This window comes from Hibiscus syriacus, unplaced genomic scaffold (genome assembly GCF_006381635.1).
Source record: "Hibiscus syriacus cultivar Baekdansim isolate YM2019G1 unplaced genomic scaffold, ASM638163v2 tig00111151_pilon, whole genome shotgun sequence".
Taxonomy (NCBI): domain Eukaryota; kingdom Viridiplantae; phylum Streptophyta; class Magnoliopsida; order Malvales; family Malvaceae; genus Hibiscus; species Hibiscus syriacus.
In genome coordinates this window covers 1,647,079-1,713,556 of record NW_024062999.1, presented here as the reverse complement: position 1 = coordinate 1,713,556, position 66,478 = coordinate 1,647,079, and the positions used below count along the sequence as shown (strand labels likewise).

The following is a 66,478-nucleotide window of genomic DNA, read 5'->3' as shown; positions in this document are numbered from 1 at the left end:
GAATTCGATTCAATGTTCACCATCCTTAAAGTAAAATGAATTCATTTAAATATCATTACAAAAAACTGATGAGAAAGTCCCAAAAAACATGTTCAAACAAGATGTTGCAAATGACAAAAATTTTCATGATGAACAAAATGATTTATGCGCCGTCAGAACGTCCCATTACTCTTCTGATGCAGTGGTGTTTGATTCGATCGGGTACTACACATTGTGCTCTGGTACTCCACTCGAGCTCGTCATCCATTGTTTCACAAATTCCTGAGTCAATGTCCCCTTTTCCACAAGCATATCTATCTCCTTTAACAGTGGCCTGTAATTTCCCGTAGAATGCCCCAATGCCCCCAAGTGAAAATCACAAACACTAACCTGATCATAGCTATGAGCAGAAGGTTCTGGTTGCACTTTCACTGGCCTTGGTGTGAGGTATTGACCTTTAACCAAATGGGGATACAGATATGAGATAGAAGTTTAGAACACTTTCAAAGTATTTTTCGATCTAGGGATTTTCTTCGGACGACTCGAGTACCCTAATGCCCCCTTTCTTTTGCGGTTACGGGAGCTCTGGATGTGACATTCATTCACATCATCACCCTTTTCCTTTTGATCAGTTAGACGTTTGGAGGTGACTTTCAAGTTTCCTTTGCTAATTGCATCTTCAATTGACTCGCCAGCCATCATAAGATCCTTAAAGTCATTCGTCGAATTTACCAGCATTAACTCAAAAAAAGGAACTGTGAGAGAATCATGAAACATACATGATATTTCTTCCTCTAACAAAGGAGGCTGAACTTGTCCTGCCACTTCTCTCCATCTTAGGGCATATTTTTTGAAGCTCTCGGTAACTTTCATCCTTATCTTTTGAAGGTGATGACGTTTTGGGGCTAAGCCTTTAGCATATTGATATTGCCCCAGAAAAGCATCAGCTAAGTTGATCCATGTCTTGATTTGATCTTTGTTCAAATAATTGTACCATACCACAGCTGGCCCAGCAAGACTATCATGGAAGTAATGAATCAACAGATTATCATCATCTAAGTACCCTTCCATCTTTCTACAAAACATTTTCAGATGAATTAGGGGGCAACTGGTGCCATCATATTTCTCAAAATTAGGCACCCTAAATTCATGTGGGATGACCAAATCAGGGACCAAACTGAGTTCTCTGGCTTCTAACTCCTTGTGAGTGGCATTAACAACTTTTATATTTTTAACGGCTTCATTCAACCACTTGAATTCGTTTTCAAATTGCACATAATTGACGAGGCTCTTCCCTTGGCTTGAGTTAGATGCTCTGGGGCAAACTATCGCTCTTGATGCATTAGCATGATGACATTGATTTCCTTTTTCTTTACTAACAGCTCGTGGTCCCAGCACCTGGATCATTTGATTCGATGCGCCTTGCAGAGAATCCGATACTTGATTCCTTGTACCGTGTTGTAACTCGGCCGACTGCTCTTGCAACTGATCTTGTGATTCCTTATTAGATTGCTCCATTGCTTCCATTTGTTTGTCCATGATGATGAGGAAGTAGTATGAATGAATGATCTTGTTATTACTGTTACATAATCTTCCATGAGCTATTTCCATGTTTTCATAATTAATTCATGTAAAATACTTAAACAAATACATGCAATGCAACATACAAATGCAAAATGCAAATCCAAATGCTAAATGCAAGAACAAAAGGTGTCACTCCAGAGTGACCATCTTTAAAACAACTTTCATTGAACACAAAGGTCCCGGTACATCAAAAAAACTTTACAAATAAGGAATGGCTTTCACTCCTAACTTTTCTATCTCATTCAAAAGCCAAAGTAACTTCCACTCATGCTCGGGGGTTGAGTTGTCAATCTGCTTCAAATCTCTTGCAAAACCAGCTAAATCAACCCATTTGTGAGCCACATTGCTTGCTTGGGTCATAACTTCTTTCATGATTTTGTCTCTTTTCTCTATCTTGAGTGCCAATTCTCGGAGCTGCAGACATTGCTGTTAATTTTTCCTTGTAAGAAAGTCATTTTGGTTATGAAACTCTTTCATAAGATCACTACAGTCACCCACCATCTTCATCAACTTCTTGTTCTTGGCTCTAGTAGCTTCTAGCTCAGCTTCATTCTCCTACTTGTGGCGTTAATATGAAATTTCCATGTTGGCTATGGACCTATTTAACGTTTGAATTTCAACTTGATACCTTCCCAAATCACTGATAGTTGTATTACGCCTCCTTTCTGCAATCTGTAAATCATGAGAAAACTTCTCTGCTCGACATTCGTGCACCTTGCAGTTCTTTCTCCACTGTTCAGCGTCATTATTCAGTTTAGCGACCCCTGTTACCCACTCATCTGGGACATTCCCCATACCAGCAGATTTAAAAGCTTGACCGATCTCTTGAAAAACATCTCGCATGGCTTTCATCTCTTCGTTCAATTTATCATTTTCGCTCCTTAAATGACGAATCTGAGCTTCATATCCTGCCAAACAATCTTTCTCCTTGATGTCCTCACTGATACCCTTACCTTTGGTCACTTTTGGTTCAGACTCAGCAGGATAAGCCGCTACCGAAGTGTGTTGTCCTTTCAACTCAAACTCCATGATCTATAAGAAGTTGGACTCGTCGTTTGAAGGTAGAGAAATTCTCGATAGAATATCCTTGAACTCCAGCATGATAATCAAAACGAACATTGATGTCATACCAACGTGGATATAGAGGCTGCAAAGGTTTCACATAATGTGGGCCCACTTCTCGGGCTTCTAAAAGTACATCATACAACTCCTTATATGATATTGGGATAGAATCAAAATGAGAGCCACCTCTCGAATTGGATTGAACTGGAGCTTCAAGCTTTACTTCCTCTGATGTTGGGAGTAGACTATCACACACCAACGAGTTTTGACTACACAACTTCTTTTCAACCTTCTGAACTTCTACAGTTGCTACTCTTTCTTTGGCGTTTCCACACAGCTTGTTGATACGTACAATGATTGTGCGTGGGTTCTCATACTGGCTAGAATCCGCAAGCTCTAAGGTAGTCTTTTGTATATTTGACACCTCAAGATCGTTCTCATTGAGCTCTCTCTTTTCTTTTGTAGAAGTCCCTCTTCCTTTGGCCAAAGTATCTATTCTATCCATCATCTTCGACATCTGCTCTTTCAATTCTCTTATCTCCTTTTGCCCCTCATCAGCCATGCGATCTTCAGGTGCATATCTTTCCACTATTCTCGAAGCTTTCTTAGGATGCCATTTCTCATCTGTGTTACAGTCTGCTTGATCACGAAACCCCTTGTCCATCATGAAAACCTTCTACTATGCTGACCACTCATAAATCAACACCTTTTGATTATGTCATGATCATGCAATGCAGACAACGCAAAAAGAAGTCAGTACAAACATGGTAACAAAATGACAAAAAAAAACAATAGCAAAATAAATTAATGAGCAAGTACGAAAATAAGAATACAAATGCAGATGCAAATGCACGAGGTGTTAATTCCGAAAGTGATCACTTATAGAACAACCGTTCCCTTAGACAACAAGAATTCAGTAAGTACACCATGTAGTCAAAATACAACTGTGATTCTTCATCTCTTCATTTCCTTAAGTCGTACTCTTCATGTGATCTGGTGTTGCACCCAAAGTTGTAGGAGTATTTCATCTCCTTTGATGACGTCGGATGTCCTTAAATTGAATCATGAAATCTTCTTTCTTTCCTCCAATGTGAAGTAGTCTTCATGTCATTATGAAGGATCTTCTCGTCCTTGGTATGGCCGTCTCTATCCCTCGAGTCAACATATTGGCCTTTGCACCTTTAAAGGAATTCTTCTATCAGTTTCAGATCTCTTCATTAATCGAATTACCTTCTTAATGGATCGTTTGAACATCTCTGAATCTCCCGGTTTTGACTACATGGTGGAGAATTTCTTGCCTCAATATGGTCAGCCTTCTTGTTAGTCAATCACTTGTGAATTAACACCCCTCGATGACATGAGGATGCAAATGCAATAGAATAAAATGGACACATAACAAAAATGGGTTAGTGCACATAAGGTAAACAACAAGATAGTGGATATCGTAAACATCAAATAAAACCTACCCTCACATGCTGGCTACCCAATCATACTTTAGTAGATCCTACCTAACATGATATCTACCCACATGCTTTGTCATTCACAAAAAACCTAACCGCATTGTATTTAATTCACATGCTTTGTGCGAAAATAAAAAACCTAACCACATGATCTCTAGTTCGCATACTTTTTGCAAAAAAAATAAATTTGAGGAAAAGGTTAGAATGAGTTTCCCCTACGACTTTCGAAGAAAAACGGGCAGAGGTTCGGTACAAAACAGGCAGAAATTTGGTATCACTAAAAGGGTCCTCGAATTGTCCTTTGTTGATGCCTCATTGGGCTTGTCAGACCCTCGATCCTCACCCATTATAGGCTTAAAACGGATCAAGTTCAATTCGAGAGGATACATTTCCCTATGTCCATGCGAGGAAACTCAATGTTTCACTCGTAAACATAAGGCATGTACCCCAGAGGTTACTTGCTAAAGCTCATGCGGAGAAAAGTAATTTTTCTCACGTAAGCGTAGCGTTCATCCCTACCTAACGGGACAAAGCACAATAAAAAGGCTCTAAATATCGAAAGGTTATAGCGACAGTAAGGGGAAACCCATAATCCTTTCCCTCGATCCAAGGAAATCAACAAACTAAAGTCAGAAAACTGAAACACGCAAATCACACGTTAGTACAACTATTTATTCGTTAACCAAATAACCAATTAAATGCAAACAAGAAATTTAAAACAAACAAGGGATCAAAAACCAAATTAAAACGAACTTATAAATTTCGTTTGCAAAGACAATTAATTAATCAACTATCGGCCTGACTCTCTAAAAAAAAGTTCCCAGCGGAGTCGCCAAGCTGTCGAAACGATTTCTAACGGGGGGCGAGATTTAGAAAACCGCGTCATTTTTAATTATTCTCTTTTCAATTGAATTTTAATTAAAAACAATGCAAATTTAGAAAACTTTTCGTTTCGAAAATTTGGAAATCCTTTTACGATAAAAACATATGGTTCGAGGAGTCGCCACCAATCTTTGATTAGGGTGTGATTGGGCACCCAAAAAACGTTGTCATTTTAAATGAAAATTAATTTTAATTAAAATGACAAATTTGCGGTCAACATTACCAAAATCCGAGTTCGGGAGTCGGTTACGTGTGGGGAAGGATTAGCACCCCCGCAACGCCCTAAAATCGGTACCTAGTCGATTAATTAATGTCTTTGCAATGAATTTCACAAGTTCGAATTTAATTTGATTTATGATCCCTTTAAACAACAAAAATGAAAATTTGTAACATTGAAAAGCAACAAAATATGTTAATTTAAAAATTATCAAGTTATTAGAAAGATAAAAGATATTCGATTATTTAAAAATATCGAGACCAGATCTTTAGGTGAGTTCTAACGATCTTTTCTCAAATAATTTAAATAGCCGAATATTTCTTTTTCTTTCATTCCCAAATTTTAAAATGATTAATAAATTCTTTTGGTGACACTGTTGGGATACACTTTTAATTTAAAATCGTTAAAACAACCCTCTAGTAAGTTAAGAGAAGTCGTTTCAATAGTTTTAAATTAAAAGATTATTACCCTTAATCCAATTATGTGATTAGGTTAGGTCAAGAAAATGAGGCTAACATGCTTTAAAAATTATCAGATATAATCATCCAATTAGCAAAAAATATATACAAAATATTCTAACAATGCAGCACTTTAATATATAAATTATATACATATTTTATAACTAAAAATTACATACTATGTTCATAATAATATTTAAAGAACAAATATGACTATAACAAATAAAAACACAACAAATTATAAGTTTAAGATAGTAATCATGTTTACTAAAACGAGGACTAAATAATATTAAATAAAACTTTACAAACTAATTACAAATAAACTAAAAACTAAAACACCAATACTATACAAAAATAAACGACGCAGTTAAAATAAAACAAATCACCATCTTGAAGGATTAAAATTATAATAAACATTAAACATACATAGAACCAAAAGAAAATGCAAAGAATGTAAAGGTCGAACGTCTAAACAATAAAAGTTTAATAAGATAACATTTGGGACCAAAATAGGATGCGCATAAACTTAAGAACCATATCAAAACATCACAGAAACTCGAAGCAATGACCAAAATAAAAACTTTTAAAAATACACGTCCAAAGTAAAAACAACGCTAAAATAGCCATAATATGATACTGGACCAAAATGAAACAAACTAAAAGTTATGAGGCGAAATCAAAAGATAATAAAGTTCAGTACAGGGACCAATACAGAACGGATCGAAGTTACAATGGCCTAAACAGCTTTTATACCATTACTCCTAAAACGCACAGTTTCCCCCAGCTGATCGAGATGCTGTCGTTTTGGGGGGTTTCCAACGACGCCGTTTTGGCGTCTTAATATATGTAATATTAGGGTAAAACTTTAAGCCCTAACTCATTTTCTAAACCTAACACTCCCCAGCGCCGTTCTCTCCCTCACTCTCAACTCACCATCTCTCCTTTTATATCCCCCAACCATCAACAACGACGCAAGCAAAATCTAAACTTAAGCTCCTCGAATCCCCCTGTTTTACCTCCTAAAACCCAGAGACCGACTCCGAAACCTACATGCAAGCACTTGGTTGGCCTAAGGACGCGACCCCCGATAGCCCTAGCCTTGACTAACGACTCCAACTCACGGTAATCAAACACTCCTCTTCCTGTTTCCTTAGTTTTTTTTTTAGATTTAAAAAAATGCATGTAAAAAAACCAAAGGAAAAGTTGAGATACCTCAGATTTAAATTGTTTCTATTGCTTTCTCGTTTTTTAATACAATCATCAAATGAGAGTGCTTTTACAAAGGCTATCTTTCCTTGAGGAGTTGAGGGAACCATACAAAATGACCTTCGTCCCCTATTTTGCTTCGGTTCTTCCTTTCTTTGATGGATTTTTGCTCAACTGCCCCCTCTGTTCTTGATTGCTAGCCGAGAAACCCCCCTCCTTCCTCTGTGTTCGTTTCTTTTCTGTTTTTGCTCTCGTTTGGTGTGTTTGCAGGGCACTGGCGCGAGCAGATCACGGGCGGCAGCAATGGGGAGCCGAGCTATTGTCTGGTTGGGCGAGCGTGATTTGGCAGCAGGGTTGTGGCTTCACGTGAGTCTGTAGTTGACTCGGGGTTCACGGGGGCTGTGAGCCCGCGCGCTGGCCTGGGATTCTGGGCGTACTGTAGACCGTTAGATCTCGTCATATCTAATGGTGGAGGCTCGGCTGCGCATGGAAACGAGGGACAAAACCCTAATGGGTCTAGGGCTTCTTCAAACGGGCTGCAACACTGGTCTGCCGAATCCCGGGCTTGTAACTTTAGCTTGGGCCAATTTGGTCTGTCTTGTTTGGGGTTTAACATTGATTCGGGCCTGTAAATAAAAATATTTAGTGCACGTTTTATACATTTAATTGTTTACTTATTTAATTACCTATATGCATATATATATATATATATATACATTCGTAATTACATAATATCCTATAGATATATAACCAATCTTATAATAATATTAATAATAATAAACCCGAAATTAAAAATCGAATAACCCCGGACAAATCGCCCATCTACAAAGTAGATGGGCTAAATTTAAGGGTTTTAAAATTACATACTCCGACATTATAATTAATCCAAAAATTTTCTTAAACTCTTTCTTTATGTTTCATTTCTTGTCCTTAGCAATTCTTTAGCTCTGATCGGTTAGCAGACTTGCTTCTCTCTCTCTCTCTCTCACTCGGCCAACTTTTCTAGAGAGTTGAATTCTTCCATACTTTCTTTTGTTCTTCAAAACCTTGATTCGTTCATATCCATAAAGATCACTAGCCAAAACAAGATCCAAACCCAGTTTTCTATCCTTTGTTTGTAATCCTTTATCTTTTCTCTGAGCTCAAAAGCTTGGGAAAAATCATGGCTAATCTATGGTGGGCGGGGCAAGTAGGGTTACAAGGAATGGAAACATCAGCCGCTTCATCCTCTCCGATGAAGAAACCAGATCTGGGTATATCCATGACCAACAATGGAGAAACAGGCAGCGGTGGAATCGGAGAAGAAGAAGAAGACAAAGATCATAGCGACGAGCCTAGAGAAGGCGCTATCGATGTCTCCAGTTCCACTCGTCGTCCCAGAGGACGACCGGCAGGTTCAAAAAACAAGCCCAAACCACCGATCATCGTCAGCAGGGATAGCCCTAATGCACTAAGGAGTCACGTTATGGAGATAGCTAATGGTTCCGATGTAGCCGAAACCCTAGCTCAGTTCGCTAGGAGGAGACAAAGAGGGGTTTCGGTTCTTAGCGGAAGTGGAACCGTGACCAACGTTACACTTAGGCAACCTTCGGCTCCTGGTGCAGTTATGGCTCTTCATGGTCGGTTCGAGATTCTATCGTTAACCGGTGCCTTTCTACCCGGACCGGCTCCCCCGGGGTCGACGGGATTAACGATATACCTAGCCGGTGGACAAGGGCAGGTTGTTGGTGGTAGTGTAGTAGGGTCATTGATGGCATCAGGGCCTGTTATGGTTATAGCAGCTACTTTCTCCAACGCTACATATGAGAGGTTGCCTTTGGAGGAGGAAGAAGAAGAGGATGTTGGTGGAGCACAAGGTCAGCTCGGTGGCGGCGGATCGACATCGGGGATCAGTAGTGGAAGTGGTGGACATCGACAAGGTGGGATCGGTGGTAGCGGCGACGGATCGGGATTGCGAGGTTATAATAATTTGCTACCGAATTTGGTTCCAAATGGTGGATAGTTGAACCATGAGGCTTATGCTTGGGCACATGGTGCAAGGCCACCGTATCAGTAAACATATAGGAAAACATTGCTTGTAGAGATTTAGACATACTTTCACTTGAATCAATTTGCATAATAAGATCATCATGTTTAGTTTCTTACACTCATTTTTCTCTTTAATCCCATTTCTCAATTTTATAAATCAGGTATTTCATCTATATCAAATTCAACTCAACTAGCTCAACGCTGTTGTTTTTTTCTATATAAAAAGGATTACGAGTTAGAAATAGAGTTGACTTGTTTTACTAGTTTAGCGTGATTATAATAGAGTATCTATTCAAAAAAAATTAACCAATTAACAATGAATACATGCACTTTATGCAGATACAAGTATGCAACCGCTAAAGTCCGAAACTTTTAAGAAGAACACTACACATCCTTCTACCACTAATATCGTTCAATTTAAATCTATTAGATTGTATGAACTAAACGAGTTAAACTTCGATTTCATAATGCTACTTGTTAATGATGCAAGTTTTCTTGTTTCTAACCAACTTTGGGGCTCAAACTAGTTATAATAGTGTTTGAATAATAATAATGATAATAATAAGCACGTATCAAGAAACTGGTCCCTTTAATCTTCTCCTGCTGCAATTTTTCCTTCATTTTCATCACATGCAAAGCTCAACATTAAATGAAATGCTATGGAAAGGGATACTTTCCGTTGGGAAGTGGGAAAGCAATAATGGGTTCATGGCTGCACGCCATGTGCTATGCAAATTCTCAGTTTTCTTTGTGCATCATCCTCGAATTCTGAATTTTTTTAAAATTAAAAATATGAAATATTTAAAAAAAAAAAACTATATAACAAAACTAATCTCCTTGAAAGGTGACCTTAACATGCCTGTCACTCCCTCAGAATCTTCAAAGATTGAGGTTCATGCTTTCTGGCATAGTTCGACGCCATTTTCCTTTTAGAGTGATGATAGGGCGATTGTCAAATATTTTTTTTCTTCTGTTTATATATTTATGGGGATATAGAAGGGGGATAAATGAAGTGCAAGAATCTAGTTTCTTCCCTCGGTCTAAATCCAGAGATTTTAGAATAAGTCTTAGTGATGATATTAGATTTGGAGTCATGATAATTATTCATAGACTGACTGGATAGATAGACTCGACTGATGTCAGTTGTTAAGCAGCTTAGCTCTGAATATCATATAGAATTTGTCAAAGATCATGTTTAAGTGTCGTAGTTTTCCAAGAGATGTAATATTTCAGGGACTATATTAGAATATGTTTTCCTGAAACTTTTAACTACAGATAAATTCTCTGGAAGTCTTGATGTACGGAGATACAAAGTTGGTATAACAAGAACAGTTCTAAATAGTCACTGAAATTGTCACAAAACAGTACAATTTTACTGATTTTCTTCAGCTCAGTGCATGCATATGAATGTGTATCATGGGACATAAAACCAAGTTCAAGAAGAACTTCGATCTCACTTATCGCTTCTTAGATTCCAAATGCATATGTCAGAAGTAATGAACTACTAATGAAGTCCTTAAAAACATTTTCTTTCTACATGAATCCTTTAAGAAAATATGAATGTAAATGATTTCACTATGATGGAACAATGTAAAAAGATGTTGGCATATCATATAGATAGATCTGCAACTAAACTGAAACTAGAATTCGGATTCTTCAACTCGGGTTTCCGAACTAGTCCTCGGGCAACAAGAATCTTCGAAAATCGGGTCTTCGGATTTGTCCACCACCAACAAGAATCTTAAGCTTTGGCTTGATGCAGGAACTTGAAATCAAAGGATTCCAGGGTTTTAGAAAACATCAAGGACCCTCTTCACATGGACTCAAATGATGATGACATTGTTGATGAACACCTTGGTAATTTTACCTAGTTACTTGAACAGCATTCCAATGGCAAAGCAGTGGTAGTGGTGGAGCCCTCCAATGGGTTGCAGCCCCTAGCTTCTTCTTAAAAGTTGAACAACCTAATTAAACTATAATACTGTGAAGAGAGAATCCGAAAAAATCGATATTATGGAAATGTGGACCACACAAATAAAGCCTAACCTGTGTAATTAGAAACGATTAGATTATTCACTGATAATGGAGAATGATGCATCAGCATTTGAAATTTGAGAGCATGTTCACTTTCCAAGTCTGAAATGCTTGATTGTTTTATTTCCTGTGGATACCTGCCGTGGGGTACATGGTGTCCATAGAGAATTAAGTGCCATTTGACCTAACTTTCACAGGGTTGCACCTCCTATCCAGTTTGATAACCTCATATCATTTTGAGTTCATCTCATTGACAGTGTATTATAGTTTCGGAGATGAATTTTATTTTTTATTTTTTATTTTTTTAAATTTTCATCAATTAAGACCTCTTTGTTTACTGAAATCTCCAAAGATCCTACATCCTCAAAGTATAAGGGTATTATGATATTTGAGTCGGCTACAATGCATAAACATGATCCCTAACATACGCACGTGATCTATCGGAGTGAAATTCAATGTTAATTTGACATGTTGATCTATGAGTAACTATAACGACTTTATGTTTGACACCATCAATTCACAATAAATACCTCTCAGAAGAGAAAGGAATCTTGATCTTGGCTCCATAAGGTCCATATATATAGACTCCTACCTTACCCTTATGACCTCTTCTCTTTTCGCAAAAAACACACACACACACACTAATTAACGACCATCTTCTCAGCGACTACAACTCTTTATTCAAATTAAAAAGGGTGAACCTGACAACCCACAAGATAAACTTGTTCCTATCAACCATATGCATTTCCACATGGTCAACTAAAGCAGTATTACGTTAATGCACTCGCTTGTCTGCATTTCCTGATGAATCACTAGCTACAAACCTTCTCATTTCTATGGAAACAGCAACCTTTAGTATCTGCGAATGGCTGCAAGATTCAAAGAAATGATTCAACAGCTCCTCGTGTGAGGAGGCTAAAGATTGTTTGTGGCCCGAAAAAAAAGAACATGGAAGGAAAGAAAGGACCACAGCTACGAGTGTAGTCAGTGGAGTATTTGTATGAATTTAATGATGGGATCAAATCATGTTGGGACGTGTGATGTAGTGGTAGTACTTTCAAATTTATTCCCACAAGATTTTTTCCATATACAGGGATGGACTTAGGGGAGTAGCTAACTTAAAATCTTGCTTCCGTCTTTGCTTATAACCATCAAGTTGTTTTCCATACCCCTACAGCTGATTACTTCAGCAGATTATCAAATAGTTGAGAAATATATATTTAAATTGCAGAACTTCCATATAAATGAATCAAAATCATCATATTGGAGAAGCAATGGAATTAAATCTTACAACCATTTGCACAAATAAAGGACTTTGTCATGGTTGAGGAAGAAGAGGAGGAGCACGAGGCGAAGGGATTCAGAAAATGAATTAAGGATTGCGAAAGAAAAGAACATGGAATTAGGGATTAAAAATTCTGAAATTGAGGGAGAAGGAAATGGGTCACCTGATATGCTAGCAGATAAGATGAAGCCAGAAAAATGAGGCCCAACAGTAATTCAATTGGCAGCCCAAGAGAAGAATTTGCCCTAGCTGTCAAGCAAACGTTAGCCTTAGTACACTGTAATTATATAAAACCATGTACTAGAGGAGGAGAAAGCCATGCTTTGATTGAATGAATTCTAAACTTCTTTGAATCTCTTCTTTTCTCTCCTTAATCTCTATTCTCTTTATTCTCCGTCTATCTCTTTTCTGTCTTCTTCGTCTAATTTTCTTCTCTAATCACACTAGGGTCATAACAAATTGGTATTTAGAGCCATCATTTCTTGGTAGCTTGAAGCAAAGAACCAAGGCATGGCAGACTCCATTAATCTTTCTGCAATTCAGAGGCAGCTTGACGACCTCACCAAGATGGTAAAGCATACAACGGCTAAATCAACTCCTCCAAAATGGTGGGAGGCAAAGAATGCTCACATAACTAATTTGGAGATGAAAATGGACACAACCCAGAGAGCGATGGAGCAGATCTTCCAGATTCTGACTAGTACAAAGAGTGAGCAAAAACAAAAACAGAGGGGTTACGGTATTGTATCTTGGGTGTTCGAAAAAATGCAAGAAAAAGAAACTAAGCCATTCATTATTGAATCTTATAGCCTCTATGATGGTCAAGATCCTACAAAAATAGAAGCTCAACAGAAACAAGAAACGGAAAATGACATAAAGGCTACTATGATGGTTGATGCTTACAGTAAGAACATCTACCCTTTTTATACACTTGAAGAAGTTTTCTTTCTGCCCAAAACTGAGCTGGAAAGTACTGATGCACCACGTAAATGTTATGTCGAAACTGTAAATAGTGGCCCCAACAATGGTGTTATGATACTTCACTACAAAGGGTATAAAATGTTTGAGAAAACGTTAGAGCTTCATCATTGGGTACATCATAACAATGGTGACAAATTTTCAGTCGTTGTGCTGAAAAATTCAGGATATATGAGTCTAAAGGGGTACACATCCAATGGTTAAATCAATATCAAAGTCCAAAGTCTTACCTCTACATGGATAGAACAAAAATTTGAGAGGACTTGAATCTGAAACAGAGACTTCTTCAAAATCAAATGAAGTTTCCAGAAGAGTTGAGAAGGAGAACATTCACTTATTATGATACCGGATGGAGTATGGACCATTATCAGTCGAAGAATGTTGTTGCTAATGTTAACGCAATCATAGGCCCCACGTTGATAAGAAATAACCTAACCGAACATACTACTTTTGACAATTTCATGGTTCAATAACTAGGTGGAACTTAAAATGACTGGGGTTGGTGTAGACAAAAGTTTGGTGTGAATGTCATTCTTGTGGTTTCCCTTACTGTTTACCAAGCTGGAGCTAAAGTCAAGAACATTACTCCTTATAAGCACATTACTAACTTTGCTGGTAACCAGAAGTTGATCCTGTCAGTCCCTGCGTTCAATGTCATCAAGGGTGGTTTACATCCAAGAAACAAACATGCTATGCAGGAGTTCATGATTCTCCCTGTTGGAGCATCGTCCTTTAAGAGGGTCAGGAAGAGGGATGTGGAATTTTACCTTCACTTACAGGCTGTTATCGAGAAGAAGTATGGTCAAAATGCAACAAATGTTGGTGATAAGGGTGATTTTGATGCTCCTAATATTCAGGAAAACAAGGAAGGGCTTAAGCTGTTACGAACTGCCTTTGCTAAAGCAGGTTACATAGACAAAATTGTTATTAGAATGAATATTGCTGCATCTGAATTTTATGGACCACTTACAACCTATAACTTGAACTTCAACGAGGAGGCCAATGATGGTTCACAAAAAATCTCAAGAAATGTTCTCAAAGAATTATACAAGTTTTTTGTTTCTGAGTACCTTATGGTATCAAATGAGGATCCTTATGAGGGTAGTGATGACTCTGATGATACAGAGAAAAGTTTTGATCTCTCGAGCTGATGGCAATTATGAGTCGCACAAAATTGGTAAAGATTGTTGCAAATAATATTGTAGAATTGGTATACTACACTATTGTTTTTCTACAAGTTTTTTTTTTGTCTCATTAAAAACCTCCTTAAACTTATGTGGAAGAAAATAATACAACACAATCAAGCATTGAAACAAAGTTCAAAACAAACACAATCTAACTCTATTGAACATGTAAGCACCCTGCATCAACCTGCTGCAATCAACTTAACCTTGCAACACAAACAAAAAGATTACATATTGCAACTAAAAACACAACTAAACCCATCAAAACCTTTTCACCCATACAAACAAATCAAAGGCAAATACCCCAAAAAAACCCTAATCCACTAATACATAAAAGCAGAAACAAAGATTAACTCCATGTATTTAAAGCAACCTCAACCAAAACCTAAAGCAGCCACAAACCAGACCATGAACGCCCCAACTTAAGACAACGAACAAAATGAAAATTTTGTAGAACCGTTCTCCCCACTTCCCACCACGCTTTGATAAATTCTTGTCTACAAAGACCCGCTTTTGCAAGTTGCTCAGCCATGGCATTATTCGTTCTTGAGACATGAATAAATTGAACTCTCATAATCTTAATCACCAATCGAACAATATCCTCAAAAATGTTCTACCACATCCAAGTTCTAAGAGTGACAGTCGAGATCCAATTTAAGGGTACTAGAGAAACCAATTCCATGATCTATTCAGCTTTTTTGGTCCATATTGCCTCCACAAATAACTCAAGAGTGATTTTAACCGCTAAAACTTCTGCATAGTTTGACCCTAATCCGGGGGTTGGCCCTGAGAACATCGCTATAACAATACCAGCATCTGTTCGGAAAACTCCCCCGCATCCAACAACGACTTCTTTGGCAGCCCCATCTATGTTGAATTTTAATTGGTCGGCCATATGAGGAGACCATCTCAAACCTGATTTCTCCCGTTTGCATTCAGTTGCTATGCAATCCAATGGATTCTCCCACCAATTATTCTCATACTCAATCACATCTTCTTTTATTTCTTAGCACCAGATAAGAGTCCGTATCTTAGCATAAAAAATCATGTTCTTGAATATTTTTTTCTCGAAAAGTTTCTCATTTCTAGCTAGTCAAAAACTCCAAAGTGTCGAAGCAGCACAAATAAGCCAAATCGATTTTGCCTCTCCTCGCAATCAGACTTGAAAGCAAAATTCTAATGATTCATCTATTTTCCTTGGTTTCAACCAATTCACCCGCCACCAAGTGCAAATACAATTCCAAAAGAAGGATACAAACCGAAAATTCACAAATAAGTGATTAGAGAAATCAACTTCAGACTCACACCACGAACACAAGCATTGAGACTCCTCTAAGTCCACCCCTCCTATTTAGTTTCAACATCCAAATAAGATTTTTCACTTTTGGAGGCACCTTTAAATCCCAGATTCTATCGAAATTTAATTCCGGATCGGTTATTCCAAACCGAGAAAGCTCCAGCTTTTTCATGGATCCAGATTAGTCGATCTGGTATATTCGGATTAACTCTTGTTGAGATGACCAATTTTTTAACCACTTCCATACTCTGTTTTTCACGTTCCAGCTAACATCTTGCAACTAAACCTCCCATACAACGTCATGTTAGCTTCCATTGCCAACGATTTTTGCTACAATAACCAATTTTCTTTGAAGCACCCTGTACAAACGGAGAAAGACATCTCTAATAGGCTTAGATCCACACCAACAATCCTCTCATAGCATCACTGTTTTTCTGCAAGTTACAGAACTACAGGTCCATATGTGGTCGACGGATGCCAACCAAATGGCAGTGGATTAGGATGATGTCAATCATAGCTACCGTGTCGCTGGTGCATTTTTACTAGAAGAAGTGGTTATTTTTTATGAGGAAGAAGGTATTAATGCTATTAATGTTGCGAGGAAAAGATCTAGTGAATTTCAACAAGAAAATTATGGTTGTTATGTACTTTGGTGGAAGCTAAGGGAGACTACCTTGCTTGCTCTGGCCTCTTTTTCCGAGCAATTACTTGAGACAGAACGAGTTTTTGGACTTACAAAAGTGAGTTTAGGAAATCTTCTCGAACAATTTATTAATGAAGATTTAATTGGGACTGTGAATATTGATACTGACTATAATGGTTTCAAAAAGCCAAGTGATTTATCACTGCATAACGGTCATTGTTCTGGTTATATGTCGTTAACATGTGTTAAAAAAAATTTAAGGGTAACTCCATAATAAAAAGTATTGGAAAAATAAGTCTCTAATAACAAATATTTAAAAAAAATGTGAATTTTAAGTTCATAATAACAAAAATTGAAAAAAAGACATCTAATAAAAAGTACTGAAAAAATTGGACTCATAATAACAAATAAATATTATAAAATAAACTGAATTTTAAAAGTATGTCCCTAGTAACAAATAAAAAAAAGAGACTCCTGATAATAAGTATTGAAAAAAATGGGTCTTAAATAATAAATGTTAAAAAAATTGAACACTTGTACAAATATTAGGAAAAAATTATACGAGTAAGCCCCTAATAATAAATATTAGAAAAAAATTGAACCTATAATAATAAATATCATGAAAAATTTAACCCTTAATAATAAGTGTTGAAAATAATTAAACCCTATAACCAATATAAAATTAATCTTTTATAAATATAATACAATATAAAAAATTTGGGCCCTAGAGAGGTGCCTCTCCTGTCCAGACCAGATACAGCTCTAAGACCTTCAAGTCCTATAGGTATGCCCATCCCCTGACCACCAAGATCTTCAAGTCCTAGAATTATCTCATCATTAGTGATAATAATAACTTGAACATTTCTCTCAGGCTAGTTCTTCAATACTTCAAGAATCGTTCCTCCCTCTTTCAAACTGATGTAAAGATATTGAGATCGCCTAACATTGTCTCCATATTTCTGGAAAGCTTCACCGATTGTTGGAGTGTATACAACCGGGGGCAGCTCCTCCGCCTTATCAATGAGAAGTTTGTAGAAAAGTCGTTCATTTCTCTCACCCTTTCTTGCATCTAGAGTCGTTCGAATAATCAAACTGCAACAATTAAGAAATGATGTTTTAAATAGGAAAACTTCAATATTGATTCCCATGGCTTTAACAACTTCGACAACATTAACAGTGTCTATGGAGATAAAACCCGACTAACATTCCTCTATGCCAACATAATAAGTATGAGCATGAACTAATGGCAGACAACCTTGAATTTTCCAGTTCAAACCTCTCAGATCAACATTTCCAATGCTTAAATGTGGCATAATTACAACCTAGATTCTTGTAATTTGAGTCATACATTTCTCCATTAACAGTAGTCTAAATCCATACAGATCATCATCTTCAACAAGTTAATTACTATTGGATATATTCAAGCTTTCCATCAGCTTCAATACTTCTAAGAAAGAAAGGTTTAGCCGTGTTTTCATTATAGGCAACCTTGGCAGAACCAAACCTACATCCATCGACCAAAACATTGGTAATTAATTGAAAACTACCTTTATGCATGATTACCATACCTGCACCTCCATGTCTCTGGTATTGGAATGAAGCTTTGCAGTTTCCAAAGAAACTTGGGCAGTGCAAGCTCCCAGAAGGATCTTGAAGTAGGTAAAGAACATGACATTTTAGAGAAATTACAAGTTGTTGCATTTGGGTCCCCTACAAATTGAGTTTGCAGTTTAGTATCCAAGTTCATCACTCCATCATTACTCCTTTCACCGTCTATCACTTCATCAACCCGTTGCACAAGCCTTCCACAGCCAAATAAAGGGTGTGTGTCATCTTCAACATGGTTTTTCATTGTCCCAATAGCGTTGAAAGAAGCTACAATCGCTGTTTCATCATTTTAAAAAATCAAGTCCCTCGTTACTTTGATTTGTTTGGTTTCCTATATCATTTACCTTTGGTGCTGGCAATTCGCCGAACACCTGATGGATATTTGTACTTGAGTCGCCTTGCTTAGTAACAGCCCTTTTTCCGATCCACCGATTCCACCCCTATTCGTCTGATTGCTCTGAGCAACCGTGGTAGTTAAAAATATTAGCTGCCTTAGCAGCACCTGATTTGAAATTTAATTAAACCGGCTGATTTAAGATTAAGAGAATTGAAGAAAATAAGAAAAGAAGGAATTATAGAGAAGAAGAAGAAGACTTTATTTTGATGACAAACTTCAATAATTTCGGTAACAAACCCATTGCCTTTTATAGTAAATTGGTCATGTTAAAAAAAAGGTAAACTATATATTTAGTACTTAAACTATTAGTTTTTATCTTGTTTGAGTACTCAAACTTTTAATTTTTCGAAAACTATACTAACATATAGTTTTTATTTCATTTTAGTACCCACCATTAAAAACTTAACACGTTAATTACTAAACTATCAGTTTTAGTTCGTTTTAATACTTAAACTTTTAATCTTTTCAAACTTAACGTTAAATTTTGAAATAGGTATCAAAATGAAATAAAAATTAAAGTTTTTAATGGCGATGTATTAAAATGAAACAAAAACTAAACTTTATGTATGATTTTGAAAAAAAATTAAGAATTTAAATATTAAAATAGATCAAATTAATAGTTTATGTACTAAACATGTAATTTACCCTAAACAAATGAGCTCTACTTTCATGCATCATTTTGCAAAATTCGACTGTATTTTGCTGCTGACGAAGTTTCTGAGCTGGCTGACCTTATTGCTGATTTGGCTGCTCACCAAACATGTGATTATTATATTTAAATGAATCTAATTATAAAAGAAAATTGGTTAATTTGTTTAACTGATCGAAATAATCACACTTTGTTCAGCTCGATTAATATTTTTAAAGAAAAGTTTGGTTAGAGGTTAAATTTTTTTATATTAATTTGATTAATGATAATTTGATTCAGTCGGGGATCGAATTAACTATTTGAACAATCTTAATTTTTCTTTGATTACAGAAGCAATAACTGGAATCCGATAAGGGGAACAACATACTACAAAAGAACACCTCTTAAGGCCAATCAATAGAGCATCCATGATAAATGGAAGCAATACCAAGAAAGAGCGTTTGTTATTAAAGAGAATAATTTTTTTTGAAATTGTATTCTCATGTTTGGTTCGCGAAAAAATTATTATTAAATAATAATTTATTGCAAATAGTAATATTTTTTATTAAAATAGTGAGAATGTCATTATTTTCAAATTCTTATGTATGATATAATTTTGTTACTTTGGACACGAACACTTATAGAATAATGAATTATTTTCATATGAATCCTTCTTAATTTTTATTCTTATTGCTTAACTCAAAATTATAAATATAATAATAATATACAAAGAATTTGATTTAATACAATATTAATAAATTTGAGTAGGCCTGCAAATGAACCGAACGAACGCGAACGATAGTATATTCATGTTCATTTATTTAATTTTAACTGAATAAACGAACGAACACGAACAACTAAACGAATAAAATTTCTTGTTTGTGTTTGTTCATTAAGGAATACTTGCTCGTGTTCGTTCATGTTCGTTCGTTAAAATGATAAAGAAACGCAAACGAACGAATGTAAACAAACATAAACAGCAAATATAAAATTAGTTGGGTTTATATTTGAGTAGAGTTTTTTATTTCTAAATAATTCTAGGGTTTATTTTTTAATTGATTTGAGTATTTTTTTTATTTGAGTTTAAAATTAATTCGATTTTACAATATTAATGGGTTTAACATTAAAATTTAGTAGGTCTTAATGTTTTAAACGGGTTTGGAGATTGGACTGAATATAAACGAATGAACATAAACGAACATAAGCCAACATAAATAAATAAACAGATTATCGAATGTTCACAAACGAATGGATCATTTATTCTTGTTTTTTCATTTAACTAAACGAACATAAAATCATGTTCATGTTCGTTCGTTTAATAAATAAATGAACTTTCTACTGAACGGTTCACAAACACTTTGTTGAACGTTCGATTCATTTACAGACCTAAATTTAAGTAGTTAAAATTATAAAATAAATATGATACTTATGAAAATCATTAAAATTATAAATTTGACACACTAATTATATTAATTATATGATAAATATGTTTTTCCCTTAAAAGATAGATAAGAAAACAATTAAAATATTTTTATGAATTTTATTCAAATATTTATAATTTAATATTAAAATTTAACGTAATAAAAATATATATATCACAGGGATAATTTGGTAAAATATGCATCCAATAATCTCATATTCTTTAAACTAAACACTATAATCTTACATTCCCGCTAAACAAATCAAACAAAGTAAAACAATATTGCTTGAGTAATGTTACATTCTAATAATCTTTTTCTCAAAGATAATATTACATTTAGTGAACTAAATATCCCCTAAATGGCATTTAACTGCCAATCTTAAATATAGACGAAGGTTGTCCAGGTTTGAACTCATAGTTTATTGCTCAAGGCAAGTAAATACTGATAGTAGGGATGGACTAGGCGGGGTAGGTGAGGGCGGTCGCTCTCCTAAAAATCTAAAATTTCATATATTTTAAATTTTTTTCTATGTATTTTCTATTAAATTTTGTTTTTGTCCCCTTAAAATTTTATTCCCCTTTTATAAGTTCAAATTCACATCTCTAACATAAAATCATGAGTTTGTCCGACTGTTAGGAGACTATTATCCTCTTTCTAAAAGATATGTTTGATAATATGTGCACCTTTCGTTTTTAAACTCTATCTCTACGACCTTTCTTTTCTTTTTTTATGTGGTATTATTGTCCTTCACCTTTATGACATTCTTTATATTCAATCTCGTAACATCCTTATCACGGACCATCGTCATGGTTGGTTCATCCTGCTTACCTCAATCAATAACTAGTTGACAGCTTTCTAGATTATTGATCAAGGGCATATGAATATACAAATGATGGGTGAGAAACGAACCAAATTCGATTCTGCGTCCCCATATACATGTATCTGCATAGCTGAAGTCTGAAGATAATGGAATGTGTGATGTGTCTATGCAGTATGCTACATCCAACAGTTAGGCTTATCATATGATTATGACCGTAGAGATAAGTCTCTAAGGCCCTAAAGTCGGATTTGTCTTGACCAACTTATTTATTTGACATAACAGTACAAAACATTAGTTCTATTATACACTCTGAAAGGTTCAGATAACTTCACGTTCTGTTCTCCCTGCGATCGGACTGAAATGATACCATTTTGCAGGGTCGAGCTTTCAAAACCGATATTTAGCATGTCTTATGGGAAATATGATCATTAGAACGAAGATAATTTAGAGGTGACCTCAATATAAGAAAGGGCAGGTACGGATCGAGAGGTGGTCAGGGACAATCATCCTTTGAAAATTTAAAATTATCATATATTTAAATTTATTTTTATGTATATTATATTGAAAATCTGTATTCGCTCCATAAAATTTTATAAATTCGTTATTTTAAAAAAATTTAAAAATTTATCCTTTAACATAAAATTTTACGTCATCCGCGTCACTACCACTTCTAAGGCCAACCTTCAAAACCTTAGAACCGTCTCTACAAGAAACCATCTATGTATGACGGTGTGTAGCATTTGTGAAACAACTCGTGCAAATCTATGGTGGGTTTCATCATCCTATTCCAAGAATTTGTGCTCCAAAATTTGATGCTTCAGCTTGAATGCTCAGATGCTAAAGTTTGTCAATGACAAGCTGTCAAATGCAGTATAAAAGCATATGAACTCAAAATGGTTTTCCAGACTCTAAAATTCAACCTATTGGAGTTAAGTTTTCAACACCATAGAAACAAAAGGAATTGATGGTATGCATTACTCCCCATACATTTTTCAGTGTCATAAATATCACACCAGCTTTCATTTTGGTAATAAGTGTACATGTAATTTTACCTCGAGTCGTTCCATGGAGTTCTGGCTACGATGTTCGATAAGCAAATCGGTTAGCAAAATTCACTGCCTGCATGTTGGTATACCATGGAATGACAGAAGCAAATGCTAAGTTAAAGATCTCTGTGAGCCGAAGGGTAACTGATCCCCATACCTGCGGGCCAAGCATCGAATAGAGGTTCTGCCTACAAAGGGTTGGCCCGAGTATGAGTGGCTCCTCAAATCCCTTCCCCCGACCGATGCAAAATTCTTTTAAGCTCGGCCGCCATTGCTTGCAATAAAACAGGTTTCTGAAGAACTGCATTCATTCCTATTTGCACGCATCTCTCCCGCACATGATCCTCAGCACTAGCTGTCAAGGCTATAATCAATGGCCAATTACGGCTGCGGAACTTACGGATCCTCGTCGCCACTTCAAATCCATCGATTTCAGGCATGTGAAGATCCAAAACGACAACTCTGAAAGAATTTTCAGCATGGCTGAATGCACTAAGGCATTCGAATCCAGTAGAAACGGCTGTCACTTCACAACCCAACTTTTCTAGCATCTTCTTGGTCACAATTCTGTTTATGTCATCATCATCGGCTAGTAAAACTCGTAGACCCCTGAACCTCGAGTAGGAATTTGATTGCTCACCGGAGGTTCCATGAGCATACATGGTTCTTTGGATATACGATTGGATTTGAAACCTGAGAAGAAGTGTCATGCTCTGTGCAAAGCCCAGAGAGTTCGTGGATATCCAGACGTTCCCTTGCATCATCTGCAAATACCAGAAACATTATATACAATTATTACACGAACGGTAACGCAGCTTACTTCAAAGAAGGAAACAATGGTCAAAGAAAAATCCCTTTCAAAATCTCTCTATACTATACAATTGGAACATTGAATTATTTCAAACTTTTCACTACTATCATATTCATACAATAACCTATAAAAAGCTAAAAGGGTATTCGACCGAAAACATTGCCATATCTAGAAATCATGAACCACTAAAATCTATGGGGTGAAAAAAAAAAATGCAATAAAACAGCTGAATATCTTTCAGATGTCTTGAAAGATTCAGCAATGAATGATCATACACACAGGGAAAACAACAATATACTTCTAACCACGGCATTTCATTCCAACGGATGAATGGTTATTAAAATGCAGTAGCTAAAACAATGTATAGAATCGAGAATATATATAGAAGAACTGGGATATTCACCTGCACAAGCTTTTTACACATAGTAAAATTCAAGCTCTCCTTGGTTTCATCTTTATTATGCTTCTCAGCTGAAATAGTTTTGGTTGAGACCTGTATATCAAACATAGAACTCCTCCCATGAATATCAATTTCAATCTTTAAGTACAGGTAATTATCTTGTATGTTTGATCTCCACGCATTTATTTTGTCGTTCTTCTCCTGGCTACCAGCATCAGATAGAACCCGGAATAAGACGGTACCTCCTCCATTATTGATGTTGAGTAGATAGCCAACCATATGCAAAATCACTTGAAAAGTCCTTTTTTCATCACCGATCACTTGGTCAGGCAAAGAGCTCTGGACGCCAACTTCAAAACCGAAGCCTTTATAGACAGATAAACATTTGGCAAGGCAAGAAGCTTCTTTAATCATGGAATGTAAGCTAAAAGGTCTCATATCTAGCGGAAATCTTCCGTTATCTTTCACCGAAATCTCCATCACATCATTGATCAAAGTTGAAAGAACACTGCTTGTTTTGACCAATGTGTCAACAATAGTCTTCTGCTTGAAGTTCATATTTTCATCTTGAAACACTGAAAGTAAGCCCAAAATCGAGTGCATTGGTCTTTTCATACCATGACTCATTACTTTCTGAAAAGAGTTCCTCGCTTGGCTGGCCATCATTGCATTCTGCCTTTCCTGCTGCAACACTTGATTCTGCTGGCTCAGTTTTTCTCTCATTCGATGAGATTCTTCAAGAACTGCAGCATGGGATAGAGCTACAGCCACCTGATCAGCAACCACTTCAACGATCTCCATTTCTGGAAAGCTCCAATTCCTGAGTTTTTGCTCGGAAGAACCAATACCAGAATGGCATAGCTTGTCTCCACCAATTCTGGCGTCCCCCCTTTAAAATTAAAACCTTGAAGCATTGGCATCCTGACTGCTGCAATGGCACCTGCCTCATCTGATTCACTACCACTTGCAAGCCCAAGCACTGAGTCTGGTCTCAGATCCTCACTCCTTCACTCCCCTTTATCTCCTTCACATCGGGATCACTCATCGGGATAGATGGGTGAAAACTCCTCGAAGAGCTTGCTTTCAACTCATGAGTCAAGTTCATCTGTGTTCCATTCTCGTTCGGCATCCAACGGCACAGTTGATCAAATCCAACGTCTTAGAAAGCTCAACCAAAGTGGTGTACAATATGGTATGTTTATCTAACGATTTCCTGATTTCCTGCGTTAACATCCGAACGTGTGAACTGCTTCCTTCTTCCTTTTCATCATGTCGACCTCTTGATCCAACTCCAACACATTTTGCCTCAAGAAAACCTCCCTCACTTTAACTTTGAGCAAGAGAGGAATCAGAGTCAATAGCGTTATCGCAGTGGCACACGAGACGAGAGCGGTTAGCAATTTGGCAATGGTGAGGGACAGCATCAATTGGAATGAGTGGGGACCATAATAAGTCCATCCATTGAGAAGATGACTCAATCCACAAAGCACTATAAAGGCTATAAACTGAACAAGGACCCATTTGAAGGGGACGTTCGAACAACTGATGAAGTAAAGCAACTCGATAGGTATCGAGAAATACGCCACCGCAATCAAGAAATCACTCACCCTCTGGCACTCTAAAATGCTATGAACACTCCAAAAGCCCTCATCATCACAGTTACAAGCTGCAAACTCATTATCACTACCCGAAACCGAGACCGCCAAAAGAGAAATCAACAAAGCAAGAGCTAAGGCTCTTACATTGCCACTCAGGTAACTACTAGTTCAATCCATACAACTAAAATGTCAAACTTCCCAAACCCCCAACATATAAACTTTGTATTCAACCAAATATAAATCACATCTACCAATTCTAAAGCCAATTACTTTGCAAAGACAGCAAAATCAAATCTGCCACAATTCAAGATCTATAAAATGAACACAGCTTCCTCAATATCAGAATCTAAAACACAAATCCAGAACTTTTCAATCTTCCTATTCAGCTACAACAATCAAGTATTGGTTTATCACTTCCTCCAAGAGTTTATTATATTAGCAGCAAGGGAAAGAAGAAAGAAACGGCAACTTTCTTCAATTAAATAACAGAAGCTTCAAGGAAACCAACATCAACAAGGGTCAACCTTTTTGTTCACCAAAAGGAAAGATGGAAACAACAAGGAAACCAAGAATAGATCAAGAACAAAAGTTTAGCAGAAAAAAGAGTACTACCAATCTCAATCAACACCCCCCAAAAAAAGTAATTTTTTATATATGTATGTATATATCTTTCAACTTTCCAAGTGAAAGTAACCCATACCCATTTCCCCAAAATCTACACTTTTCCCCAAATCCAATCCCCACTTTCTTTTTGAACAAAGATCAACTAAAAAGCTCAAAATTTTATAGCAATCTAAACCAAGAAAAAAAGGGTCTAGTTGGGAGAAACCCCCTCACAAGATTGATAACAAGGAGCAGAAAAAGATTGAAGATTGAATATAAAATCTCTCCCTTGTTCTTTAGTTTGGAAGAAACCGACTTGAAGGACAAGGACACAGTAGGAGAGGGACCTTGTCATAAAGTTAACTTTAGAAAATAATGGCAACACCCAGGAAAACACACCAGAAAATTAAAAAGCTAGGAAATTGAGGGACCCATAGACCAAAGTTGTTCTAATGTTAAGAGAACCTGGACACCCACCCACATAATAACATCATTATTTTATAGATTTTTTTATTCACATATATTGTCCTGTGGTTAAAGTACTGATCAATTAATTAATTATTTGAAAAAAAATCTTATTTTTATTAAAAAAATATAATTTACTCAACTTCGAAGAAATATATTTTCTATAATTTCAGCTGATATTTTGAAGAAATTCAATAGAAACAAAAAATTGAAGAACAAGAATGGAATGTGTATGCATATTTATTGGAAATGAACTGTGACGCTTACAAGAATCAATTCGATCGTGGGATTTGATTTGATCCGACGGCGTAGGATGATTTTGCTGACATGGCATTATTGACCGTTAGGGCATGGGTGATGGCGGTTAGGACACGGCGGATTGACTCAAAACGAGTTGGAGGTGGAACACGAATCACGTGACTGTCGATGTAAATAATGAACTTTTAGATTAGATTTTCTTAGGTACAGCGTATTGTTTTATATAAAAATCAAATCTTGGATCTAAAATATCTATCTCCCACAGTTTATTATTAGCGATTAATTTTATTTTTTAATAATTTGTAATAATTATAAAATAATAATTAATAATTCTTTTAACCATCAATAACGTATACACATTTTACAATGATATATGTTTGAATTAAAAACTCAAGAGAGTTTTTAATTACTGAAGTCACTCAATAAATTCTTAATCTTAGTAACTTAAAATTATTTGTTTCTTTTTTTTACTCCTATAATATTAGATTATTTTGATCAAACAAATATAAAGGTACATACAAATGAACCGAAGAATATGAAGTAATTTTAATCGTTAAGGAGAGTGTTGTTTTTCTTGAAAGTTTTGAATTTAAGTAGTTGTGACGGTATTGTATATGATCTACGAATAAGAAAAATTACGATAAATGTTATCTTATAATCGTCTTAGGTTAATTTTAAAAAATATTTAACAATATAGATTATTTATTAATTAATTAATACTTTTAAACTTAACAATTTCTTTGGTACGAAAGAAAATTAAAACAATGACCTAAAAATCACATCGCAAAGCCAAAATAAACAGAATAATTGGCACAACCTTTTGACATGCGGACGGCGCCGTGGTTTCCCGTAAATGGTAAATTTAGATTTTAGTCCTTCGAGATTTTATAAAATTATAATTGATATAATGGTAGAATTGTATCTTACCCCTCTAAATATTAGCTTTATGATTTAATTACTTTTAATATTTATAACATTTTGAATTAATATAACAATAGATTTTGACCTTAAATATTATTTAACAAAAACCCTAAAAAAAGTAGGCACGTGGAACTCAATATAACATTTTAGGGCTCTTAGTTCTTTTTTTACATGGGGATGATAAAAGTAAGATGTCTCTTTATAAAGATTCAGACAAAATTGACCAAATCAAGATAATGGTCTTACATGATGAAACCGAATTCCTTTGTTTTTCCAGAGAAAAGAAGGTTGCCCATATTGGAAATCAGGCCAACCAAAGTAGAAAAAAAACAAAAACAATATTTATTAATACAAGACCCATAAGTCCAACCTTTGCACATGGCATATTTTCTTTTGGGATAAACCATACCCCATATACACCTTTCCCTTGGGATTTAAAAAAAAAATGGGGGCCTGCATCATGCATTAATTATTCAGCAAATTGCTTCATATCTGCACTTTTTAATTCAATTAAAGAAAGGGTTCTAGGGGAAAACCTCAAAAAGTAAAAAATATATTTATTACTATTTTATCATCGAGTTAGTATATTGAGGGGGCACAGTACAATTTTATCTTCTTTTTTTAATTTAAAACTTCAACTTCTGTAAGGGCATCATGGACCCTCCATCCTGCAGCTGATTTGGCTTAAGAAACCGGAAAACAGGAAAGTTGATTCTTCACACACAGACACCAATAAATCAAAATCTTTAGAGCTAGTTAAGGGGGTAAAGAGATGGAGAATTCAGACCGGAGTATAAAAAATTGGTCCCCCAAATCTGCAGTAAATTGCACAAGCCAACTTTTTTTAAGATTTGTTTACTTTGAAACAATTCCCTGTCATTTTCATACCCTTTCACAAGAACCTGTCAAACCAGAGTATTACATTCACATGCACAGTATGATCTCACTTTGAGGTAAAAAAAAATAAATCAAAGATTATACAAGAGACAAGATCCCAATATCTTCCACATTAAGGAGGGGGAAAAATCTGTAATAATATAGTTCTTGCTATACCAATTGACTTGTACCACAAGTTCCAGTAAATTTTCAAACATCAAATGTCTTCTTTTAATTATGGGAATCACAACTTGATTCAAAGGCTTTTAACAATCAATAATTTCAAGACTAAATGCACACCTGTTATGTGTTATCACTAACGGGTTCCCCTCGTTCCCCTAAACCGGAGAGGATTTATGCAACTCGAAAGCGATAAACTTAGCAGCAACAATAAGGTAGAAACCATTTGAACGACTACGTAAAGGGGCTACGATTTTCACAGGCCATCTCCTTACTTTATGGTGCATAATCTAATCAGCATCAACTAACGAAAGAGTAAACAGCCGACCTGTACAGGTATATCATATTACACTCCGGGTGCAAGGGCCAAGGAGAGTTGTTTTCTATTCGCTCTTGTAAAAAAGCTGCAACTTAAATACATCCAAGACGAAACAGCGCTTTGTTTGCCAAAACAAATATCTAATCTTCATTCTAATCATAGTCCCCGTTTTCTGGCGATTGATGAGCTCCATGACCTGTTTTTCCTGCAATAGATATTTAGCTTCAGTATTCCCTACTGTGTCAACACCCATGCATACGCACATGTGCAAGACTCTAACCTGTCAACTCAAAAGCAGTTCTATCATCTAGACTACTCCTCCAATCTGTGTGGTGAGCTGCCAAATGCAGGCCCTGTGGTTGCATCATGAAATGACTTCCCCCAAAACTTTGATGATCATCATTTGAGCCGATTGGGTTTCTTACTGGAGCTTCAAAAGCTGAGCGAAAGCCAACATTAGATACCGAAGTTCCAGCAACTGGAGATGGCAACTTGCTACCGGAGACATCACCTTTCGCATTAACACTACCATCCTTCTTGTTGTCAATCATAAATGTACCAACAATAACCTGTACATGCATTAAATTATTGTCTGTTTGACATAAAATCCTAAGTCATATAGGGATAGGTTAATCAGAGTTCTCTTGATATCAATTGTACATTTTAGAAAATAAAGCAGCTAAACAAATTCACTCAATCAACGGTAGATGCAACCAGCTCAAAGAACTAGGTTCAACCCCCTACCCTCTCTTTCATCAATTTCAATAATAATGAATAATTACCTGAACTGGACCAGAAGCCTTTAGAGGTCCACCAACTCCTCCTCCAATAATCTGGCCATCTGCACTTGATAGACATACACTGAGCCCACCAGTCCTCCCGCCAACTTCAGTCCGAACATAAGATCCAGAGAGTGAGATTATTTCAAACCGGCCCTGATATCATCACCCAGGAACGAAATCATAATTTTGACAGCACTAAAAATTTATTATAGTTATCCAAAAACTAAATAAGTCAGAAAGTTTCAACAAGTTTTCTCATGGATGAAAGCATGGACTGGAAAAGGGAGATAATATTGAGACAAAAAATGAGCCTTTTAGGCATATCAGTAACGCAGTTGCATCATAACATATTGTTTCCATATCTCATACATTTGAAATCATAAACGTACTTGCAATGAGTTGATGCAAACAAAGATTCTAATCAGATGGTTTATTTTCCTTTTCACCAATACAGAATTATTGCCATAAGCAAACAAATAAACAGGACTAGCGTCCCAAGCAAGCACAGGTAGAAGCTTCCTGTTATGCTTAAACATATATACCATTCTTTAGACCATGATTTATTTGTAAACTACTTATAGATCATCACACCAAATCCTCTCCCAGCATATAGAACCAAAGTTTTTCTAACAAAACTTTATTCATATTCTTAAAAGCACATTTTTATTATTTTTGAAATAAAGCTCCAATATAAAAATCCTAGAACAGGGTTAGGCTCCAGACGAAAACCCAGAGCATCCATATGATTATCACAAGGGGAGTCACGTGTTAGTGAGAGAAGCTCCAGCTTCTTTCTAACCCACGTTTTCAAATTTCAAATTCCCCAGGCATTTTTTAAAATTTTTCTCTCCTCCGACTTACACCCGTTGTCCGCCGCCATCATCAGCCACCCGCCGCCGCCGTCAAATGCCGCACTGGCCGTCACTTCCGGTGGCCGTTGAACACCAAAACTTCCAGATTTTTTCGACTCGACGCCAGCATCAAGGATCTAGGCTTCATTTCACCAAGGAGAGCCTACAACTCAGTGGATCTTAAACGTGGCCCTTCGACTTTTTAGTTGTTGGCGACACTTCTTCTTTCTTTTTCTCCAACGACGGCGCGATCTACAACAGCAGTATAGTCATTATTTTTACTTTCTCCATCTCCTTGCGTCTGTCGTCTCTCCACAAGCAATCAAGTCGGCCACGTTCGTCGCTGATCTTTAGCTGCAGTTTTGGTTCTGTTCATCACCCTTTCTTCCTTTGCTTTTCTTCAACGATAAAGCAACACAAAAGAAATGAGTTCCCGGAAACTTGAAGTGGGTCTTGCTACCCCTATCCATTACAAGTCCTCTCGGCAAAAGCCAAGGCTAGCTACAGAACATGCTTCGGCTTTGCAGTCTGTGGAGGCGGGGATTTCCAAGATACGAACTGCTATTGTGGCATTTGATCGCCTTGTTAATTCCCTCGGTTCACTTAAAGACACCGCTGAATTGCGTGACAAATTGCATAAGACAAGGCTTGATATTGAGCAGCTCGTTAAAGAGTCTTCAGCTAAACTAAGGGAAGCAAGAGAAGTTGTGCAAGATGCAGAAACTTTAAAGAAATCTGTCGATGAGAAGCTTGCAGCTGGGCGGGAGACAACAAATTCATCTTCCGTTCCTAAAGAAGTTCGTCCATCAAGTTATGATGTCCATGTGCTGGAGGAAAAGGTGACCAAGAAACGCATGGAAGGAGATGAGATGAGGGTTGAAGCCGCAGCTCTCGGGGCTAAGGCTGGCCGTCAGTCCAATAGTGGGGATAAAGAGGCTGGAAAAAGTTTGAAAATTCCGGATAAGAAGGCGAATCGAGTGGAGATTTTGGTGCCGAAGGTTACGGAATCGGAGCTTCATAAACAGATAGTGGAGCAGCAGGCGCCGACTTTGAAGGTAGCGAAGAAGGCCAAAGAGAAGCAGTGTAGGACTGCGGCGGGGGAGAAATATGAGAGGATGCTGTTGGAGTCCACCTCAAAGGGGTGCGGTAATGATAAGACTGGATGCTACACGTTATTTATTGATAACTTACCAGAGAACATTCACTGGAAGAGGTTTGGATTTTTATTTCGCTCTCATGGTCGGGTTCTTGATGCTTTTATTCCGAATAAAAGAAATTCAAAAGGAGTTCGCTTTGGTTTCATTCGCTTCGCAACTTTCGATGAAGCAAGGAGAGCGATCTCAAAAATGAATGGTTCTCATATCGACGGAAGCAAAATTGGTGTTTATTTTGCTAAATTCAAACCTCGACAGTCCTTTTGGAGAAAGTCCTCGATAGGTGTTCTTCGCAAGTCCGGGATGGAAGATGTTTCAAGGAAGAATCATTATAAAGTTGAAGGTGTTATAGATGAAGAAAAACTTCAGGTGTTGAGCAATTGTCTAGTGGGGTGGTGCAAGGACTTTGTCAAAATTGGTCATCTCGCCAGACAAATGCAAGCGAAGGGCCTCATTGGCTTCACCTTAATGAGAGCTGCTGGTAATGCGATTTTAATGATTTTCGAAGACAATGCTTCATTGAGAAGCGTGAAGAACGATAAATCAAAGATTCTCGCAGAGTGGTTCTCCATAGTCGAAGCTTGGTCAGAGAGTTTGGTAATGGAGTGTCGTTGAGTATGGTTAGTTTGCGAGGGTGTTCCTTTTCACGCATGGAATTGGGATACTTTCAAGAACATTGCTGATAAGTGGGGTTTATTACTAGCTATCGACGAAAGTTGTCAGTCTCCATCATCCTTTGATCGGGCAAAAATTCAAGTCCTCACAAAGGCTGATGCGAGAATTGATGCGATGGTGGAATTGAAGGTTGCTGACAACTTCTTCAAGGTCTTGGTGCATGAGATAGAACCTTCATTCAAACCAAACTCTTGGGCTCCTGAAGAAGACGAGTCTCATTAGATCTTGTCTCTTCAACTGTGGTTGTTTTAGTCTATATGGTTGTAGGTGTTGCTTTTAATTTGTATTATGTTCTGTTTTATTCCTACTGCTGGTGGTGTAATTAGAAGTAAGGTGATTTGACTGTGGCTTTGGATGAGGTCATATGAGGTTAAGGTGTTTGTTGTAATGGTGTACATCACCATGAGAGGATATTCCGTGGTATCTTTTGTATCGGGTATTTTATCAATAATATTTGAGGTACTCTTTTCTTCCTTCCAATGTTCGTTAACATACCTTTAGTGTGTGAACAAATACGAAGGGAGTTTTTAATGAGACCTCCAACTTCTATCAAAAAATAAATAAAAAATAAATAAAAATCCTAGAACATATAAATAAGAAGTTGTGTAGTTGATATAAAATAATTATAACAAAAGGGGAGAAAGGAGTGGTCACCTCATAAGCAATGTTACCACCCGATGTCGCTGGCTGCCGGAGAGATGCATTAGAGATCGTACCAGAAGCAGACAATATACACAATTCCCGCTTGCTTTGTTGCATGAACATCATTATTTTTTGGCCCACATCCTATTTGGATCCATATATCATGTTAGGGAGGCAACAAAATAACTTCAATTACATCTAGAAACACTACTGCATCTTGACCTAGAACAGTTAATATAAGACTATAAGACCCAAGATTGTTGAAACGAAATTCATAACTATTAACACAGAAAAAACTACTCTCGTGGCATTGTTCATCAGGCATGAAAAGGCACAACGTTTAACATCAACAATAGCAAGTAGGGCACAAATGGATAAGGGATTCTTTCACAGAGGCGGGTGATTAATGTGCATAAACTTCCCATTATTGGCAAAAAGAATATCAAGAGAAACAAGCATGGCAAGGTGACATGACTGAATGTAACCACAATATATTTCCCTTTGTGTTGGATCAGTCGGATGAGTAAAGACACATATAGGTGCCTCACCTCCAATTCCAAAGAGAGAGAGAGAGAGAGCTTAAGGACTGATTTTTTTCCCTTTCTTTCCAATCTCCTTGTGATAACCAATTATCAATTCTAGTCTAATAAGCAATGACTCAAGTCAAAACACTAGTTTCCCTCAAAAAATAGAAAATTTCTCTCAAATGTCAATGTAAAGGTATACATGTAAATCAATGCAAAAGGTGGAAACAGAAAAAAGTCATAACAATGCTGCAAATTTATTGCATATGCTAAATACCTTAACTGCCATCCCTTATAAAACTATCAACTACAAATGAGAAAATCCAAATAAAAAATGAAACAAAACAGGAAACATCATAAATATCATCATGATTCATCAAACTTTCCACAATGGCTATCTTGGACTCGACTTTCTTGAAATAAAACATCATAACCTTGGAAACTTTTAAGGATTTTATATCAGGAACAGAGTGTTAGACACCAAACTGTCTCATTTATAGTTTTCTGTCATAGGTGATTTCTCAAATTTTATTTTCTTTGACAATTTTGTCCTCTACTAAAGCACTGCTATTCCAAACTTTACATACACTATTATTTACATATGAGGCACAATCAATGGGACATTTTATAAACTGAACCATGCCTCAAAACCTTCTTTAAGGTATGAAATGATGGAAAACTATGCCGGATCTCTTTAACAAAAAAAGAAGAGCATAGTTTTTTAAAATGGTTGAATGTGCAGGAGTTCTAACAGATTTTATAAATTTAAAAGCATAGCAATTGGCATACATGAATCCCAAGATCATGTATAAGCACCATACCTCTCCTGCAACTACATTGATAACATGTGGAGTAAAACCTTGACCAGCATTGCCTGCACCAATTAGACTGAAGGAGTGAGAATTAAGAATCTAACTGAGACTCTGAACCAAATAAAAGTAAATGTAACTCCTCCTACTAGAAAACCAAAGTACCAAAAAGCACACAACCGAAAGAACCATGGCATGCAATGTCAGAATGCGGGAAATGGCAATCATGAATGAAGAACATAAATAAACATGATATTCTGAACCAACAGAGAAGACGGATAATGAACCATATGCATCTTTCTGCCATAATCCTTTCAAAAAAAAATCTTTCTGCCAGTATCTTAACGTTGTACTGTCCTTGAAGTGATCTAATCCAGCACACTCATTTGACGTATCAGTGAATTTGACATGCGATAAAGATACACAAGGTTATAATCTAACTTGACAAAAAAGGAAGGTGTTTTTCCCTCTTGTTCATGTGTTAACAAATATGAGTGTATAGTTATATATTCTTTACTACCAATCTCTTTAGTCTATGGTTACAACCAATAATGTAGCAAGAACAAAATAAATAAGCCAAGTGAACATACATAATCAAAACCGTAAATTGATTGAAAACCTAGAGGAAAACCATAAACTAAATGTTCTCTAAAAATAAAACTAAAAATAAAACTAAACAGCTCAAAACAAAGACATAGAAGGGAAGTGGGGTTCACTCAAACAACCAAACACAAGGCAATGGATCTAATTCAAAACATAAAAAATCTTCCCAAAAGTTTAAAAACATTAAAAACCTTCCCACCTAGTTTTCAAAAAATAATAATAATAAATAGATAAGTAATTTTCATAGGGCACACACCAGGAGCAAACAAAGGCAATGATTCATAATCAATACACCCAGAGCACTCACAATTTCAAAAAATTTGCAACACAAAAAAGAGAATATTTTACGAAAGAGAATACCCCAACCACAGCTAACAAAGGCATTCGCTTCTCACGTAGTGCATCAAAATACTGTCTCATTTCAAACAAATTTGCAACAAAAGCTTCTCTAATTTCACGAAAAGGTACCAAAAGAAGATTTCATATATGGATAATGACTTCCCATCGCAATGCACCAAAAAAAACTCTCAATTTTCAATAATTTTGCAAAAACCCACGCCCACCCAAACCCTAGTCAACTTTTTCACCCAAAAAAAACCCACCTAAACCAAGCAACTGAGATTTCCTGGAAGACCCGGAAAGCGAAACACCGGCGCCACCAAGAGCCAACTGCTGCAGCTGCTGCTGTTCTCTCCGCTCCTTCGAGGTCGAAGACGCCGTTTTCTTAGCGGCCATGGCTTGTTCGGGGGTGCCATACTTCCTAGGCCGCCCTCTCTTCCGCCTGGCGGGCTCCAGCTGCGACGTCACCGCCGGGGACACGGAGTGAGGGTACACCATGTGGTGGGGGGCTCCGCCACTCTCGTTGGGCGGCGGCAGGAGGCCATTAGTCGGTGACGGAGTGGTGTTGACAGTGGTGGGGGTGTTGGTGGTGAAGTAGTGTTGTTGGGCTTCATTTCGTTCCATTGACTTTCTATTTTTTCCGAGGTTTTAGAGAGAGAAAGAGCAAAATCTCTGCAATTTTTTTTAATTTTTTCTAGTCTGTAATTTGTTTTTTCGATTTAGTTTTTCTTTTTCTTGTACGGTTTTTTATTTTGTTGATTTTGTTGTTGCGTAATATTGACCGTTGGATGAGAGTTTGGAAGGTGAGATGATTGACTTTTGCTGGCTGGCTGTTCAAAGAATCAAATAATGTATATATATGACAATATATTTAATAAATATATAAATCTCCTAAATTTAATATAAAAAATAAATTATTAGTAAATGAGAATACTTATTTACAAAAATAACTTAAATATTGTTAATAAAAATAAAGGGTAAACTACATTAGTAGTCACCTAACTTATAGATCATTAACATTTGGTCATTAAGTATTGGAGTCACTAAACTTTTAATTCCCATGTATATTTTTTTATTAAACTAAGGTGATTATAAATTAGTATATGTTCTAAATACTCTCAATTATTTGACAATGAACGCTCAATCATCTTGCTACACAAGTGCTAGAACACGTGACATCTAAGAACAACAACGATTCTTTTAACCACTGAGGTAAGTCGATTTGTACTATCCATGTATCATTATTCTTAACAAATTAATACACTATAATAAAATGATCACATATATTATCATCTTATTAATAAAAAATTGATATATATATATATATATATATATGATTTTGATGAAGATCAATTTAGGGACCTTAGAGATGAGATCCAACACCTAACAATTAGGTCAAGTTAAAAAAAATATGATGGTATTAATAAAAATAATATCTCAACTAAATTCTAAAATATATAATATTAACTAATTAATAATAATTTCAGTTAAAACAGAAAATGTATTAGTGATAGTTTTTAATTGGAAATTTACAAATATTAATACCTCCATGTTGAAATGTACAAATATTTTACCCACGATAACAAAACAAATGGATTATATAGTCAATAAGTGGTTAAACCTTGTACATATACTATAACATGTAAAGTGCACAACACCATGAAGAACTGGTTCTTAAGCTCAGACCTCATCCTTCCATGGCTCTCCGTCAACCGTCTCTTTCGTAGACGGTGAAGAGTTCGGATTCTTGAGTTCCTCTAACTGTGCCGCCATGGAAACATCTCAGATTACTCGCAGTAAAGAACTTGGTTTGGATAAAATCGGAGTGTCAAAATCAAACTGAAAATCGAAAACAGTACGAAAGTCCGATCATCAGCATGAAACCGTCAACGCTCGTTCGGACGTATCCTTGTATGAAAGAATCGTGAATGCAGAGTGCCTGAGAATGAAATGCAACATATAGTGCCAAATGCAACCTTATTATCCAAATAAATCAAGACCACGTCCATACCATTACCACTTTGCATGTATGTTGTTGCTTTACCAAAAGCTCCTTACACTTTGTCTGCAAATCCTATATCCCAGCTTGTAGTTTCTCATGTTCAGATGCAGTTGGACCTCCTAATTTTTGTTGGACAAACCTATTATCATTAAAATAATAATAATAATCCCATATGAACAAATGGTCCAAAACAAGAAATTTTCTAGTGATTGCAGATATTGAGACTCAAAATCCAACCCAACCCAAAGATATACGGATGAATTTATATTTGGAGACGAATTTATAAAATTTTATAATGCATAAAGTAGACATCCGTTTTTTCTTGGTTTTATTATTATTATTATTATTATTATTATTATTATTATTATTTTCATTATTATTATTTTAATATTAATACATTTCATTTTATTTGCATACCCAGAATTAAATCCAAGCCCAACAAGTGACCCAACAGCAGGCCCATTTTTTGGAACCCTAGGGTTTCCATTAGATTTGCTCTCGCCGCCGTCGTTGAAACCTGTTGCCGCTACCACTGCCCACCATCGAGGAGTCGAGCCGAAAAGCCACGCCGCCAGTCACCTCAGCCTGATCGAATCCCTTGTTTCACCAAACAAAAAAAAGAAATCAATCAATCATAAAAAAACAAATCAAATAAAAAAATTCAAAGCAAATTCAACCAATCCCGAATTTTCCCTTATCTAACCCTAATCTCTACCAAAAATCCAACAATCATTGAAGATTTAAGAGAAGAAGAGGCAAGCAACAAAGGGGAAGAGACCATTTTTTGGGAACCAAAAACGGAAAAAAGAGGAGAATTCGAAGAAGAAAAAAAGGAAAAGGAGACTGTAACATCCCAAAAACCGGACTAGTGATTAAAGTGTAAGATTTTAAAACATTGTGATCAATTTTGATAAATTAAAAAGTTTAGGGATTTATTTGGAATTTCTTTGTGTATGATGAATTAGCAAAAATTGAAAAATGGAAGGGCAAAGAGGTCTTTTAGCATATTATGAATATAAAATTTATATTTGGTGTATTATATACACGTGGAGTAGAGAGGAAAGAGTAAAAGGGAAATCTAGAATTCTCTATCTTCTTCATCCTTTCTTCCTCCTCTCTACCGTGAGTGCTTGGCTAAGATAAGAAATCTTTAAGTTTGCTATTTCTTGTAATTTCTTATTGTTTTAATTTTTGGAGTATTAGGAAAGCTTGAGAAAGCTTAAAGAGAAGTAGAAAATAAAAGATGGATAAGTTATGAGTGATTAAGTAAAGGGGGTTTTGAGTGAAATGATGAGAAAATGTTATTAAATGGATTTTGAAGTCACATTTGACTTGTCATAAGCTGGGATAAGAAATCTAAGGTTTTGGAATAGGATTTGGGGCATGTTGATAAATTGGTATGATTTTTAGTTTCAAGTGATTATGTGGAATTTTGGATGTTTAAGTATGTTAAAGTGATACAAGTTAGTTTTAAGTATGTTTTGATAAATTTTTGAAATGAAATAGGTAATTTCTGGGCAAGGGTATCGGTACTGGATGAACAGTATTGATACTTCAAAGCAAAAATAGTTGAAATCTGGTTTGGGTATCGATACTTGAAGAACATTATCGATATCATAAGGTAAAATTTTATGAATCCTTAAAACATTATCGGTACCATAAGAGTAGCATCGATACCAAGGGTATCGATACTAATGGACAAGTATCGGTACCGTTTTTAGAAGTTGAATTCCATAATGTAGAATAGGTATCGATACTGAAGTATAATATCAATACCATAGCGAGGAAGTATCGGTATTGGGCTCAGAGTACCGATACTATTCAATTCAAAATTGTAAATTAAGAGCTTTGTTTAGCTTAAGTAAAGGATGATTGATTAATGTAATATGAACTCTGATATTCATTTAGATTGTATAATTGTGTAGATATTTAACGAAGGCAAGATCCGGACGATTCGAAGTAATAAGATCGATCAAGAGCGATAAGAGTTTTGCTTTGATTAAGTGAGGCTAAGGTGAGTGCATATTACTATATATATTGTTTATGGAAAGAAGACTTGTGATGAGTCTATTTCCAATGTTTGATTAAAACCATGTTTTGAAAGTTACTAAATGTTTTGAATACATGCATACATGAGTATATAATATGATTTTGAATCCATTACTACGAGAATATGCACTGTTTACATTTCATACTATGTGATATTGATCTATGTTATTATATGAAAATGTGATATATGCTATGTGAAATGGTATAAATGGTAAAGCCCAAAAGTATGTGATATGAGAGCTAAAGGTATAATTGGCATGCCAAGAGTCGAGGGTTCTACGCGGTCTTTCGGGACAATTTCTATGTGACACTTCAGTGCATATTCTACGCGGCAGTTCGGTGCAATTTATATGAGCAGTGGTGACTACATTAGTGCACAACCTCAAGTTCTCATAAATGTATCATCGGCTATTAAAAGAGATAACATGAATAAACAGTGCATGATGTTATATGTTTTGCTTTGTGAACTGTATTATGATTTCTGTATTATATGATGTTTTGCAAAGGTTAAGTACAAGATTATATGTTTTAAACGGTTTAATTGTTTTATTACGCACTTTATTGCCTCACTAAGTCAAAGACTTAGTGTGTGAGTGTTTCACACGTAGGTTCAAAGAAGCAAGAAGATCAAAGCTAGGACAAGCCAGTCAAGACTACATATCTCTCTATTGAAGATCAGATCAGAAACGATTTAACAGTATGTCATTTTGTTGTATTGAATTTAGTTGGCATGTAATTAGATGTTTAAATCGTATATGCTCTGATCATATTTTGTAAAAGCACTTTATTGCATTTATGTAAATTAGTAAGTTTTATTTTCAATTTTTGTTTGAATTTTTCTATATTTCCTTTTAATTACGGGTTCCACCATTTTGATATAAACAAAAGTTTTTAAATTTCCCACTAATTTTTAAAAAGTCAATGTGACACATCGTAGTCGTATCCGGGTCAGATACGAGTTGGGGTGTTACATTACATCTATTGTTATGCATCACATTTCATAAATTCCAGTTAAAACAAAAGAATTAACAATGAACCAATATGGACAACCAAAGAATAAATCATAGTGAAAAATTTCATAACTAACCAATATGCATCATATTTCATAAACTCAAAAGAATTAACATGTACATGAATTAACCCCAAACCAATTTGGGCAATCGAAGAATCGCTGGTCTTTGCTTAATTCTTTTCTGGAATTACGAATTACAACTTTCTTCCTACAATCGCAAACAATTTCTCGACAGATTCTTCCCTTTGAGTTTGAGGAATATGATGACATCCTTTAAAAAATATAATGAAAAACAAATTCAAAACGAAATAAGAAAAAATCCATATGAAATCGAAAAGAACTCTAAAAACAAATAGTTAAAATACACAAATGAAAAATCCTACAAACAAATTCGTCAAAGTACCCAAATGAAGAGCCTTATAAACAAATTCGTCAAATTACCCAAAAGAAATCGAAAAGAATCGAAATAAAACCCAAATGAAATCCAAACGAACACTTGTTTACCTGAAATTTCAGAAGACAACCCTTGAATTGATTTCAAATAGTGAGAAATGCAATCCTTGATTTTTCTGAAGAGAACCCTTTGCAAATATGTGTTTCTTCTTACCGTTGAATCGACGTGGAAAATAGGAGGCAAATGGGTGAAAATCTTTAATTTTTTTTAATTTGCCACGTGTCATATTGTTATAGGTCAGAGGGTTCCACATCATCTTGCGTGACGGAAATGGGTATACCCGTTAACGGCAGAAAATATTATGTAGTTAATCGAGAATTTTTAAACTTTATGTATGAAAATGAGAATCGGGCATAGTTCATGTATGAATGGAGTAATTAACCCTTTATATAATGTTATAATGAGGTATTTAAATCCTCCTTAAAACGAAGTCGTTTCAAGGTCTAGGGCATCCATGCTTTGCTCTTGTGGGTTAATCACTGTAAGGATCCATCTTATTTCAATATTAATGCAATTTAGTCCTCACTTGAGGTTTTTTAGATTTTTGACTTTGTCCTTTTACTTCATGTGTATTTTATTTTAGTCATTGATATTTGTTTTGCATATATTTTTGTTTATTTGTACATTTAAATACTTTCATTTTAGTCTTCGGATTATTTGTCGGCTATTGTTTGATATTTATGTACGTTTGGCGTCATATTTTGATATCCATCATTTTAGTCCAACGGGTTGGGGGTTATTTGCTCTTAAGTGCCTCTCCGTTTTAATATATTAATGACCCTAGGCATATTTTGGTTAAATTTCTTATTTTTATTGCCTATTTTCTAATTTCATTTGTTTAGTCTCCATATTCCTTTATATTTGCATGTGATTGGATTTGTTTTCCATACATATTTAAGCATTTGGTGTATTCATATATTATATATCATTGTATATAAATTTGATTAGGTTCGTTTCTTTGTTTACCATATATTTTAATAATTCTTTTTTATTACCATATTATTATACTTAAACACAAAATTTTCCCCTTTTTTTATTATTTTATATTTAAATAAAGCAATACAACGTTATTTTAAGGGAACTCGAATAAATCCCTCTTTTTATTATTTCCTTTCAATTTAATTTTTTTCCGTTCATTAAATTTATTCATCATCAAGTTTTTATTTTTAATTATGATTACATTTCAAACGAGATATATTCTATAAACTAGATATGTAAATAAATATACTTTGTTTGTGTATATAACTTTAGGGTTTATTTTAAATTGACATGTATGATATCCTCGTAAGCATTAATTGGATTCGAATCAAATAATGGGATTAAAGGTAATGCCTTTTTATTTTAAGTTTAAGTGATTGTCTTAAGGTCACTTCCAATGGCTTAAAATAAAAGGGTATCCTATTAAGCGAAACAAATAAAATTGATTTTATTTAAAATTTGGGACTAAGAAAAAGATTATGTTCTTTTAATTAAATTCATCGAGAAAAGACTGTTAGATCAAATCTAATGTCTAGTCTCGATGTCTTTAAATAATTTGAGTTGGTAAAATAATTAATTAATCGTATTTGTTTGATGTACGATTTTTAAATTTTCGTCTTATTTTGTATGTGTTTAAAAGGGATCTCAAAATAAATTATATTTGAACGTATAAGTTTTATTGTAAATACAACTAATTAATTAATTAGGTACTGATTTAGGGCATTGTGGGGATGTTAATCATTCCTCACGCTTAACCGACTTCCGAACTCAAATTTTTAGTAATGCATACCGTAAAATTGTTGTTTTAATAAAATTAATATTTTATTAAAATGAAAAATATGTTTTTTGGTGCCCAATCACACCTTAATCAAATATTGGTGGCGACTCCAAGAAACGATTTTATTATTTTTAAATTCGAGTCCCAAATTATTCGAAGCGAACGTTTTTACAAAATCCCAATTTTTAATAGAACATATTTTAAAAGGAACGTCTCGACAGTTAAAATTAGCCCTCTATGCTTATCCAAATAGTCATATGTTTTTTAATATTTTAGCCATGATTTTTTTAATATTTTGACCTTAACGTGTTATCAAATAGTCACTAGTATATATTTTGAAGTATTAACGGTTTTCCTTCAATGAGTGGTCTTTTTGTCAAGAATGAAACGATGGGATAAAATACTGAAAAAAAAAGAATATGATCAAATTGACTATTTAATGAGTGAACTTATAAAATTTTAGTAGAAGGTGAAAATATCTAAAATATACGAGAATTCGGTTACGTACATCCGAAAATTATATAGCTTAAACAAAGAGAAACAGAAAATCAAATCGGAAGATTGAATTGAGAAACTTACTCAAGGGCTGAGGATGGCTTCTCATCTTGTTCATACAATGCAACCAAAACTGCAGATAATGAAATGAATTAAAGAAAAGAAAACCCAGATTGAGCAACGAAGATTATATGTTCAAAAACAAAGGAATAAAACCTTTGGTGAGAGCATCAAGAAACCCAGATACTTTCTAAAAGCTTCATTCTTTGCTTCTTTTTCCTAAATCCATAGTCAACATTTTGTTGGAAATATTAAACAACAAAGTGTAAGAATGTTGGTGGCAGATCATCTCCATAGGACCTTTGAGACAAAATACTCCAGGAAAAAAAAGTTAAAATGATTATTTAATCAAACGTTGAGAGTATTTTTTTATATTATGTTATAATACGAAGAACATCTACTAAATAGTGCATCATAATTGGATAAATCGACCACCACTATATTAGACGCAAGTGGGCATGCAGCATCTAGTCCGTAAAGTAAAGCCCCGCCGCATACGACGTCCATAATGGGGTTTCAAAAGCTTAGATGGAGGAATCAGGTTCTTTGGGATATTAGATGAGGACTTGTAGACATCAAGTTCGAATATGGAATACTGCATGTTCCAACAATGGCAGTCGACCGAACGAATATTAGCTGGGAGACACAAATGAGGGTGTCTGCTTCAGCAGTGCTTTTCTTTCTGGTTTCGTAACCACAAATAGCCCCGTCTTTCTCCCCCTATTTCGAGCTCGGATCAGATATGTCACCTATACTTACGCCTGTTAAGCAAATGGTAGGAGTGAACCTTCTGTTAGGGAGATTCTGGACTCGAAGTTGGGCGAAGTTTCGACGGAGTCGAAGGTGAAGACAACGGCTCCGTTCTCGTCATCATTCATTTTCAGGGCGCCTCGTGAGCTGCGCCTCGACGGAGTCATATATTTTAGTAGCATACAACAAATTATATGTTTTTGCTCATTTCAATCATAGGGTGTGATCCTATAGGTTCTTGTAACGTTAGTAGTAATTATTATAACAATTCTAATATTGCATACAATGAGTGACATCTAGCAATATATCATTGTCACATAAGTTACAAGAAATTATGATTTGATATATTATTTTCGTGATTAACTCTTTTATGTATTACATCTTTTTTTCCTTTATATCTAGAATAGACACAAATATTAGAATAGTCACAATTGTATAGCTCATCTATTGTTTCTTGATATCTAGAGTAGACTATAATTAACGAATAATTTGTGATATCTCATATCAACTTGTTCAAGCATGACTATGCATTTCTAGTCTCAATCAAGTGGCCTGTGATATATTTCCTATTGTGTAGAAAGGAAAAATCCTATCTTAATCATACACACCCCATTACATATGTTGAGATATATTCAATAACAACTTTTATAGTGCAACCAGTTACGGAACATGTTTAAATGTATCAAAACATACAACAATATATGTTGGGATAACATTGACCTCAAGTGTGAGGATCATACATATAGTCATCACCATGAGCAATGTTATGACTGTCACATAATAATCCAAGACATATACTCATGGTGGATCAATCTAATACATTGTTCTATAACAATATAATCATGTATCAATTCTGACATATCTATGTCAATTACAACTCATTGTCATCAATAAATAATATGTTAGTATTAAGCGTATTATTATTGTACATACCCATAATAATACTTGACTATGAGTCTTTTAATAATAATATTATTATTATGGACTTTATTATCTCTTAGTTTATGTTAAACACAGACATATAACTAAAAATAATAATGATAATGTATTTATTCAATAAAATCTAAGAATAAATATATTATTACAATCATCATAGGATTAGTCATTAAGTATACTCTAACAATAATGTGCCTTCATCCCTTCTACATTGATTCTTGAGCATGGATTTTTATTATTTGTAGTCGTGATGATGGAGCACGTCTTTTAAAGGAGTAAAATGACTAAAACAAAATTCAAGGACTAAATTTTTTAAAATTTAAGGAGTAAAAAATATTTTATCCCAAACTTAAAAAACAGTACATAAATATTTTCATTATTTATGTAGAAATCATGTGGTGGGTAAAATTATTGCAAAATTTTTATATTACAATTAAGGATGAATAAAATATTTTAACTCAATTTTATGGAATTATTTTCTTGAAATTTGAATTTAGGATGGATCAGAGTGATTTTTGCAAAGGAATGAGTTAAAATTAAGGGATTTATTATCATCTTATGAGAGGTTTCATGATTGAAAATCGTGTATATAACAGTATGAGTTTTATTTTCAAATAATTAATAGTCTTTAAACATGTATTATCTTATATTCACTTTAAATTTATCAAAATAAAATATATGATAAGCATACATATTATGCATAGACGAAATCAGGATTTTATGTTAGGAGATAAACTTGAATTTATAAAATTTCAACGGGTCGAACTTAAACTTATAAAATTTTAGGAGGGACGAAAGATATTTTCAATGGAAAATATACAAAAAAATCTAATATATATGGTAATTTTAAATTTTTAAGGGACAATCACCCTATCCACTCTCCCATATCCATTCCTGGTATTATGTATAACCTCTATAGTTACTACTAGAAACAGACGTAAAATTGAATGTTAACAAAAGAATCTATAGAATTAAAAAAATTATTAATATAAAATATATTAAATATCTAAATTATATAATAATTTCAATTTTTTCAATAAATGTAATTACTACAAAAATTAAGGACCAACTCATATCCATATTAATCAAATCAAACGAAGACGATTGAGGGAAAAAATATCTTCATGTGGAGACAAGGAACTACAAAAATGAGGAAATTTATTATTGGGTGGGGGAGTATTGATTAAATGTTTCTGGAAATTTGATCTGAAAAGAGATAAGAGTTGTGGGAAATTGGGGGACCCAAGGTTCACATGCAAATGAAATTATGTGTCCCCCAACTGTCCCCAAATAGGGTAGGACCTTTCTCTTAGGGGTCATAAGATTTAGGGGTAATTTAAACTGGCATTTCTTCCATCTTATCAATCTCTTCTTCTCTTGTATTATATTGATAGTAATGTTAACTAAATTAAATTTGATCGATTTTACCAAAATATCATCTTGAGATGAAATAATTACCTGTCAGACATCCTTTCTCTTAATTTTACTGATCTAACATCTTTTTTGATAATTGCAGGTTTTCTTCCGAGCTGGTATCACGTCATGAAAGGCGCGGATGGTCATTTGCACCTTATCCGAGCTGGATCCACGTAAGGATAGGCGCGGATCGCCATCCACGCCTTTATGAGATTTCTGACACGCACTAGTAAGGCGCAAATCACCATCCGCACCTTCCGTTAATGGTTCCACCCGAAACACTATGCCTTTAAACTCTTATCTCCCCTATAAATAACACCCCTGCAAACATCACCACATCAATTCCTTCTATTTTTGCTTCACCATTTCCTTCGATTTTTTTTCAAGGTAAAATTATTTTTTATTATATTATATTTATTTTATATATGATTATTTGAAAAAAAAAGTATTGTGCTAATTATTTTGTATTATTTTTTTCTGTTGTAAAATTGATAAATGTGATCATACCTAGAGATATTTTTGCCGATATGGAAATAATATAAAATTAGTGTGAAAATTTTTACATTTTTTTGATTAGTTTATATTTTAATTCATATATTATTTATTTAATTATGCTTATTTCATCTATTGTTTTTGCATATATAAGACTCTCAATCTTTCAAACTCTCCGAATGACGCGTAATTCAGCTATTGTTTACTATGTTGGAGAAATTCGGGAAGATGAAACCGGCGTCGTCTTCGCATCAAATTATTTTGTTAAAATATCCTTCAAGAGAAACATAACTCTTGAGGAGCTGATAACGAAAATTTCAAGAAAGGTTCATGTTGGAAGTACTAGAAGATTATCCTCACTTCAGTACATATTTCCAATCGCAGTATTTCTGTTAACTTATACAATGTTCGAACTATCCAATGATGGCAATGTTGATATGATGGTTGATTCTAAAAATCATTATCCAAACGCCGATACAAAGATGTATACGAAATTTATTGAAGTGTGTGTTGTTCGTGGTATGTCATTATGCTCCAACTATGGGCTGGCTCAATAAGCTGATCAAGTTGACAGCCTAACTCTAGTAATATGTAATGATTTTAACTCGTTAATGGGCCAAAATTTACGTATTTACAAATTTAACTAATGTCGGTGACTACATATTTAACTTATCAGTCAAGGATGGTGAGTTATATAAAGGAATGGAGTTTTAATGCAAAGAAGAAGCGATGATGACAATTAATAATTACAACATTCGTAATTATGTTCAGTCCAGAGTCGATCGCTCTACCACCGAAAAGTTTGTCTGTCATTGTGTTCAACGTGATAACGGGTGCAATTGGATGGTTCGCGTATCGAAGAGAAAGAAAAAAACAATATGTGGGAACTAACGATATACAACAGTCCTCACACATGCTATGATGGAGGGATCAACCAGGATCATCCCAACTTGGTCTCCGACATTATCTGTCAAGCCATCATGTCCATGGTAAAAGCAAGCTCTCGTATAGCTATTGTTGTGCTGATTTCAGCTATACAATCGTAGTATGGGTATACCGTCTCATACAGGAAAGAATGGAAGGCAAAGCAGAATGCCATTAAAAACTTCACGGTGAATGGGATGTATCTTACAACGAACTACCAAGTTGGTTTAGCGTAGTGCGCAGATTGAATTCTGGGATAATTATCGACTTTAAAACTTTCCATGCATACCACAATGATCGAGTGCTTCGCGATCGATGTCAATTCTACCGGCTTTTATGGACTTACCCAAAGTGCATTAATGTTGTGAAATATTGTAAGCTCATGGTCCAAATCGATGGGATATTCTTGTATGGAAAATACAAGCAAGTTTTATTATTGAGAGTTGTCTAAGATGGTAATCACAACATACTTCCAGTTGCTTTTTCCCTTGTTGAAGAAGAATATACATATTCTTGGTCTTTTTTTCCTCAGAAACTTACGCCTACATGTTATCATGAGGGGAAAAATATGTGTCATTTCCTATCGCGGACCTGGGATCAAAGCAACAATGGATTCTTTGGGTCCAATGTGGCAACCACCCTATGTCCAAAATCGATACTATATCCGACACATTGCTGCAAAGTATCATGGAAGGTTCAAGAAGAATGATGAGTGTCAATTACTAGTGCGCATGGGTATGTCAAAATGTTATTTTTATTTCTCAATCATTTTCATTTTTGATGGAAACAAAGTTAGTAAGTTATATATTTGATGCTCAGGTTACGAAATACTACTGAAACATTTGAGTCTATGCTTCAAGGGTTGCGAGGAAAGAACGAGGAATGATACAATTACATCGACTTGATCAACAAATAAATGTAGACAATGATATGGACACATGACGACCAACTTGACAGAGGCTATCAATTCGACCTTAAAGGGGGCACGCCATTTACCAGTAAAGGCTTTGGTAAAAATGGTATATTTTCGTTTGTGAGCTATTTTTGCCAAGCTCAAGGGATAATCTTAAACTTGGATGCAAAACGGTCGTGTCTATCACCCAAGATTAGTTACAGATCTACAAAAAAGAATTGTTGCATCAAATGGAATGTTTGTAACAAACATCTCTAGAAGCCATGAATTATTTCGTGTCACGGAACTCTCGCGACCTTTTCAAGGGATTCAAGCTAACTCGTTCAAAGTTAATAAATATTAACATATAATTTAAATAAACAAAATATTAATAAAAAATTAATATTATAGAAATTAAAATATAAATTAATATTAAACAAATTAAATAAATAAAATATTAACAATAATTAAAATAGAATTTAAAATTGTTATAGTATCAGCAAAATGCCTCTAGATATTATGTTCATCTAAACGTAGCAAACCACATTCCATTTTATAACTGCAAAAATTAATAAAAAGTTAATATAATAAAATTTAATAAAATAATAAATTATTAATTTATTATAATACAATAAAATATTTTACCTTCTTAATAGAATTTGAGTTTTGCGAAAATTTAAGCGGGTTTGAGCTTTGAGATGGTTTGGATTTTGTGTTTGGTGTGTGTTTGAATGAAGAATGAATGAGGTATTTATAGGGAGAGAGGAGGGGGTTTAGCCGGATAGGGTATTAATGTGGGAGGTGTGAATGGTTGAGGTATTAATGGAAGGTGCTGATGTTGATTCGCGTTTTACTGGTGCATGTCAGAAACCCTAGAAAGACACGGATGGTGATCCGCACCTATCCTTACGTGACGTCAGCTCGGATAAGGCGCAGATGACCATCCACTCTTTTCGTGACGTGGTGTCAGTTCGGACAAAACTCCGTTATCTGCATTTTGTCAAAAAATGTTAGATTGATAAAAAAATTTAAAAAAACTTGATAGATAATTATTAATTGTCAAGAAGATATTTTGGTAAGAAAAGCCTGGTGGGGGAGTATTGATTAAATGTTTCAGGAAATTTGATCTGAAAAGAGATAAGAGTAGTTGGAAATTGGGGGACCCAAGGTTCATATGCAATGAAATTATGTGTCCCCAAACTGTCCCCAAAATATGATAAGACCTGATTTAGGGGGTAATTTAAACTGACCTTTCTTTCATCTTATCATCAATCTCTTCTTCTCTTGTATTATATTGATAGTAATGTTAACTAAATTAAATTTGATCGATTAAAATAATGAAAAATTAATGTCAATCTTTTCTAAAATATTTAATTCGATTTGGGAAATTAGATGTTCTGTTAAGATAAATTTAGCAAAAATGTATGGTATATTTATTAGTTATAAAAATATTGTACTAAAGAAAACTCTTCTAATGTGGGAAATTGCATCTAGTTTCACCTACTAGTACTTATTGATGAAAATAAGATAAATATGATTTAAATGTTGCATCTAGTATCACATATTAGTAGTTATTGATCAAAAAACAATATAAACATGATCTAAATATATAAATATGTTAAAATATATATAATTATAATATAATTTTCTTAACAAAATTATAACTCAATCTCGCAGTTACCATAACTCATAATTTTTGAATTATAATATTTATAATATATAAATAATTTTTTTAACTAATTGACAACATATATGTTGTGGATTTCGGGTTAATTTCCACCAAAAATAATAAATTCACCTTGAAAACTATTATCTAGGTGACTAGTGTGAAAACGATTGTACTGAAAATCACCAAGGTAGATTCCCAGGAAAGAGTGGAGGGGTCACAATGGTCTCTCTTATAACCCACTCTCCTTAGACAGAACTCCCAAGACAAGTAATTTTAATAGGACAATAATTAACAACAACTATACCCGACAATAACTATTAAATAGACATAAAAGAGAACACCAAAATTTAACGAGGTTAGGCCAAAATTTTGCCTACGTCATCGAATACTACTAAAATAATATTTCACCAATAGAGGAAATATTACAAAGAGAGAGAAAGAGTACAAATAGCCTTTAATATAGAAGAATACTTATATTTGTGGGATACAAAACTAAGGATGAGGATGGCTCTATTTATAACAAAAGAATTTCCCCTTCTCCTTATACACAACCAATGTGAGATTCAAATTTTGCCAAAAAAAACCAACAAATCTCCATCTTGGCAAATTCCACACACATCTCTCAAAAAATTCAATCTTCAGTAGTGTCTGCAAATTCATCTTTTAATTTGTAACAATATTGACCAAGTCTAAACAATGTTTAAACTTGACCGCAATTACCACTTTTGTCAACATATCAGCAGGATTCTCAGTGGTCCGAATCTTCTGGATTATGACTCCATATTCTTCTAGAATATCTCGTACAAAGTGATATCGAACATCAGTGTGCTTCGTTCTTGCATGGTAAACCTGGTTCTTTGCTAAATGAATAGCACTCTGACTGTCACAGTGCACTTTGATGTGCTTCTGTTCCATTCCCAATTCACCAAGCAATCCTTGAAGCAAAATTTCCTCCTTCACAGCCTTTGTAACTGGCATATACTCTGCCTCTGTAGTAGAGAAATCCACTGTTCACTGTAAAGTGGACTTCCAACTGACTGGTGCCTTTGCAAATGTAAACACATAACCAGTAGTTGATCGACGCTTGTCCAAATCACATGCATAGTCTGAATCACAATACCCAACTACACACTGACCATCTTGTTTGTCCTGTTGAAAGACCAACCCAACATCTACGGTGTTTAGAATATACCGTAGAATCCATTTCACAGCTTGTCAATGCTTCTTTCAAGGATCATGCATATACCTGCTCACAACCCCAACTGCCTATAAAATATCGGGTCTCGTACACACCATAGCATACATCAAGCTACCAACAACACTTGCATACGAAACCTTTGACATGTATTCCCGTTCTGCATCATCCTTAGGTGACATGGATGCACCGAGCTTGAAATGAAGAGCAAGAGGTGTACTAACTGGTTTTGACTTCTCATTCATGCCAAAACATTTTAGTACATTCCTTAGATATTCTTTCTGAGACAAACAAAGCCTCCCCAAATTCTTATCCCTTGATATCTCCATGCCTAGAATCTTCTTCGCTTCACCAAGATCCTTCATCTCAAACTCCCTGTTCAATTCAGTCTTTAGTTTCGCAATTTCTGTCTGACTCCTGGAAGCTATCAGCATATCATCAACATAAAGAAGAAGATATATATATGATCCGTCTTGTAGCTTGTATAACAACACACAATGATCATATTTTCTTCTTGTGTACTTCTGCCCTATCATATTGCTTCAATCCGTACAATGATTTTTCTAATTTGCACACCATCTCTTCTTTTTCAGCAACTTTGAATCCATCTGGCTGAGCCATGTAGATTTCCTCATCCAAGTCTCCATATAAAAATACAGTTTTTACATCCATCTGAACTAGTTCCAAATCCAACTGCACTACCAAAGCCAACAAAATTCTGATAGAGGAATGTTTTACAACTGGAGAAAATACTTCATTATAATCAACTCCCTCCGTTTGAGCGTAGCCTTTAGCCATCAATCTTGCTTTGTAGAGGATGTTATTCTTGTCAGGAAATCAATCTTTCTTTGCATATACCCACTTGCACCTAATTGCCTTCTTTCCATTCGGAAGACTAGCTAGTTTCCACGTCTGATTCTTTTGAAGGGATTGTATTTCTTCATTCATGGAGATTCTCCACTTTTTATGTTCTGAACTTTGGACTGCTCATTAAATGTGGCAGGAACGTCATCAATTGCAATTGGTGATGCAAAAGAGACCATATCAGCATAACGAACAGGTTGTCTAATGGTCATCTTTCCCTTTCTGAGTGCAATTGATTCATGTTTCTGTGGAGATTCTTGGGTCTGAACCTCTTCTTCATATGACTCTTCTTCTACCATAGGAGAGTCAACATCAGTTTCTTTACTGGTTGGGACAATTCTGCTTCCGTCAAACTCCACCTGTTTGGGAGTTCCATCTGTCTGCTCCAATTTTTCTGAAGTCACCTTTCTCAACATGGTAGATTCATCAAAAGTAACATCCCTGCTGAATATTTTTTTCTTTGTTTCTGGACACCAAAGACGATAGCCTTTCACACCAGAGGTGATCCCCATAAAGATCGCATTCTTTGCTCTTGGATTCATCTTTGACTCCTTAACATGGTAGTATGCAGTGGAACCAAACACATGTAAGGAATCATAATCTGTAGCAGGTTCTCCAAACCATTTCTCTAATGGTGTTTTTCCACCAATAGCAGTCGATGGTAAGCGTTTGACAAGGTGACAAGCATAGACCAAAGCCTCAGCCCAAAATTCTTTGCCTAACCCAGCATTAGACAACATACACCGAACCTTCTCCACTAATGTCTGATTCATACACTCTGTCACCCCATTATGTTGTGTATATTTGATAGTGAAGTGCCTGACAATACCTTCATCTTCACAGACTTTCAGAAATGGATCATTTTTGTACTCTCCACTATTATCTATATGGAGACGTTTGATTTTTCTGCCTGTTTGAGTCTCCACCATCTTTTTCTATTTAAGGAAAAATCCTAGCACCTCATCCTTTGTCTTCATTGTATACACCCAAACTCTCTGGGAAAAATCATCAACAAAGGTAACATAATAGTGTGTTCCTCCCAATGAAGTTTTCTTGGAAGGCCCCATACATCTGAATGAACATAATCTAAAATACCTTTAGTATCATGGATTGTTGTTCCAAATTTCACCCTCGTCTTCTTCCCTTTGATGCAATGCTCACAAAAAGCTAATTTGCAAGCCCGAGCACCCTTCAATAATCCTTGATCTATCAGCAATTTCAAGGATTTTTCACCAACATGCCCCAAGCGCATATACCATAACCTGGTTGCTTCTGATTCCTGTTCATCAGTAGAAGCTGCCACTGTTGATGTCCCAACAATTGTACTACCCAGAAAGTAATACACATTGTTTCTTTTCCGGATTCCCTTCATTATCACCAGTGCACCAGAGATAATCCTCATAATCCCATCTTTTGCCATCATTTCTAAACCTTTTGACTCTAAGGTTCCCACAGAGATGAGATTTATCATTAAATCTGGTATATAATGGACACATGTTAAGGTTCTGATTGATCCATCCTGATTCCTCAAGCGAATTGAACCAATCCCAAGTGTGTCAAGAGGGGAATTATTTGTTGTGTAGACAATTCCACCTTTTAGTTCTTTAAAATCAAAGAATCATTCTCTATTGGGGGTCATATGGTGGCTACAAGCTGAATCTAACAACCATGAACTAGAACAGCTGGTTGATGGTGTAGCAACGAATGCCAAATCTGAATCTGCATCATCATACTCGACCACATTTGACTCTGAAATAGCCTTTCCCCTTTCAGGTTTGCCTTTATTCTTTAGCCTGGGACATTCTTTATTCCAGTGCCCCTTTTCTCTACAAAAGACACATTCATCTTTGCTCAATCTGGACTTTGACTTCGATCTCCCTCTCATTCCTTTATTTCGACTCTTCGAACGGCCTCTAACAACAAGAGCTTCTGCTTCGACACTTGTATTTTCTTGTTTGTCTTTCTTTCTCAATTCATAACTACACAAGGCATCATTTACTTCGCTGAGAGACATATCAACCTTCCCATGAAGTAGAGTAGTTTCAAGATACTCAAACTCATCAGGAAGTGATCCCATCAACATCAGAGCCAGATCTTCGTCTTCAAAAGTCACGTCCATATTCATCAGATCAGTCACCAGCTGATTAAAGCTAGTAATGTGATCATTCATAGTGGTACGTGGTACATAATTGAAGCAGAACAATCTCTTTTTCATGTAGAGCTTGTTCTGACTGCTTTTCTTCAAAAATTTCTCCTCCAGTGCCTTCCACAATTTACTTGCATAAGTTTCCTTAGAAAATGCATACTTATGCTCTCTAGAAAGACATGATCGAATAGTATCACATGCCAATCTATTGATCATCTTTCATTTTTTTCTCCTCAACATCATCTGGTTTATCTCATTCAATAGCAATGTCTAGACCCTGCTGAAATATGACATCTAGAACCTCACTTTGCCACATGCCGAAATGACCGGTGCCATCAAAAATCTCCACTGCAAATCTAACATTTGTCACAACATTTCTTGCCAAAATTGAAGATGAAGAAGTTGTTGACGCCGATGTGGATGTTTTTGTGTCGTCTGTCATTTCTGCTATAAATTCTATTTAATAGCTGTCAATGCGGAATGTCAATTATCCCAAAGAAATTTTTTCTGATGTGGAAGATTAACCTAAGCCGCAACCACAGAGTATACTAAAATAAACCAAGAGCTCTGATACCAATTGTTGTGGATTTTAGGTTAATTTCCATCAATAATAACAAATTTACCTTGAAAACTATTATCTATGTGACTAGTGTGAAAACGATTGTACTAAAAATCACCCCAAGGTAGATTCCCAGGAAAGAGTGGAGGGGTCACAATGGTCCCTCTTAAAACTCACTATCCTTAAACAGAACTCCTAATACAATTAATTTTAATAGTACAATAATTAACAACAACTATACCCGACAATAGCTATTAAATAGACATAAAAAAGAACACCAAAATTTAACGAGATTAGGCCAAAATTTTACCTACGTCCTCGAACACTACTAAAATAATATTTCACTAATAGAGGAAATATTACAAAGAGAGAGAAAGAGTACAAATAGCCTTTAATATAGAAGAAGACTTATATTTGTGGGATACAAAACTAAGGAGGAAGATGACTCTATTTATAACAAAAGAATTTCCCCTTCTCCTTATACACAACCAATGTGAGATTCAAAATTTGCCAAAAAAAAACCAACAATATACACATTCTACGGAATCAAACCCCATAATTTCTAAGAAGAATATCATTCTCTTCTATCAGTGGTGTCACTTGATGGATTCAAGATATAATTTTAAATCCAACAGAATATAAATAAATAGCATTTTTTCCATATTCTTCCCAACTAACAATATATTAAATTTAAATAATACTATTTATATGATTAAATAATGGTTATTCAAATAAAAAATATTTTTTAAATAATCGATGATTATAAGATAACTTTTTTTAATTTCCCAACTAACATGATGTTCTTCACATGTTGCTTCAACTTTATTTATTAGTTATAAAAATATTGTACTAAAAAAACTCTTCTAATGTGGGAAAATCCATCTAACTTCACCTACTAGTTCACCTACTAGTACTTATTGATGATAAGATAGTCACATAACTATTTATATATTTTAATTTTTTTTAAATAATGATTGTTTGAGTTGAAAGTTAACTAATTAATTATATGATAAAATATGATCCTATAACAATTTACATCAAAATTTCTAATTTCATGTTGATGCATATCAATTATGTTATTTCATTATGTCAGCTTCGCAAGTGAATCTTACACAATAAATATCAGATTAACTTACTTGTTAGTGTGCGTTTGGTTTACGGAATGTAAGATTACCAGTGGGAATGTAAGATTACCGGTGGGAATGTAAGATTACCAGGGAATATGATTACTGAGAATGTTGTATTTTGTGTTTGGTTGGCTTAGCAAGAATGTAAGATTACAGTGTTTGGTTAAAGGAATAAAGGATTATTGGAATGTATATTTGACCAAATTGTCCTTATTATATTTTTTTTAACAAGTTGGAAAATATTTATATATTTTCTTTAAAAAAATTAAATTCATAAAATTTATATATTTTTTACAAAATTGAAAATATAAAAAAGTTTAATGAAAGGGTAAAATTTTATTTTAATTCATGAACTTCATATAAAATTTTAATTATATATATTTTTTGTACATTTAAAATAGTTTAAGGATAAATTGTAATTTAACCTTCGTATAATTTTTATTATTCAATGACAGAAGAAGAATATTTTTGAAAGAAAAAAAAATTTAAGGGCATTTTAGTCCAAAATGTCGTAATCCAACAATACCTAAGGAAATTGAGGTAATGACATTCCCGGTAATATACCCAAAAAAATTCACTATTGGTAATATAAGATTACCGGGAATGACATTCCCAGCCAATCAAACGGGAGAATGTGACATTCACATGAGAATCTCACATTCCTCCAACCAAACACACCCTTAATGTAATGTCCTTTTTTTAATCAAATGTAATGTAATATCGTTGAGCACATCTGATCGACTTATATATATTATTAATAATTAATTTATATCTAAAGTATATTTTCTATTTCATCTAAATATTTTAAATATTTTTTGTCAAAATAAATATTTAAAGTTTCAAAATAGGTATCTAAACTATTCAAAAAAATTCATCTAAATTCTAAATTGTTTGACATATAATATTAATTAAAGAATACTTTAGGTATTTATATGAAGCATTGAATATTTTAAGTACCTATTTTGACCAAAAAATATTTTAGGTACCTATTTTAAACATAAATATGTTTTAAATATTTATTTTGACAAAAAATAATTTAAATACTTAAATAAAAAAATAGTATATTTTAAGTATTTATTACCTAAGCCTTAATAATTAAAAACATATATACTTTCAGTGATATTCTACCTATGCTATTGTTTAAATCAAAAAAAATTTACTCAATGAATTTATTTTAACATTTATTTTATACATGCTACTAAAACTATTAAATTTAAGACACGTGACACTTTGAGACAGTGAGAAATTATAATAATATCGAGGGTCTGCTTCAGCAGTGCTTTTCTTATCTGTTTTCGTAACCACAAATAGCCCCATCTTTCTCCCCGATTTCGACATCGGATCAGATATTTCACGTATACTTACGCCTGTTAAGCAAATGGTAGGAGGGGATACTGAACCTGCTATTAGGGAGATTCTGAAGTCGAAGTTGGGCGAAGTTTCGACGGAGTCGAAGGTGAAGACAACGGCTCCGTCCTGGTCATCGTTCATTTTCAGGGCCCGTCCTGGTCATCGTTCATTTTCAGGGCGCCTCGTGAGCTGCGTCGCGTAAATGAAGGAGCCTTCGAACCGCAGATCATCTCCATAGGACCTTACCACCATGGGAAATATCATTTGAAGGCAATGGAAACACACAAAGTTGGTTATTTAAGTAGCCTTCTCCAACGACGTAGTGTTGGCTTGGAAAGCTACGTGGAGGCCTATATGTCCATCGAACAACAAGTTCGCAGTTGCTATGCCGAACACGATGATTCCTCTATGAGCTCTGCAGAGTTCGGGGCGATTATGGTCGTCGATGGATTGTTCGTTGTTGAACTCATTAACAAATTCATGGATCATCGATTGATACAATCAAACGATGCCCTGTTCAAGCAGAATTTGAATCTATCTTTTGGCACTAGATTTGTTACTGCTTGAAAATCAACTTCCTTTGTGTCTATTGGAGAAGTTTGCTCCTATGACCGGGCTGGGCGGGGATACTTTTGCCAGACAGGCTCTTAATTTCTTCTCCGAAACAGATTTACGATTACGGATGCTGTATAAAAGATAGATGATGAATTTATTCAAAATACCGAGCATCTACTTGGTTTGGTGCACGATAATTGGATCCAGTTTCGCTCAGGCTATCTGCAAACATTTCATCTCATTACATTAGAGCTGGAGGATCGGAAGCACACAGTCCCCGAGGAAAAGCATCGTCACCGTACACGGTTAGGGTATGGAGAATGTGATTTCATACGTTCTGCGACAGAGCTGTCGGAACGAGGAATCAAGTTCCGGCAAGGTGAGGAAAACTTCTTGTTTGACATCCAATTCAACACGGAACATTGTGTATTCCGACCCTGATAGTCGACCACGATACAGAGAGAATGATGCGAAACCTGATTGCATACGAACAATTCAAAGATAAATCAGGGAGCATCGTTATGGATTATGCTAGATTCATAGACTGCCTCATCAACTATCCCGCAGATGTCGCTTTGCTATGTGACTGTGGGGTAATCGATAATCGGCTGGGTAGCAACGAAGATGTCGCCAACATGATTAACAAGATCAACAATTACGTTTACCTATCCACCGGAAGATTCTATTACTCCGACATATTCTACGAGGTGAACAAGCATTGCAGACAACCATGGAACCTGTGGAAGGTGAAACTGAGGCAGACATATTTCAACACCCCCTGGGATTGGGTTCTTACTTCCATTGCTGTTGCCAGTCTCTTGCTCATACTTACCCTTCTGCAAACTATATTTTCGGTTCTTGCTTACTTAAAAAAAACTTGATTGTTCATCTGCAAACTATATTATGTACTTTAAAATCAAACGAATCATGCATGTACCGAATTGAAGGGTTTGAATCCATTTATAATCATCCTTTTGTTTGTAATGACTAGAGATTAATGAACCAGCAATGTCGAAATCAACAAGAAAAGAAGCATTTCTGCCTAGCCATAGCATAGGAGAAGCTTGGTTTGTAGTTGTTAAAAGAAAAGATATACCAAAGCTAGAAAATACAGTCCTCTTGTTAGAAAGTGTAATAAGAGAAATCACCGAACCAGCCATGTCGAAATCACGAACAAAGGAATCATTGTTACCAAGCCATAGTCACCAATGAATCCACATTTTCGCCCTTTCGAAACTTGTTGCAGAAAGTACTCCATGGACATTTTGAAGCACCTTCTTCACCCTGCAATAGTTGCTTGTTTCCCTGCCGTAAGGTACAGGTTACATAGAGATTAAAGCAAGTAGATAACTGCACAAGGGAAGGGTAGAAACAATCACCTCAGGGTTTATGTTGTGAGTTCCTTCTTGATCATTTACAGTCCTCGGGAAGAAGTATCCCGAATCGGCTAATGAATTCAAAGAAAGGTCTTCGAGTTGGATATCCGGCCATACTGATTCTGATTGCCTCTAGAACACCCTAAAAGACCAACTTCTAGTTAAAAGGAAAACATCTAAGCAACAAGAAAAGATAATTTTTACAAACCAGTTCTAATCAATTCACACTGCAGCGAAGCTGTTGCATGACATTGACATTTTCAATATAGCAGGTTTAAGTAGGTTGTTCGGCTTTAAACATCGGATGTAGTGAGGTTCCTTAGAATTTAATGTGTCCATTAAAGATTGTAGTTGTAGCTACAGCATCATTTATCAAGAAAGTGTTAATCCACGAGTTCTTACAGTACATAACGAGATATATGAGGGGCAGTGTAAAAGATGATTTTAGTTGATAGAAAGGGACTCGACCAAAATCATGAAGACAAACATAAAAGCAAAACTACCTTAAAACGAGAACCGATTGAGGAAAACTTTGATGATTTTGATGTTCCTTCTGGAAGTGGAGGGAAAAGTCCTGCTACAAACGAACATTTGGAAGCACTCAACAAGTCTTGATGTTCAGGAACCACATAATCCTTGTTTTTGTCCAGAAATTGATCAGATTGGTATTGGACCTGAAAAAGAATGTTTTAGAAATCATAATGACTTATCAGCTCCAACTATTTACCCGTAAACACTTTGCTAATGGAACATACGTCTCCAGCATAATGAGCAATGGTGAAATCAGTGCGAGACAGTTTCGGCTTAATGAATCTCTTGTGGTCCTTAAACGTCTGATAAAGCTTCTTTGCAAAAGTTTCATGAGTTGATTTCAGGAACATGCAGATAAATAAATAAAGTGTAATTAATAAGACAGTAATTATTCTTTTCATCAACTAACAGCTTAAACAGAAGTTATGTAATGAATTACAGACAAATTTCTTTGATAAGAAGTAGCAAAATTTTGAAGCAAATACATGAAAGAACAATATTATACCAAGCTTCATCTAGAAGAGCAACAATTCCTCCAGGTTTCTGCAAACATAAGAAGGAATATATATATATATATATATATATATATATATATGTGTGTGTGTGTGTGTGTGTGTATATATATATATATATATATATATATATCTTTTAGTAAAATAACCAAGAACAACAGAAATGAAAAAAATAAAGGTCAACATGTATTATGTTTAGGGGACTAACCTTTTCAATAAGGTCTAGGACATCCTGATTATCAACAAACTCGATGTAGCTCCAATTGATCTTCTCTTTTGTGTACTCTTCTTGCTCCATCTTAAACACATGCTGAAAATGATAAACCAGAAACACTTAATTTATAGTTGCCGACTGAAAAATAGATCAAATGGACAACATGATTTTAAGATCTTACCTGATTGAAATGCTGTTGCAACTTCTCAGTTGTGAAGTTAATACAGAACTGCTCGAAGCTGCACAGTGAGATACCACGAATGAAGTCACAATTCTTCTTAACTGATTTAAAAGGTAGTTTTCTGCAATATCTCAAATACAATAGTCCATCAATTTGTAATGGCTACAACCATTGAGCATACCTGTTAGACTTAAAGCTTTCGAAACCGTAGATGTCGAGGACTCCTATTAAAAATTGAGTTTGGATCTTGTCCTATTGAATTATTAATTTTATTCACCAACCTGCATACAAGGAGACACAACTTAGCATTATCTCGGTATCATAAATTGTTCTACTTTGCCTTATCATGTGATATTATCTCATGTTGAAGCTTCTCACCAGTCAAACAATCGTGAATAAAGTGTTTTAGCCAAGCCATCCCCGCAAATTGTAGCGCTTTGAGGATCGAGACTTCTCTTTATAACCTCCTCGGGTGTGACCATAACACGCTTACACAATGCATCTTCTAAGGCCTTAGCATCACACCTGAAATGAAGTGAACTCAAAAATTAAACGAATATGAAAGTGACGACACCATAAAATATGACCTTGTGACATGAAGAAAAAGAACATACATGAGAAGCTCTGCTGTTGTTTGCAGATGGAAGTTAGCCTGGTCATCTTTTGGAAGTGATGAATCAGCTTCCTTTTCTTTAGCAAAAACAATGTTTCCAAGATGAAGAATTGCAGCAACAACTATGAAAATGGCTTCCTGAGAAAGAAAAAGGACGTCATTACAACAACAACAACAAAACCCTATTCCCATATGCAATGGGGTAAGGGGAAGGTAGGGTAGTAGGCTGCCCCCAACGTCAGGTTGAGAGCAGCTTCCGTGGAAGACCTCCGGCAGTCAGAAAATTAAAAATAAAGATAAAATGCAATGCATGTATAAAAATAAAAAATAAATACACAGTTAAACAGTCTATATATGCAGTCTACATATGCACATCTGTAATGAGAATTAATCCCTGCAATTAAATCCCTGCGTAAAAAGTTCTGCATATAGATAGAAACGTAAGATCCGACTAAAATATAAAAAAGAGGAAACATGAAGAGAAGAATACACAGAAGTCACCGATAGCAAGTAACGGGAAGAAATAAGGTCAAATGGGTTAAAACCTAAACTAAGGCAACATTTCTCCAATACCCTAGTTCTTAGCCTACATAAATTACAATGACAGAGACATATAAAAAGTAGAAGTCATGGAAATTTCTATAAAGGCATTAAAAAAGACAGAGATGATACACCCTAAGGATGTGACCCGTACTACTCAGCTACCCTGATCTTAAGTCTCCATATTTTCCTATCTGAGGTTATGTCCTCGGTAAAGGCTAAATCCTTCAAATCAGTTTTCAAGCAGTCTTCCCACTTTCGCCTTGGTCGTCCTCTCTTTCTGGCACCGTCGACTGTAATCGACTCTACCCTCCTGACCGTATCCGACGGTTGTCGCCTAAGGACATGCCCAAACCACCGTAGTCTTCCCTCCCTCAATTTTTCGGATACAGGCATAACCCCCAAGGACATCCTAATAGCAGAGTTTTGTGTCATGTCCCACAGAGTCCTACCACATGCCCATCGAAGCATTCTCATTTCTGCGGCCTCCATCCTCCTTACGTGATCCTTTTTGATTGCCCAACATTCTGATCCATACAGCAGCGTTGGTCTTATTGCCATTCTATAAAATTTTCCCTTAAGTTTTAGAGGCACCTTCTTGTCACACAAAAACTCCGGTAGCAGCCCTCCACTTTAGTCATCCCGCCTTTATACGATGTGTAACGTCATCATCCACACCCCCATCTTTATGTATCATAGACCCTAGGTACTTGAAACAATCCTTTGAGGGGAGAACGTGTCCTTCTATGCATACCTCTACATCTTCATCGTTTTGGTTCCCACTGAAGTTTGAACATAAATAATCTGTCTTTGCAATATTGATCCTTAGACCTTTTTCTTCCAAAGCAGTCTTCCAGGTAGCCAGTCTACTATTTAGCTCAGTTCTTGTTTCAGCAACTAGGACAATGTCGTCAGCGAAAAGCATACACCATGGAACACCGTCTGGTGTCGCACAATAGATGTCGTCCATAATCAAGGCGAAGATGTAAGGGCTAAGAGCCGACCCCTGTTGGAGTCCGATTTCCACCGGGAATGCCTCGGTGTCACTAATTGTAGTCCTGACGTACATAGTAGATCTACAATACATATCACGAATCGCTCGAATATAAGCAGTTGGGATCTGTCTCGTTTCCAAGGTCTTCCAGATCGTATCTCGGGGAACACTATCATACGCCTTCTCAAGGTCAATGAACGCCATGTGAAGATCTCTATTTTTTCCCCTATATTTCTCCATAAGCTATCGAATTAGATGGATCGCCTCCATAGTAGACCTGCCTGGCATAAAGCCAAATTGGTTTTCCGAAACCCTAGTAACCTGTCTCAACCTAGCCTCAATCACCCTTTCCCATAGCTTCATGGTATGGCTGAGTAGGTTAATACCTCTGTAGTTGCCACAACGTTGGAGATCTCCTTTATTCTTATAGATTGGTATCACCGTAGACTCTCTTCACTCCTCTGGCATCTTGGCAGTCTCTAAAATAATATTAAAGATGTTGGTCAACCACTTAACTCCCTCTTCTCCTAGGGCCAACCACACAGTGATAGGAATTTTATCTGGACCGACAGCTTTGTCCTTCCCCATCTTTCTAAGAGCCATTTTGACTTCCTCAAACCCAATCCTACTTGTAGGGCATTCATTGGCCGTAGTATGATGGTCGATTGACCCATCAAAGGTACTATCTCTACCGGGAGAGGCACCGTCATTAAATAAGCCGAAGAAGTAACTACCCCAAACCCTCTTAATATCATGATCTTTCACTAAAAGAACATCATTGTTGTCCTTAATAAACTTAATGCTACATAGATCTTTTTTCCTATTCTCCCTTGATTTTGCTAGCCTGAAGATGTTGTTTTGTCCTTCCTCGGTGTCTAATCTCTTGTACATTTTCTCGTATGACTTATCCTTTGTTTTAGCCACCGTTTTCTTGGCTTCCCGCTTCGCCTCCTTGTATCTTTGTTTAGCTCTCGATCTTTCTTCGTCGTCATTGTATTGTAGACACTCCTTGAAGCAAGTTTGCTTCGTCTTCACCTTAGTTTGGACTTCATCGTTCCACCACCACGATTCTTTATGCTCATTGACCTTCCCTGTCGACAACCCAATGGTGTTTTTGCCCACCTCTCTGATGGAATGTGTCATATTTTTCCATAACATATTTGCATTATTTGAGTTTGTAGATCCAAAACCTGTATTAGACATAACCTTACTCCTAAAGTCATCAGTTGTCGCTCCATGTAAGTTCTTCCAAAGGATCCTAGGTTTACCAAGTTTAGCCCTCTTATGAGTGCTCCGCCCGTGGCGTACGCGGAACACCAAGACCAACAATCTGTGTTGTGATGCACATGTCTCTTCAGGGAACACCTTGCAGTCAATGCAAGCCCATCGATCCCGATTTTGAACCAAGATGTAGTCGATTTAGGTACAATGTCCCCCGCTATGGAACGTAATCAAGTTCACATCTCTCTTGTTAAAGCATGAGTTAGTGACCACCATATCGTGTGCAGTAGCAAATTCAAGCAACGTACGCCCCTCCTCATTCCTACTACCAAAACCGAAACCCCCATGAACACCATCATACCCATCGGTTGCACTACCTATATGGCCATTGAAGTCTCCCCCTATGAAAACTCTTTGGTCCTCCGAAATGCTCCTAAGTACATCATCTAACTGGTCCCAGAAGCAACGTTTCTCCCCCTCCCCTAGGCCAACGTGTGGCGCGTACACTGAAAGGACATTCACTACTTCCTCTTCTATAATAACCTTAATTATCATGATCCTATCCCTGTATCTACAAACTTCAACTACATTTTCCTTGAGCCTAGAGGATACCAAGATACCCACCCCATTTCTAGCGTTATCTACGCCTGAATACCACAACTTGTACCCATTACACTCTCTGGCGCGAGCCCTTTTCCACCTAGTCTCCTGAATACAGGCAAAATCTATTTTCCTATTGCTAAGTATGTCGGTCAGCTCCAGCAGCCTAGCATTTAATGTGCCTACATTCAACGAACAAACTCTAAGTCTAGTCTCCTTGACACCACTCTGTCGAGCCCTCCCCCTATACGCCCTATGAGATCTAAAAGAAGGACATGACCTCAAGTAATCATCTATATTTGAAGCTATGAGGAACTATGAAAAAGGAATCCAAAGAAGACAGAGGGTGCACCAATAAAACGCTAGTGAATTGAGGGGTACTAAGAAGACTAGTTGGTTACTTAATTGGAATTTAAGACAAATTTACACTATCTTACTAAAACTTAAGGCCAACAGTTAGAAACCAATGATTGGATTTATATCTTACGTAAATATCGATAATGATATAAGATACTAGAAGTCTAGGGCAATAAAAATTACAAATCCAGTAAATCCTACTCAAAGAAAAGTGCAAAAATAAAGATCCAGTAGATCCAAGTTCCCAATAAACAAACAAAAAGCACAAGGAACGAAAGGAAAAAACATTCAGGTAATCGAACAATCCAGCTAAAGAAACAAAAACCAAAATCTATTGTTTCAAAAAAAAATCAGTAAAAGACCAAACCTGCGTGGCTTATATGGACAGTAGAACAGAACAATGGAACACTTAACTACTTGAAAAATAAACTTCAGAACCTAGAAAATTACCCAGAACATAGAAAAATTACCCAGAACAAACAACTAAAGATAAAAGAAACAATTAGCAAAGCAACGATTAAACATTCAAACTTTAGTCAAGTTCCAGAAAATAAAGAAGCCAGAAAATTCTTTAAATTATAATAATAATCCACCAAAATCAAAGTCGATTGAACATAAACAATTCTAAGAAAGCCCAGTTTTCAAATGAAACCCTCAAAAAATATCTTCTAACAAATGAAACGCAAATATAACAAGAATCCCAACAAAAGTTAACGTTAAAAAGAAGCAAATTCTCATTCAATTCAGATAAATAATTCTCAAAAGATAAAGCTTTTAATATTAAAAAGAAAACCTATCAATAAAAAATGCTTATTTTGCCAAATAACAAAGGAATTCGATCAAAATTCAATCAGATAAAAGACATGCAGTAAAGAAGGGAAATTATACCTAGATAACCAAAGTTTGGCTCCACAGGCTGGTCCAATCAGATGATCCGAGAATATTTTAGGGTTTGGATTCTGTTTATAACAGACAAAAGAACCAGGAGGAGAGAGTGGATCGGAGTTTGGACTTTGAATTGTGGAGGAGAATTTGGGTCAAAATTTGAATAAGAGGAAAATAGAGAGCGACGCAAAGATTTGAATAAGAAAATCCAGAATCAGTCTACACCCACTACAGAGAGAAGGTTTTTCTAGATCCACAACCGGTTCAGATTATTATTATTATTATTATGCCCAGAAACTAAACTGGATTTCAAACTAGAAAAATGAAGACTACTAAGAAAGAAGAAAGGTAACCTGTTTCTTACCAAAATTTGAAGAACAGGTCCTGAACCCAGAAAGAATTAAAAAGGACTTCATTCCTCGTTTTTATCAAAAAACAGATGAATACTTGCAGCTTGAAGATTTGTACCTGCTCCTCGTCACTAATCCCGACAATATGGGATTATCTCAGGAAAGGCGGGTTAATATACGGCTAATATACAGTATTATCGGATACATTAAAATGTATTTAATAAATTCGGTTTAGCGGTACCTATTATGTTGACAACTAATAATGTTTTAGGTAGAAAATATGAAAAACTATTAAAAAATTTGGTAATCGGTAAACTTTGGTTATCGGTAAGTATCTATCCTTTTTATAAAAGTGTCCATACGTTTAACATATC

The 66,478-nt window shown here is 35.4% G+C and overlaps 4 protein-coding genes and 4 pseudogenes across 5 annotated transcripts; 3 read left to right on the top strand and 5 right to left on the bottom strand.

Moving 5' to 3' along the window:
- The first annotated feature begins 7,802 nt into the window (after positions 1 to 7,802).
- On the top strand, positions 7,803 to 8,850 carry LOC120154773 (AT-hook motif nuclear-localized protein 19-like). Its single transcript, XM_039166427.1, has one exon. The coding sequence runs from the start codon at positions 8,011 to 8,013 to the stop codon at positions 8,848 to 8,850; it is 840 nt and encodes a 279-aa protein (XP_039022358.1). The 5' UTR covers positions 7,803 to 8,010.
- Positions 8,851 to 12,705: 3,855 nt separating this feature from the next.
- On the top strand, positions 12,706 to 14,324 carry LOC120154904 (annotated as a pseudogene).
- Positions 14,325 to 17,038: 2,714 nt separating this feature from the next.
- Positions 17,039 to 18,452, bottom strand: LOC120154833. Its single transcript, XM_039166479.1, has 2 exons — positions 17,866 to 18,452; positions 17,039 to 17,389 (listed from the first exon to the last, which is right to left on the bottom strand). The coding sequence occupies exons 1-2, from the start codon at positions 18,147 to 18,149 to the stop codon at positions 17,170 to 17,172; spliced, it is 504 nt and encodes a 167-aa protein (XP_039022410.1). The 5' UTR covers positions 18,150 to 18,452; the 3' UTR covers positions 17,039 to 17,169.
- Positions 18,453 to 22,160: 3,708 nt separating this feature from the next.
- Positions 22,161 to 28,616, bottom strand: LOC120154903 (annotated as a pseudogene).
- Positions 28,347 to 35,696, bottom strand: LOC120154832 (AT-hook motif nuclear-localized protein 14-like). 2 transcript variants are annotated; one of them, XM_039166478.1, is made up of 7 exons: positions 35,291 to 35,696; positions 34,098 to 34,150; positions 32,765 to 32,896; positions 29,431 to 29,583; positions 28,929 to 29,217; positions 28,777 to 28,853; positions 28,347 to 28,731 (listed from the first exon to the last, which is right to left on the bottom strand). In XM_039166478.1, exons 1-6 carry the CDS (start codon positions 35,649 to 35,651, stop codon positions 28,801 to 28,803), a joined length of 1,041 nt encoding a protein of 346 aa, XP_039022409.1. In that variant the 5' UTR covers positions 35,652 to 35,696; the 3' UTR covers positions 28,347 to 28,731; positions 28,777 to 28,800. The 2 variants fall into 2 exon arrangements, with proteins under 2 accessions (XP_039022409.1, XP_039022407.1); XM_039166476.1 differs by having other exon boundaries at positions 28,347 to 28,853; positions 35,291 to 35,692.
- Positions 35,697 to 36,707: 1,011 nt separating this feature from the next.
- LOC120154901 lies at positions 36,708 to 43,733 on the bottom strand (annotated as a pseudogene).
- Positions 43,734 to 47,327: 3,594 nt separating this feature from the next.
- On the top strand, positions 47,328 to 58,661 carry LOC120154900 (annotated as a pseudogene).
- A 94-nt stretch (positions 58,662 to 58,755) lies between these two features.
- On the bottom strand, positions 58,756 to 63,582 carry LOC120154899 (myosin-11-like). The gene is made up of 10 exons (XM_039166529.1): positions 63,466 to 63,582; positions 61,159 to 61,295; positions 60,923 to 61,069; positions 60,751 to 60,825; positions 60,545 to 60,665; positions 60,358 to 60,459; positions 59,862 to 59,951; positions 59,610 to 59,780; positions 59,110 to 59,463; positions 58,756 to 59,035 (listed from the first exon to the last, which is right to left on the bottom strand). The coding sequence occupies exons 1-9, from the start codon at positions 63,580 to 63,582 to the stop codon at positions 59,329 to 59,331; spliced, it is 1,095 nt and encodes a 364-aa protein (XP_039022460.1). The 3' UTR covers positions 58,756 to 59,035; positions 59,110 to 59,328.
- Positions 63,583 to 66,478: the final 2,896 nt, after the last annotated feature.

Coding starts and splice junctions, on each gene's coding strand:
- LOC120154773 (XM_039166427.1), top strand. CDS start 8,011: ATGGCTAATCTATGGTGGGCGGGGCAAGTAGGGTTACAAGGAATGGAA.
- LOC120154833 (XM_039166479.1), bottom strand. CDS start 18,149: ATGAAAAACCATGTTGAAGATGACACACACCCTTTATTTGGCTGTGGA. Junction 17,390..17,865: donor CCAGAGACATGGAGGTGCAG/GTATGGTAATCA, acceptor TAATTGTTGCAG/TTTGATTATTCGAACGACTC.
- LOC120154832 (XM_039166478.1), bottom strand. CDS start 35,651: ATGGAACGAAATGAAGCCCAACAACACTACTTCACCACCAACACCCCC. Junction 32,897..34,097: donor TCAATGTAGTTGCAGGAGAG/GTATGGTGCTTA, acceptor GGATCCAAATAG/GATGTGGGCCAAAAAATAAT. Junction 29,584..32,764: donor GTGGTAACATTGCTTATGAG/GTGACCACTCCT, acceptor TGATGATATCAG/GGCCGGTTTGAAATAATCTC.
- LOC120154899 (XM_039166529.1), bottom strand. CDS start 63,582: ATGTACAAGAGATTAGACACCGAGGAAGGACAAAACAACATCTTCAGG. Junction 59,952..60,357: donor TCCTAGACCTTATTGAAAAG/GTTAGTCCCCTA, acceptor ACTTTTGCAAAG/AAGCTTTATCAGACGTTTAA. Junction 59,464..59,609: donor CAATCGGTTCTCGTTTTAAG/GTAGTTTTGCTT, acceptor ATGATGCTGTAG/CTACAACTACAATCTTTAAT.